At 38.1% G+C, this 72,089-nt stretch overlaps 3 protein-coding genes across 4 annotated transcripts in view; 2 read left to right on the top strand and 1 right to left on the bottom strand.

Annotated features, from left to right (window-relative positions):
- Positions 1–14,980, top strand: part of mars1 (methionyl-tRNA synthetase 1) — a 44,023-nt gene extending 29,043 nt beyond the window's left edge. The window contains exons 17-22 of one of the 2 annotated variants that reach the window (XM_056460671.1): positions 1,443–1,547; positions 3,566–3,761; positions 5,997–6,068; positions 9,806–9,832; positions 12,189–12,314; positions 14,600–14,980. In XM_056460671.1, coding sequence (XP_056316646.1) covers positions 1,443–1,547; positions 3,566–3,761; positions 5,997–6,068; positions 9,806–9,832; positions 12,189–12,314; positions 14,600–14,749 — 676 coding nt within the window. In that variant the 3' untranslated portion in view covers positions 14,750–14,980. The remainder of the gene's footprint in view (positions 1–1,442; positions 1,548–3,565; positions 3,762–5,996; positions 6,069–9,805; positions 9,833–12,188; positions 12,315–14,599) is intronic. The other variant, XM_056460672.1, reaches the window with a different exon arrangement.
- A 2,607-nt stretch (positions 14,981–17,587) lies between these two features.
- On the bottom strand, positions 17,588–20,854 carry ddit3 (DNA-damage-inducible transcript 3). The gene is made up of 4 exons (XM_056460676.1): positions 20,712–20,854; positions 19,281–19,347; positions 18,707–18,910; positions 17,588–18,630 (listed from the first exon to the last, which is right to left on the bottom strand). The coding sequence occupies exons 3-4, from the start codon at positions 18,845–18,847 to the stop codon at positions 18,043–18,045; spliced, it is 729 nt and encodes a 242-aa protein (XP_056316651.1). The 5' UTR covers positions 18,848–18,910; positions 19,281–19,347; positions 20,712–20,854; the 3' UTR covers positions 17,588–18,042.
- A 5,165-nt stretch (positions 20,855–26,019) lies between these two features.
- On the top strand, positions 26,020–64,286 carry mbd6 (methyl-CpG binding domain protein 6). Its single transcript, XM_056460670.1, has 14 exons — positions 26,020–26,436; positions 28,571–28,749; positions 30,717–30,856; positions 36,312–36,414; positions 36,974–37,142; positions 40,699–42,444; positions 44,638–45,428; positions 49,852–50,005; positions 58,248–58,375; positions 60,533–60,721; positions 60,911–61,324; positions 63,095–63,144; positions 63,236–63,302; positions 63,396–64,286. The coding sequence occupies exons 3-14, from the start codon at positions 30,741–30,743 to the stop codon at positions 63,453–63,455; spliced, it is 3,987 nt and encodes a 1,328-aa protein (XP_056316645.1). The 5' UTR covers positions 26,020–26,436; positions 28,571–28,749; positions 30,717–30,740; the 3' UTR covers positions 63,456–64,286.
- The last annotated feature ends 7,803 nt before the right edge of the window (positions 64,287–72,089 follow it).

The following is a 72,089-nucleotide window of genomic DNA, read 5'->3' as shown; positions in this document are numbered from 1 at the left end:
ACATGAAACTATGTTGAAAAGTGTTCTTGTTTTGATGCATTAATGTATGCGAATAAGAAATAACTACATTGGATTTCTTTTCAACTGGGCCATTAAAAAAGCTTTATTGTTTATCCCTGTATAAGTCTAAAATTTAATTCATAATGTTCTTAAAAGGGTGTTTAAAGTCTTAAATTTGACTTGAAGAAACCTGCAAAAGCCCTGTAACTCTTTCTCCCAGAGCTTTCTTCATATTTGTCTTCAGTTCTGATTAAACCTGTGAAAGATAACCCAGTTGGGTATCTTCATGTTAAAACCACATCAAATAACATTGCAAAAACACACAAAAAAAGCTGATCGATATGATGACAATGAGCTTTATGCACAGCGACTGTTTTTCAGCCACAATTAATCTTCTGGTGCAAGATTTATGAGACTGTTTTCATAATGTTCCTTTAACAGCATCAGTAATGTAACTTAATATAAATATAGTGCTTTAAATCCACTTAAGCATTCTTTAAGTTGTTCAACCCCCAATATAACATGTATAAATACATGCAAAAACATCTAAATGCCGTCTAAATTTTCCTCTAAAATGAGTATTTTATCAGGCTCTTGTGTGTATGTTCAGTAATATCACTTTTATGGCAAATAATAAGTCCTTTTCCTGGTTTTTAAAGTGAAATATCTCAACATAAACAAAAGAGGCTGAGATAAATGTTTGTTTTCGAGGGAAATTTCAGATGGCATTTAGAGGTTTTTGCATCTGAACTCTTCATACATATATATATATATATATATACACACATGGTTTCCGCTACATTCATTCTTCCATGGTGGGGCGCCACATCAAAATTCATCCCACCACAGCTACATTACAGCTTTTCATTCAATACATTCAGTCGTTTATTTTAATAGCGGGTTATAATCACACCAAAACATGTTAAAAGGTAAGTGAATTATAACAGCGCAAACTTTTCTGTAACTGTAGTAGTGCTGTGCGTTATTTGTTTAACTCTTTAAGGTGACGGTTGCGTGATGCGTGAGGCCAGCAAACATGGCGTAGCTTTCAGTTATGATGAACACAGTTTCCATAATTATACTTTATTTATAGAGAAAGGTCTGTGGGTCTATTGTGGGTCTATATATAACTTTAATGAATTAAACCGAGCACATTTTATTGTACAAATAACCTTTATTAGACTGATGAATGATTTCCAGCCTGTAATAATATTCCAGTATTTTTTCCTCAGCTCTGTGATATTTCAGCATTGTTTATTGGTCTGTAGATGTTAGATTTGTGTAAATGTTGGTTTAAAATCTCGTGATCAACATCTGAAGTTGTAATGGATTAATAAGTGAATCCCGGCAGCCTCAATTGTGTGACGACTGTATGATGAAGTGTTTATGTGATATGATGGTGGTGGTTAACCGTGTGTGTGTGTGTGTGTGTGTGTGTTTAGGATTCGAGACGCGCTGAAGTGCATCCTCAACATGTCTCGTCACGGTAATCAGTACATCCAGCTGAACGAGCCCTGGAAGAAGATTAAAGGAGGAGACGAGGACCGGTGAATACACACACATGCACATAAAACACAGACATGCATAAAGGCACCAAGATGCACACACATGCAGTAACGGATACATGCACAAAACACACACACACACACACACATAAATGCACAGACAAGCACACACACACATGCCGATCAGCCAGATTAGATTTTTACTTGCCCTGCCAAAATAAGTGAACAGCCATTTCTTAGCCACCTACTTTTAAATAATGTGTTAAAAGACAAACATAACTGTATACGAACACGTTTTATTCAGCATAACTTTAAATACAACTGAGAATTAAAAAAATATTAGCCCCCCTGTTTATTTTTTCCCTAATTTCTGTTTAATGGAGAGAACACATTTCAACACATTTATAAACATAATAATAATAATAATATATTTAATTTATAACGCGCTTTTCTAAAACCCAAAGCGCTTGCAAAAAAGTAAAAACAACAAAGCACAGTAAACAATAAAAAAATACAATAGAAAACACAGTCAGAATAAAAGAATAAAAATATCATTAATAATCATTTATTATTCATTATTATTATTCATATCATTTCTAGAACTGCTCGATCTTGCAGATTCGCACTCTACAACATCAGAAAGGTCCGACCCTTCCTATCTGAACATACAGCTCAACTCATTGTTCAAGCTCTTGTTCTCTCCAAACTGGACTATTGCAACTCTCTGCTAGCCGGGCTTCCAGCTAACTCTATCAAACCTCTTCAGCTGCTTCAGAACGCAGCAGCACGAGTGGTCTTTGATGAACCCAAAAGAGCATGTCACTCCGCTACTCACCCGTTTGCACTGGCTTCCAGTTGCTGCCCGCATCAAATTCAAAGCTCTGATGTTTGCTTACAAAGTGACCTCTAGCTTGGCTCCTTCATATCTGCTCTCACTTCTGCAGATATATGTGCCCTCCAGAAACTTGCGTTCTGTGAATGAACGTCGCCTCGTTGTTCCATCCCTAAGAGGGAAGAAATCACTTTCCCGAACTCTCACATTCAATCTGCCCAGTTGGTGGAATGAACTCCCTAACTACATCAGAACAGCAGAGTCACTTGCTGTCTTCAAGAAACGACTAAAAACTCAACTGTTTAGTCTCCACTTTCCTTCCTAATCTGTAACTGCCTCTCTGGCTATACCACTCGCTGTACTCTCTAATTACTAATGCTTTGCTTCTTAGACTTTACACACCTGAAACTTGCCTATAGCACTTGTTCACTGCTGCTCTTATAGATGTGTAAATTGCTTCCTTGTCCTCATTTGTAAGTCGCTTTGGATAAAAGCGTCTGCTAAATGACTAAATGTAAATTAAAAACAGTCCTAAAAAGATGAGTTTTAAGTAGCTTTTTAAAAGCGTCCAATGAACCGGCATTCCTAATGTCAGTGGGAGGAGCATGCCACAGTTTGGGGGCACGGACAGAGAACGCCCTACCTCCCATGGTGCTGAGTTTGCAGCGAGGCTGAAACAGCGTAGGACATGCAAAGATACTAAAGATCCTAAATCTGCGCATGCCATGAACATTTTGTAGTAAAAACGGGTCGCACGGCTACAATTTTATGCGATGCCGGTTTGTGTACCCTGATGGACATCTCTAGGCTATGTTTACAAGTCTAAAATGCATGGCACTGTTCATATTTCTGCCATCTGATATCCGGTGTGCGACCTCCTTTAAGCAGTTGACAAACAGCTGGAGCTAAATTAAACTTTAGTGACAAGGCAGCACTGACCCGATCGAGCAGTCCTCATTGTTAAGCCCTGACAAATGCACACTCACATGTACAAACACCATCAAAACGCGCACAAACACACACTAAAACCTTGCTTAGTTTTTTTTCTCTGCTGTTAAAATGCTCATTTTGACTCGTAGTTTTTCAACAGGAGGGTTAATGCTGTGAGAATGAGCACTTAAACTAACACACATCCACAGACACACACATAGATGCTCAGACACACACATGCACTAACACACACACAGAAAACATCATATATATTGTGCTCTATAATGTGTGTGTTCAGGTGTCGTGCGGGGACTGTGACAGGTGTGTCAGTGAATGTGGCGTGTCTGCTGGCTGCTGTGCTGGAGCCCTTCATGCCCACAGTGAGTCTCAACATCCGCTCTCAGCTCCAGGCTCCAGAGTCCAGCAGCAGAGCCATGCTGAGCGGCCCCGGGGCCTTCATCTGCACGCTGCCCGCTGGACACTGCATCGGCACGGTACAGCAAACACACACACACACACACCTCAGATACGCCTAACCCTTGTGTGCTGTTAGGTTGTTGTCATCCACTCTGAGCTGATTTTGAGTCTTAATTCGGCCACAGCTTTCTCTCCGTTTCAGTAAATGTGGGGAGTTTTGCTGATAAATCTTATTGTAACTCTAATTTTGGGAAAATGCTTTGGAATTTGACTCCCCTTTGGTTAGGTTGGCGGCTGTTTTTGCCCCATTGACTTCAGTTATAACAATGTTTTTTGATTGCAATGCCATGACTTATTATTATTATTATTATTATTATTATTATTATTATTATTGTTATTATTATTATTATGTATTCTTTATTGTTGGTGGTTTTCCCTGGTGAGAAGAGGGACAACTAGAGGTGTGACCCTACACTGGTCTCACCGTTTGGTTCGGTTACGATTATCATGCCCTTGATTCGGTTCAGTTTAATATCTCTGTCCTAGCCGTCACACACTCTACCTGCTCTTTTTCTCTCTCTCTCTCTCTCTCACACACACACACACACACACACAACGCTCCTCAGAAGAACTAGGGAGAGCGACGCGAGTCTCCTGTCTCCTAGCCGTCACACACTCGACCTGCTCTTTTTCTCACGCACGCACGCACGCACACACACACACACAAACATCACGCTCCTCCTCAGAACTAGGGAGATCGACACGAGTCTCCTGTCTCCTAGCTTACGATGGCCATAGCAACGACAAGCGGCAGTGGAACGCGAGCTCACAAAAGCCTTTAACGTTAAATCCGTAAACAAAGCGGCACGCGTCGCGTTTTCAGCGTAGCTTACATACGATAAGAGAATATAAAGAGTAACCGCATGTACTGTACCAGGTTAACAAGTAACAAAACACAATAAATACATAATTTGCAAGCTAGAGTAAACGAGGCAACAATTTTAATCGCACTTACTTACACTAGTGAATAATCCTCAACCACTGACTCTTCACAGTTTCATCTTTGGGTAGAGACTGTCAATATTATCCATCTGAGCACAGCGTGACTTCATTCGACCGGCGGCGTCTGTGTGTGTGTGTGTCTAGTGTTTTTTCTGTGTTAGTGGGCGGGGCCGCAGGTTTCAAATCTCCCTGGTTTGCGCGCGTAACTACTGGCGAGGCTTGTGTTTCGTAGCCGCGTCATCGCGAAACACCTAATGACTCGTTATCAAGACGACTCGTTTGAAGCACTATGAGTCGACTCTTTTATAGATGAATCAATAGTTTTAAACACTGTACACTTACAGATTTAAGCCTCGATATTTCACTTCACTTAGAGCTGTGTTAGACACTACATGGGAGGGCGTTTTCAAAAACCCATAATATGGGCTCTTTAAAACGTGTAAACATAGTTTTTCACAGGGTAGGTCATTTATATAGAGACACCTTAATAAAATGGGAATGGTTGGTGATATTAACGTCCTGTTTTCGACACATTAGTATATATGAGGGGGGATTGTAAATAACTCATGAAAGAATAAAGTTTCGTTTAAAACCAAGCTCATCTTTGTTTTTCTTGTGAAATTCCCAATAAGGTTATTAAGGTGTATTCATATAAATGGCCCACCCTTTACTATTTGTAATACAATTTTGTCCTTTAAAGCAAACAGTCAGATAAATGAACTGTGCCTTTCAAAACTCAAGTACATGCACAGAACAACATGAGCATTTATAGCAAATAAACAAAAAATATAAATATCCCGCTCGCTTTCTGAGCCTTGTCTAGCGAGTTATTTCTTACACCGCTATGATTGGTCAAGCAGTCAACAGAAAGGGCTGCGATTGGCTCTAACGTTCTGGTGCTGTTCACCAATGAATGACGCTGATAAACGGCAGCGGTGATCACAGCTGATCCACGATAGACGTGGAGGAGAAAACGGCGTATATGTGTATATATATATATATATATATATATATATATATATATATATATATATATATATATATCTATATATATATATATATATATATATATATATATATATATATATATATAAATGACGCATTAATTAAATGACGCACCATCATCATAACAAAGACAGAAATAAAGCTGTTATTAGAAATGAGTTAGTAAACGATTATGTTTAAGAATCTCTCAGCACTTGGGGAATATTTAAAGATGATTGATTTCACAGCAGGGTGAATGATTTACACAGTGTTCAGTCAGTGCTGTGATTACTTTAATTCTGTAATTATGTTTTCCTCTCCTAAAGGTCAGTCCCCTGTTCCAAAAGCTGGAGAACGAGCAGATCGAGGCTCTGAGGAAGAGATTCGGAGGACTGCAGGTTTGTAAAGACATGCATTATTAATCAGCGCCTTGTGCACAAGATAAAAATCAGATTTATTTTAGGACAGAACTCTTTATGGAAGCGACACAATCCTGAAAACTCATCAAAAAGTCAGTATAATGAGCCACAATAGGGTATATGTGGAAGTATGCGGAAGGACTTTTAATTTGCCAGTAACCTGGGTTAAGCGCTTCCAGTGAACTGTATGCCATTACAAAATCGGCACATTTAAGGTCAGTTTTCCTTATAAATCAGCGATCTCCACAGGCTGAGTGATATCTGATATAAAGTGGGTCTCAGATTATACAAGAAGCACTGCATTAAATTACATTTCCCCCCGCCATGTGTTTATAATACGAGCATTTATTTTACCCCAGTATATTCAATGGAGCTTCTGCGCTAGCCTGCCGATTCTGACTGGCGCGTGCGAGTAAACGGCTTTTCATCTCGTTTTACGCTTGAGCAACTAAATGTATGCTAAAGTTTATTAAACTGATTGTATTTTAGTTACATTACAACATCCATGCTGTAAAAGGAATCGTATAAAATGGAAAAAAGTCACATTAACCTTTTACTGGAAGTTTAGCAGCATGGGAACAACACTAGCTCCGCATATACCCTATTATATTTAAAACGCTGAGAAAAATGGGGAGTGGGGGCAGAATGATGTGAATTAATTATTCATTTTTAAATAATCGCTATATAAATAAGTACAAATTAATAGATATCCAATGTTTAAAATGTCTTAAATATTATGTTTATGTGTGTGTATGTATATAGACACATAAAAGAATTGCGTGTGTGTGTGTCTGTGTGTACACATAAACACACAGAAAAGAAAACTATCAAAAACTGAGATGAATGCATCATCTGGAAACTGAATAAATAATCTTTCCATTTATGTTTGTTAGGATGGACAATATTCGGCTGAAAAACAACTGTTTGCAAATCTGTAATATTAGAGTTAACAAAGTCTAAATATTGAGATAATCACTTATTAAGTTCTCCAAATTACGTTATAGTTATGCATATTACAAATCAATACTGAAGGTTTGATATTTACAGTAGAAAATGTACTAAATATCTTCATTTATCTGCTTTACTTCATATTCTAATGATGTTTGGCTTAAAAGAAAAATCAATCATTTGCATTAAATGTATTGTAAAGGTCACATCTAAAATGATATCACAGTATAATATTATCTCAAAGACAAATATATGTAATATAAACTGTATTTACTGTAATTTATAAGGTATGTGTTTGAGTAAAATCTTAATACTTGTAGGGTTTGATAATATTTCTTTCAAATCTCCAGTTAAAACATTAACTGCAAAATAATGACAATTTATTAAAACCCCTGATGTTTCCAGTTGTGATTTTGATAATCAGGGTTATTCCTAATTAAATATTGATTTCTGACTAAAAATGATTAAAAACATGTCTGAAAAACTTGCATTTTCCCCCCAAAATAAATTTACTATTTAACATTAGCAAGAAATTTCATCAAATTGATACAAAAAAAAATTAGTTTTACTCAAACACACAATTCTAACACACAAATGTAGATCTATTACATGTAAAGATTAATATATAACTCAATGCTCAGTATAAATGAGCTCACAGATCTGTCTTTTACAGTACTAGTTCCTCCAGGACGCTCTACAGTGATATATCTGTGCAGATACATTAGATTAGTCAGTACCAAAGACCAAACTGATCAACTAAACTAAGACAAACACTGAAGATCACAGAACAAACATTACTACACACCAAAATCATAAATAATCTTTTATTAAACAAAACAATCGAGAGAAACCTAAAAAAGAGGAGATTGAGCTGAAATGATGCGCTTTACAGCTGTTTCTGCAATAACTCTTTGAGTTTAAATGTATTTTCTTTCTGTTGTTGAAGATGTTCAGTGTGTAAACTCTTCTGTTAATGGTTAGAATAATTTAATAAAACATTTAAATGCACCGTAAATCATCTATATTCACTGAGAAATGGATAAAACTATTGATATTCAACAGGGGTGTGCTCATTTCTGCTGATCATAGTGTTTAGAACACATATATTCAGCTGTAAATTGGCGTCTCTAGAGTTGTGTGTGTGTGCGCGTGTGTGTGCGCGTGTGTGTGCGCGTGTGCGTGTGCGTGTGTGTGCGTGTGCGTGTGCGTGTGCGTGTGCGTGTGCGTGTGCGTGTGTGTGTGTGTGTGTGTGTGTGTGTGTGTGCAGCTGGGTTTCTCCACACACAACTGCTGTAAATAAGCGTCTAATCACTCCTCTAATGCTCTGGGATCAGTTTTAATAGTTGTTTCTTCATGCTTGATTCTCCTGCTTTACTTTGAGTTGAATCATTTGAGATGATCTATATCAGAGATGTGTGTGTGTTATCAGCCTGGAACTGTTGTGTGTGTGTGTGTGTGTGTATGTGTGTGTGTGTGTGTGTGTGTGATGATTCTTTTATTTTAAATGTTTGTGCGCGAGACAAAAAGTTAAAAAAAAGTTGCGAACGTGTCTGTAAGATTGAGTGTGTGTTAGAAAGAAAGAGTGTGTGTCTGTGAGAGAGGGTGTGTGAGATTATGTCTGAATAGGTGAGCATGTGTTTTTAAGAGAGAGAGAGAGTGTGAGTGAGGGTGTGTGTGAGCGTGTTTGTAAATGTGAATGTCTGAGCGTGTGTGTGTGTTTTGAGAGTGTCTGAGAGAATGAGTGTGTGTGTGTGTGTGTGTGTGTGCGTGTGTGTGTGTGTGTGAGGGTGTTTGTAAATGTGAGTGTCTGAGCGTGTGTGTGTGTGTTTTGAGAGTGTCTGAGAGAATGAGTGTGTGTATGAGTGAGAAAATGTATGTGAGAGGAGGTGTGTGTGTGTGTATGTGACAGTGTTTGTAAAGGTGAGTGGATGAGCGTGTGTGTGTGTGTGAGAAAGAAAGTGGTTTGAGAGTGTGTATGAGTGATTTTGAGGCAGTGTGTGTGTGAATGAGTGCATGTATGAGAATGTGTGAGTATTTGTGTTAGAGAGTGTGTATGAGTTCGTTTGTGTGTTGGAAAAGAAAGAGTGTGTGTCTGTGAGAGAGCGTGTGAGATTGTGTCTGAGTGGGTGTGTGTGTGTGTGTGCGTGTGTGTGTGTGTATGTGATAGTGTTTTGTAAATGTGAGTGGCTGACCGTGTGTGAAAGTGTTTGAGAGTGTGTGTGTGAGTCATTTTGAGGCTGTGTGTGTGTGACTGTGTGAGAAAGTATATGTCAGAGAGTGTGTATGAGTACGTTTTGTGTGTGTGTCAGAGAAAGTGTAATTGTTTGTGTGTCAGAAAGAGAGCGCATGCGTGTAAGACAGTGTTTTTGTGTGTCAGTGTGTATGAGTGCGTTTGTGTGTGAGAAATGGTGTTTATTTGTGTGGAGAGTGTGTGTGTGTGTGTGTTTGAGTAAGTGTGTGAGTGAATGAGCATGTGAGAGAGAAAATATGTGTGTGTCACAGAGTGTGTGTGAGTGCAATTGTGTGGCAGAGAAAGTGTGAGTGTGTGTGTCAGTAAGAGACCGTACATGTGCGAGTGTGTTTTGGTGTGTCACAGAGTGTGTATGAGTGCGTTTGTGAGAGTGTTTGTGTCAGAGAAAATGTGTGTGAGTTAGTGTTTGCTTGTGTGTGCATGCGTGTGCGTGTGCGTGTGCGTGTGTGTGTGTGTGTGTGTGTGTGTGGTGGTGATGATGTTTTTTCTTTCTCTCTGACTTGTCGCTCTTTCTCAGCCAGAAGAGGAGAGCGCAGAACTGAAGGTAGACGTGTGTGTGTGTGTGTGTGTGTGTGTGTGTACGCACTATAGCGGACTGTGAAATGGATTCAGTGATGATGTCTATATTGAAAGAGCAGCAGCTCTGGATCAAAGCGTCTGCTGTCAGTCTTTCACACACTCAGAATAGTGTGTGTGTGTGTGTGTGTGTGCGTGCTGTCGGGCGCACACAGCAGAAAACACACATCTTAAAGACAACAAGCTCATTTCACATTCCCTTTCATCTGGATTTAACAGCCCTGATTTCACACTCCATTCACTCATACTGTGTGCACTGCTGATTTCATGTGTGTGTGTGTGTGTGTGTGTGTTATCTTAACAACTACATTACTAATCTCCTTTTTGTGTGTTTTTATTAATAATGAAATCATTGTATTATTAATTTTATTAATGTGAATATAAAAGAGGAGCATGACTGAAATATTTGCTGAATAGATTGTTCATTTCATTCAAATAAAAGCAGCATGTTTGGTGTTTCCTGCTGATTAATTATTCCATTATATCATATAGAATTATTAAGCTGTCTGTTTTCAAAAGAATGCATGAGGAGGAGTTTCTGGCTTTATTTTATTTCTTAAATGCACATAATAAACTATCAGATCAGCTGTTTTAAACACACAGATGAGTATATTCTGTTTCTAGACTGTGAGAGTTCCATTTCAATATGACATTATTCGTGTTTATTCATGCTAAATATAAAAAGCAGATCATTAATAATTAATAAATAATAATTATTATTAAAATTAATAATTATTAAATTAAGCCTGTCTTTTGTGTCAGTAAGCCAACATAAAATCGTGCTACACTCTAAGTTTGGTAATTAATCAATTTATATCGTGAAGTTATTAATTAAACGATCTGTTTTCAGAGATGTGTGTGTGTTTTTGTGGTCTCATTTGCATTTACCCCTCAAAATATCTAGATTTTTCCGGTTCTAGACTCCCAAGTTCATTCATTCATTCATTTTCCTTCGGCTTTGTCTCTTATTTATCAGTGGTCGCCACAGCGGAATGAACCGCCAACTATTCCAGCATATGTTTTACACAGCGGATGCCCTTCCAGCTGCAACCCAGTACTGGGAAACACCCATACACAGTCATTCTCACACACATTACGGTCATTTTAGTTCATCAGTTCCCCTATAGCGCATGTGTTTGGACTGTGGGGGAAACTGGGGCACCCAGAGGAAACCCACACCAACACGGAGAGAACATGCAAACTCCACACAGAAACACCAACTGACCCAGTCGGGACTCGAACCAGCGACCTTCTTTCTGTGAAGCGTCAGTGCTAACCACTGAGCCAGCAAGTTCAACTTATTCTATATTTTATATTTTTATTCTCGATGAATTTTTCATTGCTGCATAAAAAAGACAAATGCATGAAAAGATTAATTATTCATTTGTTAAACACGCTTTCTGTTTCGGAATAAAATGTTAAATATAAAAATAAAAATGTGCATTTATTTATATTTTATTGATGATTATTTTGAATGAGATATTTTAATACAGAGTTAGCCATTATTTGATCTGTTTTCTAATGAATGCATGCTTTTTGGTAGATAAATAATTGCAAAAGAAAGCAGAAATGTATTTTTTTTGTCCTTTATTATTTTTTTATACTAAAACTGCACACATGTGCTATCAGATCTGCTGTTTTAAACACTGAAGTGTGCAGATTTCTGTTTCTAGACTGAGAGTTCCCTTTAATTATTACATTCGTCAATTCTTTTATCCAAAATACCAAATGCATCCATCAGTAATTATTATTAAATAGTCAAGTCTGATTTCTGTGTCGGTATAATAAAAACCTGCTACTCTCTAATTTGACTAAGCTATCGCTGTTCAAACATGCATCGTAATAAACTATCTAACTTAATCTAACTAATAAATATGGCATTTTATTCATGCATATAAATGATTGATCTGTTTTCTAATGAATGCATGTTTTTGTAGATTATTTTATTCGCCTTATTTCTTATCTGAAATATTGATATTTGGATTTTTCTGTTCCTAGACTGCCAGTTTAATTATTGAACTTGTCATTTTTATTTAAAAAACATGCATCAATCAATGCATATTAAGTTGTCCAACACACTTTCTCTATTTTGTGTTGTTCAAACAAATTCATTAATAAATGATTCAATTGTCAAGCACACGTGTGGGATATTGTGTTCATAATTGAACATTTGGATCCATCACGTTTTATTAATATGAAAGAATTATTGTAGCTGTTTTGAAATAAATGCATGTATTATTTTGGCATTATTTGCATTGGTTTTTTTTTTACTTGCACACAATATATCAATTGAAGACCTGAGAGATGTATTTTTCTGTTCCTAGACTCCGAGTAACAGCAGCGTTACAGTCGAGAGCAAACCCAACGCTGGAGCTGCACAACACACACCTGCCAGTGGAAATGCAGATCCAGAGAGAGCCAAACAACTCACAGCTTTAGTGGCAGAACAAGTATGAACACACACACACACACACACACACACAAGTCAAATTAATAAGTAAAAAGATGAAAACAATGCATTAATATTTACATTTCAACCTAATACATCACAAGTATCTGCATACGGTGCTTCTGGGATTAGCAGCTGCGTTTATAGTGTTTCTGATGTACTAGATGTGTATTATAGTTTTACTGATGTGTTGTGGTATTTTTATTAAACGTTACACTTATTATTTTAAGTTCTAAAATTTGTATTGAAGATCTTTAATTTCCATCTTTTGACCCATAAACACATCGGGTTTAACTTGAATGACTTGAATGTAGACTGTAAACCTATAATAAATATTGGGATTTTCCTTTTTTAGCAATTAGCAAGATTAAAAAAAGGAACACACACCAACATGAGGCATATTTTAATCTAATCGAAAACATTTGTCATTAAAGTTTAATAAATGTAGAGTTACAACGGAAATGATAATAAACAAATAATGTCTGGAAATAGCTCGTTTTTTTGCTCATATTTTATTTTATTTTCCTGCCGCATGCAAATACTTCTATTGTTTTTTTATATGATATCAATTAACAAGATAAAAAAGTCAAAGTAAATGCAACAAACATCCACCAACATAAGGAATATTTTCCTGTATTAAACATCAACGATAAATGTTTTCACAAAATTAAAGTATAGCTTATGTTGGTGGGTGTTTATTGTGTTTACATTTCCTTTTTTGATCTTGCTAACTGATTAAAACATCAATATTTGTATTTGCGTATTGCAGGAAAATATTGAATTCCATTTTTAAATAAAATGAGAGCAAAAAACTTGATATTTCTGGACATTCTTTTATTATAAGTAGTATAATCATCATTGTTTTCATTGTAACTACTGTCATTTACCATCAACTGCAAATATTTTGACAAAATTAAAGTATAGCTTATATTGCTGGGTGTTTATTGCATTTACATTTACTTTTTTATCTTGCTAATTGATAAAATAATATCAATATTAGCATTCACATACGTCAGGATAAAATATTTCACTTAATTTGGAAGTAAAATGAGTGAGAAAAAAAAGTGATATTTCTGGACTTTCATTTAATTTATTATTCGTATCATCATTTCCATTGCAACTCTACTGTTATTGAATGATATCAGCGATAAATGCTTCCACAAATGTAGAGTTGCAATGAAAATGATGATACGAATAATAAACTGAAAGTCCAGAAATATCACTTTTATTACTCCTATTTCTTAAAAACTGAGTGAAATATTTTATCCCGCCGTTTGCAAATACAAATATTGATCATATTATTTATTTTGATCAATTAGCAAGATAAAAAAGTAAATGTAAATGCAATAAACACCCAGCAACATAAGCTATACTTTAATTTTGTTGATGTTAAATAACAGTTACAATAAAAATGATGATGTTCCCACTCCTACGAATACTAATAATAAATAAAATAAAGAATGTCCAGAAATATCAAGTTTTTTGCTCTCATGTCAATTAAAAATTGAATTTAATATTTTCCTGCAATACGCAAATACAAATATTGGGGTTTTAATCCGTTAGCAAGATAAAAGGAAGAGTAAACGCAATAAACACCCACCAACATAAGCTTTACTTTAATTTTGTCAAACATTTATCGTATATTTTAAATAACAGTAGAGTTAAAATGATGATGATGATGATGATAACAATAATAAATAAAATCCAGAAATATCACTTTTTTTCACTCGTTTTATTAAAATAATTAAGTTAAATAATTTTTCCCGCCGTATGCGAATACAGATATTGATTTTATTATTATTTTTTTATCATTTAGCAATTAGATAAAGTAAAAGTAAATCCAATAAACCCCTACCAATATAAGGTATACTTTAATCTAATAGCAACATTTATCACTGATGTTTAACAAAGGGAGTTACAATAAAAATGATGATGGCAACAGTGATAATGATAATAAATAAAAACAATAATGTCCAGAAATATATATATATATATAGATAGATTTTTCCACCGTTGTTAGCGAACGCTTATATTTAGTTGTTATTTTATTTTATTATTGTTTTCATTTTTTTCCACCGTACGCGAATGCTAATATCTGATTAAATGTTTAGCGGTTTTGTGGTTATTAATCAAAGCTGAAAAATCTATATTTTTTATTTTTTACTCATTTCTTCGCCATTTAGACGTTAATAATAATATTTGGTTATATTTTTTTCCCGTAGTACGCGAATGCAAATATTTGGTTAAGTGTTTAGCGGTTATTAATCAGTGTGTTTTGTGTTTCAGGGTGAAAAAGTTCGAGCTCTGAAAGCACAAAAAGCTGAAAAATCTGCTATCGGAGTAGAAGTGGCCAAATTATTAGATCTGAAAACCCAACTTTGTCTTGCGGAGGGCAAGACCCCGGAGCCGCCCGCGCAGAAAACCAAGAAGAAATGAGGTGAACGTGAGGATGGAAATAAATCTTTGGAAATATTTTCTGGGAAAAATGCACTATTTATCCACTCCTATAAATATTAAACCAATGCAACCAGTCCTTTTTAAATCAGCCGTTTTTAGCCAGCAATCAAATCAATGTTTACCCAGTTTCATATTTCTGCTTTGTTACTCTGACACAAATTAATTTTACTCAATAAACACAGAGACAAGAAATAAACGTCACCAACACTCCTTTTGGTTCTTTTTTTTTTTTGGAAAAATTTTTAATAACAAAATGTGTATTAAGTAAGGCTAGATAAAAATGTTCTGCTACGCTAGTACATAATTCAGCATGCAATATCAATGAGTTTACAAGTGTTGATGATTCTGATTTCATATGCATGTGATACACGTATAGAAAAATAGGCATGGAGGCAGAGAGTATGATATAAACCGCTAGTTCTAAAAAAAGTGTCAAGAGGAATAAGTGAGAGCAGAATCGCCGTCGTCTCACACACACTCGCACGCACACACACACACACACACACACGCAGTTAGAGGCCTCGGGTTGATGGTGAGCTGCAGAGAGAAACGCGTGGCTCACACAATCATACGCAGTAACAGTCCTGAGCTATTATTAATCTATTACACTCGTCTGAAGCCCTTTCGTCATCACGAACACCTACAATCATCATTACAGATACAATCAGCCTTCTACAAGCCTTTTATTGCAGCTCTGCCGTTTCGACACATTCCCTTTACAATCAGCTTTCAATTACACAGAAAGCTGATTAACCTTTGGGTCCATTTAATAAAAGTCGGTGCTTAAAACGGAAAAACTAATGCGCAAACCGGTCAGAACACCCTGAATTCAACTTAGAAAATGAATATTTCTAGTTGCATGATGATTTTATTTTTGCATTGGGAGTCGCTATCTATAGTAGTTATAATAATATTACTATAATGCAGATCCTCCGTCTTTAATTCGTAACATTTCTGTAATTTGACAATATAGTTACTATAATGCAGATCTCCGTCTTTAATTCATAAAATTTCTGTAATTTGACGCTATAGCTACTATAATGCAGATCCTCCGTCTTTAATTCATAAAATTTCTGTAATTTGACGCTATAGCTACTATAATGCAGATCTCCGTCTTTAATTCGTAACATTTCTGTAATTTGACGCTATAGCTACTATAATGCAGATCCTCCGTCTTTAATTCGTAACATTTCTGTAATTTGACGCTATAGTTACTATAATGCAGATCCTCCGTCTTTAATTCGTAACATTTCTGTAATTTGACAATATAGTTACTATAATGCAGATCTCCGTCTTTAATTCATAAAATTTCTGTAATTTGACGCTATAGCTACTATAATGCAGATCCTCCGTCTTTAATTCGTAACATTTCTGTAATTTGACGCTATAGTTACTATAATGCAGATCCTCCGTCTTTAATTCGTAACATTTCTGTAATTTGACAATATAGTTACTATAATGCAGATCTCCGTCTTTAATTCGTAGCATTTCTGTAATTTGACACTATAGTTACTATAATGCAGATCTCCGTCTTTAATTCGTAGCATTTCTGTAATTTGACACTATAGTTACTATAATGCAGATCTCCGTCTTTAATTCGTAACATTTCTGTAATTTGACGCTATAGTTACTATAATGCAGATCTCCGTCTTTAATTCGTAACATTTTTGTAATTCGATACTAAATATTGAATCTCTGCTGGTTTAAATATTGAAATCGATACATAAAATTGTGTCCAAACAAATTTTTATAAAGTTACGCTTTATTGACTTTATGCTACTTTTTTTATTGCGTTTGATGTTTATATTGCAGTTCAATCGTTAAATTGTTACGTGTTTATAGTTTGGTACTAAATGTATAATCTTTTTTTTTCATAACCTCGTTTTGGTGAATCAACAGTCATTTCTCCTTTTGAACTAGCTGAGAAAATTTTTAAACCCTATGTAATATTAGGCTTCGATTTATAATGACCATATTACTATTTATGAGTAATTTATATTTTTTTCCTATTAAAGACAATTTTATTTGTCTAATTTATACTGTTTGGTAATAAATGTCGATTTTGAAGCGTTTAATTTATCATCATTTGTAAGCTGTTTCGGATAAAGCGTCCACTAAATTTATAAATGTAAACATGTTTTAAAGAAAAACAATTAACAGTCTTTTAACGTACTAAAAACAAAGAAGAAAATATTTGTAATATTACGCTTAGTTTAATCGCTGTAATGCAACTTATTCGATAACGTTTTTGAATTGGAATATAATTCGCTAAATAGAAACATTTAAGCGGCAGTATTTTGCATCTAACTTACGCCGATTTAAACGTTCAAATATTTATATTACGTTAATTTAAATTAGACGATTGTGAATTTTTTCATTTCGCAGTGTCTGATTTTATGTCGCTTTAATTCTTTATTTAATATGCTTTTGTAACATTTAAACAGTATCTGATTTCAACTATTTATTTATTTTATTTAAACAAGTTATTTTTAATTAAATGTTTTTTTAAATCCTTTGTATTCTGTTACAAATCAAGTTTGCGTTTTATTTGCGTTTGAAGTTTATTGCATTTTGCCATTTTAACATTTGAAAAGTGGTGTTGGTTAAGCTACACCGATTTTTATTTTATTTAGATTTTATTTATTTTTTGTAAATGTAGTTATTTTGTATTTAGAATTCAATGTTTAAAATTAAGTTTGCATTTTTTTGCCTTTGTTTTTATTGCCGTTTAAATCAGTTTTTGCATTGCCATATTGATTTAGAAAAATTAAAGTTATTAGTTAAAAATAAAATAATTTCTTTTTAATTTAAATCTTTTTGAAATCATTTAAATTCCATCTTAAAAATCAAGTTTGTATTTTATTTGCCATTTGATGTTGCAGCCATCATTAGTTATTTGGAATTTCATTATAACATTTAAACAGCAGTATTAGTTTTGAGCTACACTAATTTCAGCATAAACTAAATCAATTATTATTATTATTATTATTATTATTATTATTTTCAATATTTAATTCAGGTGGTCATGCGTGGTGGGCTGAGTTTTGACCGGCCTGCGCTTTCCGTTGAGCTCCACATTCTTTCTTTTCTACGGCTTAATCTGACTTTCTCTTTCTCTCGGTGGGAGACATTCACTAAACCTCCCTTTCTCCCCCCCTCAATCCCACGTGTCTTTTATCTCCCTCTAAATGTGCATTTCACGCTCTCCACAAGAAGAATTTCCTCCGATTGTTGGCGTCCCCTTCTTCTCTACTTGTCCTCCTGTTGCTCCTTCACCTGCGGGTGTTGACCAGTCTTTCGATGAGCGCCCGCCGCGTCCTCTGCACCTCCTCACCCAGTCGCTCGATCTCGGCTTTCAGCCGCTCGTTTTGATCCGTCAGCTCCTGCACTTTCCTTTCATTCTCCTGTTCGCGCTCTCTGCGGCTCTTTTTCCCAGGGGACGCAGAGCAAAGTGCGCCGCCGCGTTTTCTTTTGCGTGAGGAGGAGACGGGTGGAGACGCCGGTGGGGAGCAGTTTAGAGAAGGCGAACGGGACGCTGAGGAACAGGATGATGTGTCGGGAACCGTCGGGAGCTCCTCCTCTTCGCTGGCGGCTGGAGATGGAGGTGCATGCAGGTGATACCCAGCGCCTCCGTTTACCATGGTGTCACCAACACCACCTTCGCTGAGGAGTTCGAAAAACTCCGGCGGGAGGAGATCTCCGGATGAGGTGTTCTCCGCGGTTCGTTCTTCTTGCCTTGGCGGCGATTGGTGAACGGGCGGATCTTCGGTGACCCGTTGCACCCCATCGCCCCATACCTGCCCTTCAGTCAACCAGGTGAGCGAACAGCTCTCCAAAACATCCAAAAACTCGGGCTCCTTCTGCATGACAAGAGAAATTGTTAGTAAACGTAAGGGGAAGTTGTACGTATTTTGAACGATTCCAGACGCTACTGACCTCTGAAGAAGGCGGGGCTCTTGTAAGTTTGGCCCCGCCCGTGTCGGAGCCCAGTATATCCTGTAGGTCCTCATACCACGCCTCCAACTCTGCACCACACAGCGGCCCCACGCCAGGGGGGTACAGCCACTCCGCAGTCATCGCACCAATCAGTCGCTATCCACAGACACAATACGACACGCTCCCACTCCTAGCACACCAGACCTGACCGGCGACACCACAAATCAATCAACTGTCCTGAAGAAGCGGCAAGAAAAAACCTCCGATGCGTCTTGAGCGCAGCGCAGCGTAGAGCTGAGAGAGGTTTGGGGAGTACGCGCTTTATCTGGGTGACCCGTTATTACTATACGCGACATTAAGATTGACTGCTCGGCCACTGTGTGAAATAAGGACACACAGTGGCCGAACGGTGTCACTGCACAACAAACAAACAAACAAAGCAAGCCCTGGAGCTTCACAAGCATGCATGAACACCGGGAGTCTTGTGTGCATCTAATATTATTAATCATGATTAGTGTTGCTTATTAAACTCATTTCACATAACTGTGTTTAAATGAATAAATAAAGTGCTCACCTTATAAAGTGTCTCTTGTCAATCAAGTTTGAATGTGAGTTGTTGGCGATATTTTGTCCCAATAACTCTAGAAAAATAAACAAAACATGGAACAGCTCAAGCCACAGTTCACGGTTACCAAAGAGTATTTAATAAAAGAATATGAATCATAAATGCATGTTGAGGTCATCTGTGAGACAAACAAGAAAGCCAGCAAAAAGAACAATGAAGTGATGTAAAGCATAGAGAAGTCTCCTAAAGGAACCCGAATGTGTACTTAGCAATGCTTAAATGATCATAATAATAATAATAACGCATAGCAGTTATGGATTCCTTAATGTGGAAAGTGAAATTAGGTCATTGTATTTTTTTATGTAAACAAAGGCGCATTGTGTGCTCGAGGGCGCCCTCTGCGCGTGCACACACACACACACACACACACACACACACACACACACACACACACACACACGCACACCGTCCGTCAAAACAAGTCGGATCAGCCTCACTCTCAGCCGGGTATATGCACAAGATCAGCTGGAAGAACAGCACACACACACACACACACACTGCACGGCTAACAGGAGACTTCAGAAGTGTGTGAGACAATGAAAACGGACTCAACACACACACGCGCGGCACTCCTCTGTTGTTTTTATTTACGGACATCATCATAAACTAATCATTATGATTTAATATGTATTAAAATATGATAAACATGAAATGTTTTAGTTGTCTTCTGATTTAAGGTTACTAAATAAATGAATGAATTACTTTAAAAAACGACAGGAGGATCGACACATTCCGGTGTGATGGAGTTCCCGTGTCAGTTTGGGGGCTGAAATGAGTGTTGTTGTTAATTGTGCGCATCTGGAGCGGGGTTTACGAAACTGACAGCGAGCCAATGACGTCATGGAATCAAAGTACAGGACTGAGGAAACAAAGGGCGAACACTTCGACGCGAACCCGCACTTTAAACGCGCTTCAGCGGTGTATAAACGCGACGGGTTCTGCGTCGCGAACACATCCCTGTGATTCCGCGAGCCGTGAAAAGTTGATGTCGCGCAGTTTCCGCTGTCAGGAGTGCTGGAGGCGACCAACAGAACTAATAACAATAATATTAGTTCATATTAAAGCGTTCGCGGAAAAAAGTTGTGCGTGTCCGTCAGAAACAGCGAGACTGTATAGAAATGACAGCTGTCATAGCGCAGTTATGAAGAATGAGTTACTGATGGAGTGGGTGTTTATCAGAGAATGTTAAAAACTAATAATGAAATAAAATAAAACATGTCCAGTGAAACTCGAGATGAGCAACTGTAGTCCAAAAACAGCTCGGGAGAGTCGCCAAAACATGCGCGCTCCCGTTTTCCAGAGGAGGAAAGAGAAACAGAAAACAGCAAGAAAAGTCCAGAAGATCACAAGAAAGAGCAGAGATGAACAGAAGACACTCACCCTTTTCTTTTTATTGTTTCTTTTCCTCGGCTGTTTCTGATTCAGCGTCTGTGTGTGTTTTTGTAGAGATGGCTGATCGCTCATGTTAACCATTGTTCAGCTGAAGTCACCGAGTGTGGATTTCGGAAACTCCCGGGGACATTTATAGAGAGACTCCAACCGAACTCCGGGGGAAGGATCTTGAGGCGCAACCTAACGCGTATCACAAGAAACTGACAGGAGATGGTCGGCCGCCTGGGCCAATGAGGCGAGGCGGTGGACATTCTTCTGCTTAGAGACATCCAATGAGCGTCAGCGCTGAGCGCGGGGGGCGGGACTCTGCGACTCTGCTGGTTGTCTCGCTCTGCGCGGGTTTGGTTGAGCCGCAGATGTGATGCAGTCATAAGACGGCCAGGACGAATTTGGGGCGTAAGGGAGTCACATGAAAGGAATGATGCAATCGTTGGCAACCGGTTTCTAGTCGGAGATAAGACTAGCAGAGCCCGAGCATGTTTTATTAAACAACCTTTCGTTAAAGAGAAAAAAAAGAAAACTGACGAGCCGCCTTATAAGGATGTAGGAAAATCTGTCCATTTTTGCTGGCGTTCGCATATGCGCCTGTAGAAATAGGCGACGGTAATATCCCTGTGATACTGAACGCATTTGTTCGCACTTTTTTCATCTTTAATAATTCCTCTCTGGTGACCTGAGGCGATTCTTTCATGTTTCCTATAGAATCAGGATCTTCCATAGGAGTTTGAGGATCCTCCACACCCCACCCGAGCCACGCGGAAGAGCCCGAGCTCAACACACACACACACACACACAGTCTATAAAAAACAAAACGATATGACCGCCGTTATGGTTCAACACACCCGTTTAGTGTCATTAAACGAGCCCATAAAGTGACGTTGAGATGGTAAAGGTCAGAGTCGGGTTTAGAGATTAGTCTCCAGCAGATTAAGTTTAATCTGTGTTCGGGTGTTTTCCCCAACATGGACCCTATAGCCTAGCTAGGGCACTCGAAGAGTTGATATTTCAGTATATCATAACTATTTTAATACGTAATTGGAGTATACTGGTCTTCAAAATATAAACTATATTTGTAAAAATAAGAATATGAATATATTTGGTCTTCAAAATCTTAACATGAACAAGTTTTCAATGAGTCAAACATGGAGTAATTTACAAATTGTTAATTTGATATGATTTTTAACACCTAGTTATGATTGTTTTGGTGTATATACACATGAGATATATCAGAAGACAAAAGCATCAGTCAGATTTCCCTCTGTGTGGACATTTAGAAAGGAGTGACTACATATTCATTAAGTTACCTCAGTTTAATATCTTAAAATATTTGATGACATGAAACATGAGCTGACCTCAAACTTGTTTTCAGCACCAGTATAAACATAACCTAGTTAAGACTGGACTGGTGGCATTGTGAATAACTACCCTGTTCAGCTTCCAAGGTTATTTAAAACTTCTCAGATTTCACCCTTCATCTGGCTCTCGTGTGGTATTACCCACATTAAAAAACAAATACTAGTCATTGATAGTGCTTTCAAACCATACCATAGTCAAGTGTGTTATGCTGTATATGCAGTATGTACGGCATGCTGTTCAGCTGTAATACACACTGTAGTATACTTTATTTTTTATTAGAGTAAACTGGTGTACTGTAGTGTAATATAGTTTGGGTCATTTGTTTACATTACTATAGTTGCAGTTACACCATCAACAACAGCATAACTTAAAAACACTCAATTATATACTCAAATATGGTATTTCTTGTGGGTATAATCCTAATAAAAACATTTAAAATTAGTTGGTGACCATTTGGCATGATCAACCTGATGCAGGATATTCAACAAAAGCTGCTCAGTGTCCACCCTCCACTCATCATCCATCTCAAATGAGGTGGTGGTGGTGTTTAACTAACAGGTATCCCAGATTTAATAGCTTTGGATGATGTTTGATGCGGAGTGAGTGACCTGTAACTCTCGGCCAACTGATGTCACCGGGGGCTCATCTCGTTAGTATTCTGAAACTCTTCCAAACGCAAGAGTTAAGTAGTTAAACTTGCATGGTGCAAAGCGTGCAATGTATTGCCTAGCAACAGCGCAAGTGGGATGCGCGTCAGGTTAGCGAATAGAAAGCTCAAATACTGTTTCCAGGAGCAGGGCAGCGCTCGCGTGGAGACGCACTAACACGTCACGATCGGCTGGCTGTTGCTGTGTATCTCCCCACTGCCTAATGGTTATCACCTCCGAGCGTCTAATTCTATTGGCAGGTTACGCTTTTATTCCCACAACTTGTGTTTACTCAACACCCCTTTGAAGTTGTAACTCTCAATTGTTTTCCCAACTTTACGCGCTGTAGGAGGCTGATGTGATTTATATCTCAAACTCGCACTGAAATGTTCATGTTGTGCCAGCGAATCACATTTCTGCTCAGGAGAATCGACTTTACTATATGTGCATACCTGCAACCATCAGCTCGCAATGTGATTTCGCCTTTCCTCCGCGCTAAACGGGTTTCATCTGTGATTTCCCTCAGTAATTATAAAGTACTTACGGCGGAACCATTTTTTGTTTTCCCAGCTAACTGACACAATAAGGCCAATAAAGACGCGCGCGTGTGTGTGTGTGTGTGCGTGCGTGCGTGTGTGTGTGTGTGTGTGTGTGTGGAGTCGTTTTACGAACAGAAACATCTTTCTCTCAGGATATTCTCGCCTCACTTCAGTGAAGTATTTCACATTTCCAGATGAAGTTCACGGACATCTAAAGTTACCTCAGCGCTCGGATTTAATTTATATGACATTTTCTGTAGTTTGAGGCTGGTCATGAATTTAAAAGAGGTTTGGGCTCCTTTTGTTTTATTGTTTGCATTGAAAAAGATCAAATAAAACACGAGGAGTGGCTGATATTTAATATCAAACTTTGTGTGTGTGTGTGTGTGTGTGTGTTTGCGATCTGTGTTTTATAATGTGCAAAACTTCCGGTTCATTAGTCGCTTAAAGAAAAGGGAAACGATATAACTGGGCTACAAATGTGTTTGTGATTATAATAATCCATAAATAATAGAGATAGAATATCAGATTGCAATGTCAGACTGCATATCGGACTGCTCTGCTATTGAAAAATAACTTAAAGATAGTATAATAAAATATAATATATCATTATTTTCATGTTGAACATTTTCATTGGCATTATAAATAAATGTACATTCATATTGCCAAAGCAATGCGGTGTTCCTGCACAGCCAAGTAGAGTAAAACAACAAAGAAAAACAAGACAGTAATTGACAATAATATCATGTCCACCATATTTTACAAGAATGATCAAATTTAAATGACATTAAAAAAAATCATGTGTGGAGACTTACAAGTCAGATTATTATATAAAAGGCAAAGTTTTAAAGCGTGCACAGTTCAGAAGAATCCCACCACACATGATCCATCCACCCGTGCGGGTATGGCAAGCCGTTTTAACATCTAATCTAAAACCCGTACTAGTATCTATTTTCATGTTATTAGTACTTATTTTTTAGATACTAGTATATTTTCCATTAAATACTAATACTTATTCATTAGATACTAGTGCTTTTAAAAATATACTAGTGCTTACTCATTAGACACTGGTTATTTTTGTTAAATACAAATACCCATTCAATAGATACTACTTATTAAATAGATACTAGTACTCAGGGGCGTAGCAGACATTTTAAAAGTGGGGGGACGGCTGTATAAGATCATATGTTCATATAATTATTAATCACCCGTATCTAAATGGTCTGTCTCTAAAAGTGAGGGGGACGTATCCCCCCGTCCCCCCAGGTTGCTACGCCCCTGCTAGTACTTATTCATTAGACACTAGTACTTATTAAATAGATACTAGTTCTTATTTATTAGATACTAGTACTTATTAAATAGATACTAGTTCTTATTTATTAGATACTAGTACTTATTAAATAGATACTAGTTCTTATTTATTAGATACTAGTACTTATTAAATAGATACTAGTTCTTATTTATTAGATACTAGTACTTATTAAATAGATACTAGTTCTTATTCATTAGATACTAGTACTTATTAAATAGATAGTAGTTCTTATTTATTAAATAATAGTACTAATTTCAATAGACTATTGTTTCAAGTAACAGATTAAATTTGTTTCCATTGATCTCTATGGGATCTGTCATTGAGATATCAAGTATTCAGTTTTGACTAGTTTGTATTCCAGCTGGGACTAGTACTTATTAATTAGACACTAGTTTCTAATTAATAGATACTAGTACTTATGTATTAGATACTAGTTCTTATTCATTAGATACTAGAATATATACTACAACTTATTTGAAAGATATTAGTACATATATAGTACTTGTTTGAAATGTTACTAGTAAAAATCTTTATTTTACTAGTTGAATGTTTAATTAAACTCTACTTTTCCATTTGGACTAGTCATAACAGAAGACGAGTAAAAAAAGCAGAACTGACTAGTAAATAAGAATTGTTACTTGTAATAATTATAAAAGATACTAATGAAAAACTACTAGTATTTATTTAATAGTTTCTAGAATTAATTGGTACCAGTATCTATTTAATAAGTACTAATATCGAATGAATAAGTAGTACCTAATAAGTAAGTACTAGTATCTAATCCTTAAGTACTAGTATCTATTAATTAGGAACTAGAATCTAATGAATAAGTACTAGAACCTAATGATTAACCACTCGTACATAAATTATGTGCTAGTGCCAGCTGGAATACTTACTAGTCAAAACTGAACAGTTATTATCTTAATGACAGATCCCATAGAAATCAAGTAAAATGTTAAATTTGTTAGAAACAACAGGTTCTATAGTCACTATTAAAATAAGTACCATGTAATAAATATAAAACTAGTATCTATTTAATAAGAATTAGCATCTAATGAATAAGTACTAGTATCTAATACAAATAACCAGTGTCTAATGAGTAAACACTAGTATATTTTTAAAAGCACTAGTATCTAAAGAATAAGCACTGGTAATTAAAGGAAAATATCCTAGTATCTAAAAAATAAGTACTAGTAGTAACATGAATATAGATACTTTATTTTTTATTAAAGCATATAACTGACAAAGCATACAGGATTATATGATAACATATATAACAGTCATACAAAACTAGTACGGGTTATAGATTACATGTTAGTCGGCTTGCCATAGTCCGGGGTGTTTTTCTGTTTTTGTCTGGCTCTCGCGCGCCTCCTAGTGCACGTGGAGCTGTACGGAATTCCCAACCCCGACAGCAGCTACTGCGCATGCGCGTACGAAAACTCCATGATTTTTTTTGGCACGGGATACCAGGGAAAAATAGGAACTTGGAAACGAAGATAAACTAAAAGCACCAACGCAAAGCCGCCATCAAGCCCTCGCTCGCCTGTGCACGCAGGAAAGACGCTTAGGAAGCTGCTGAACCTTTGAATGAAGCGATCTCTGGCTCTGCGGCCGAGCAGGATTCACGCGAAACTGGACGACAATGCACGGGGCGCAATAAAACCGAGCGTTATTGCTCTTTGTTTTTAAGCAGGACGGCTCGGATGGTGCTCGGGGATGAGGACGCGGGGAAGTGGCTGAAAATCTCTCGGCGGTAATAACATCTCCAGCGACGGCGACATCTGCGAGTCGAGCCCGTCGAGACGCTTGTTCTGGGTTGTGCAGCGACGAAGAAGCAGGAAACTTCGTAAACAGAGGTGCGTAGCGTAGCCTGTGAGCTAAACGAAGCTAACAGCGCGTCTACGCCGAACGCGACGCGACAAACCCCAACGCTTCGCATAGTGTAGTACAATCGAGCGTTCATGAATATGATGTCTAAAAGCGGGCTAGCTAGCAGTTTGTTTAATCATCCAGACGCAACGTTACACTCTTTAGAAGTAGCAGAGCGATGTTTAAGCGTATGTATTCTCAATTCCTTGTCGTATTTCAGTCCTACCTGTCTGGAAACTTGCAGAAGTTTTATTCGTTGCGGTTTGTTTACTCTTTTAGCCGAGCGTTAGCCGCATCACTCCAACCGCCGTAACGGCAGAATAAAAACCGTTAAAATATGTGATGCTTTCACTCTCCATAAGTTACATTTGAAATTTTGAGTTGGCGCGTTTAATATCAGTTTCAACCGTCACTTTCACTGTACTGTCAGCCATATGTCAAAGCGAGATTTGCAATCGTGGTTTGTACCCTAGCTACTAGCACTAGGACTATACACTAGAGTGCTTTTTCACTACTGTTTACATTGTGCACAATGTGTGACCAAAATTAGGTTGGATAATAGCACTATTTAAAATTAAAGATATGAAATATGATTAATGTTATTGGTGTACTTGATGGTCCAGTTATCCATGAATTTGTGAAGTCCATCTTCCCTTAAATGACAACTAAAACACAGTTCAACACATAAATTGACAGACAGTGGAGTGTCTGGAATTAAATAGTAATTTGGGGACAATTATTGACTTAAAATGGAGTTTAAAAACTAAATGTGCAGGAGTGTCAATGAAAGCATCTAATAGTACCATGGTATTCACAAACACTATGCTTTTTCTTGCTACTGTTTATTTTGTACACAATGTGGGACTAAAAGTAGATTGGATAATAGTACTATTTAAAAATTAAAGATATGGTAATGTTATTGGTGTACTTGATGATTTAATTTTGTGAATCCTGTCTTCACCTAAATGTATTTATGACAAATGACTGAAAGGAAAACAACTAAAGGCATAATGTTCAAGCCATAATATGGCTGACCGTGGTGTGTGTGGAATTATATAGTAATTTAGGGACAATTATTGACTTAAAATTGAATTTAGAAGCTAACTGTGCAGAAGTGTCAATGAAAGCATTTATAGCATCTAATGGTACCATGGTATTCACAAACCGTATGCTTTTATCCACGACCATTTATTTTGTGCACAACGTGTGACCTAAAGTAGGTTGTATAATAGTACTATTTAAAATGAAACGTACAATACTGTTATTGGTGTACTTTATAGTCCAATTATTCAGGATTTTGTGAATCATGTCGCCACTTGAATGTATTGATGACAACTGACAAAACCCCCCAAAAACAACTAAAACACAAAGTTCAATAAATAAGTTGACAGACAGTGGAGTTTGAGGAATTATGTAGTAATTTGGGCACAATTACCGACTTAATATTGAATTTAGTATTTAGTATCTAGTACCATAGTATTCACAAACAGTATGCTTGGTATTCTTTTTCTACTACTGTTTATTTTGTACACAATCTGTGACCAAAAGGATAATAGGTTGGATAATAGTACTATTTAAAATTAACCGTGATGCTGTTATTGGTGTACTTCATGGTCCAATTATCAATGATTTAGTGAATCCCATCTTCGCTTAAATGTATTTATGACAAATGACAGAAAGTAAAACTGCTACACATAAAATTCAATCCATAAATTAACAGACAGTGCGGTGGGTGGAGTTATGTAGTAATTTGGGGACAATTATTGACTTAAAATTGAATGTAGAAGCCGTGTGAATAAAAGCACGACAGCTCTGATGATTTTATTTTACTGAATCAATATTTTTCTTGTTGCTTGTTTTGTACAAATCCTTAAAGAAAATGAATGCTATAAATCAAACCACAGCTTAATCCTGCATCACTGTTTTTCCAGACAGAGTATTTCAGACAACTAAATGCATGGCATTATGGATGACGTTCATTTAAATACATTTAATATCAGAATATTTTTAATATGACTGTTGTTTATAATAGTTATATCTAAGATACATAAAAATGTTTATTCTAGCATTATCAGCGTCAGATTAAATGTTTCTGTTTTGTATTTATATGTATGTTTTCAGATTTTCCACTTTTGGATTTGCGCCACAGCATTACAGTCCATTGGAGAGGACCAGAGAGGATTGTGTGTGGAGACAGATTTGTGGTTCTCTCGTGTTGTCCTTCATTTATGCTGCCTAAATGTCCTTCAAAGGGTGCATTTCACGAACGGTGCTGACCAAGGCTGTATAAAAATGAAAAGGTATGTGTCAACAGAAGTTTCTTAACTTCTAGATATCATAAACACTATTTATTCACCTTATTTTGCAATGCAGAAGTAAGCTTTTTCAGTGATACATTTGATTTTGGGTAAATGTAAAACTAATTGGTCCATACCTGTCAACATTGGGATGTGAAAATAAGGGATATCAGAATCAAGCATTCAACTGCACCATAGTAGTATAAATTCAGTGGTCCCCAACCTTTTTATCACAGTGGACCAGGCAACGCTTGACAATTTTGGAGGGGAGGGTGGGTTTTGGTTCTGTGATAGATTGATAGGTGACAATCAACCATTTTCTCAGTGGATGACAAGCTGATAAAACATTGTTGTAACTCTGATACAAGTTTTATTTATGAAGAAAATTAAAAAGTAATGCACTGCACCGCATGTTCCATACAAAAAATGACCCTGATCGGTCTGTTCTTGTAAAGTGATTCACAGTGCGCTCGCAACAATCTGAAGATGTTTTCAACTGCGGAGCCTGGAAGACACGAGCGCATTAAGCTGCGCAACTCTATTGGAAATAATGAACTTGCATGTGAAAAAGACGGGATATGTGAAAAGCCGTCGTCATTTGCGATCTCCGTCAGTTGATCTTTTTCTCACACACACATGCTGGATTCACCTGAATAATTGTCAAATGGGTTGCGGGTTTATTCCTTGGCAGTTCACGGGTTCTTCACTGGGCCTTTTCCCCTTCGCAAAGAAACATTCCAGAGACGCCCGTTTCTTACTCATTTTGCTAGCTTGTGGGTTCAATGTCGGCACTCAAGTTAAAAGATTTTTCAAAATTAAAGATCGTTTAGACTAATAGATAATAAATAAATTGGAAATAATTGATGATTTCTTGTGAGACCTGGTACCAATTGATCCATGGACTGGTACCGGTCTGTGGCCCGGATATTGGGAACCACTAGTGTAAATCATTATTCATGTTCATTTCTGTTATATTTTGTATTTTTGATGGTTGATACATCTAGTACTCTAGTAATAATTGTCTGTTTTTATTTTGAACAAAAATAAATTGTAATTAAACTTAACTCTAGTTTTAGTGTCTATACTTAAGGGCAACTTTACCATTTTCAGAGCATAAACTGAACTCAAAACAGTTCCAGATTGTAGTTTTAGTGAAATGACAGCTGTAGTGCGAACATATTTGAATGTACAGTTGAAGTCAGAATTATTAGCCCTTAAATTTTAATTTGTTATTACTTTTCCCCAATTTCTGTTTAGCAGAGAGTATTTTCTCAACACATTTCTACTCATAATAGTTTTAATAACTCATCTCTAATAACTGATTTCTTTTATCTTTGCTATAATGACAGTAAATAATATTAGACTAGATCAGTGTTTCCCAACCCTGTTCCTGGAGGCACACCAACAGTACATATTTTGGATGTCTCCCTTTTCTGACCCATTAACTTTAGGTGTTGGAGTCTCTTGTGATATGATAAGAGGATTCAGGTGTGTTTGATTAGGGAGAGGTTGAAAATGTGGACTGTTGGTGCGCCTTCAGGAACAGGGTTGGGAAACACTGGACTAGATATTCTTCAAGATGCTAGTATTCAGCTTAAAGTGACATTTAAAGGCTTAACTAGATTAATTAGGGTAAAGTTAGTGTAAATAGGCAAGTCACTGTATAACAGTGGTTTGTTCTGTAGACAATACAAAACTAATATTGCTTAAAGGGGCTAATAATATTGACCTTAAAATGGATTTAAAACAAATAAAAACTGCTTTTATTCTAGCTGAAATAAAACAAATAAGACTTTCTCCAGAAGAAAAAATATTATAGGAAATACTGTGGAAAATTCCTGAATCTGTTCAACATCATTTGGGAAATATTCGAAAAAGAAATAATATTTCACATGAGGGTGAATAATTTTGCCCTCAACTGTAGATCTGAAGGGAAATCTGTATTTATATCTGGTATGTGTTATTTTTAGGAGCTGGATGTGTGTGATCAGAAAATGACGGGGGGCAGTGAGAGTGTAGCAGGAGAAAAAGATGGAGGAACGACGCTCATCGCTCAGGTCCCGGTCGGCTGGCGGAGGAAGGTGGAGGATGGAGCTGTGTCTTACATCAGGTTCGACTGTGCTTTGTTTACTCTCACGTGTTTGAAATCTGAGCGCCGTTGCTGCTAAATAAAGGTACAACAGGAACATTTTTCACTCAAGTTGCCTGGCAGCGATGATCATGCACAGATGTGTGTGACTTCACCCGAGCAAACGCTCCTCACACACATGCGAGCGTGTTTAGCTTTCACACTTGGGCTTCTGGTGTTGGGCAGATGCTAGGTCTGTCACCAGATTTATTTTTTGTTGTGTGATATATTGCACCAAAACCTTTTGTGATGATTTTTTTGGGTTATTTTAAAACCATTTTATGTTATAATGTGAGTTCTTTCTTTCAAAGAACACAAAATATTTTGGCATTGGAATTAATTTGAGTTTCATTGATTGTTTTGTTGTGATTTTTTTCTTTCTGTTGTGATTGGTTTGTTTATGTCTTAATCTTTCATTCATTCATTTTTAATTGGCTTCGTCTTAGTCTTGGAACCGCCAACTATTCCAGCATATGTTTTACGCAGCGGATACCCTTCCAGCCACAACCCAGTACTGGGAAACACTCATACAATCTCATATTTGCACACACACACACACGCATAAACACTATTGCCGATTTAGAATATTTAATTCCCCTATAGTGCATGTGTTTGGACTGTGGGGGAAACCGGAGCACCCGGAGGAAACCCACGCCAACACGGGGAGAACATGCAAACTCCACACAGAAACGCCAACTGACCCAGCCGGTACTCAAACCAGCGACCTTCTTGCTGTACGGCGATCATGCTACCGACTGTGCCATCGTGACGCCCGTAATTCAGAACAAACCAACCTAACGTAAAAATGTGTCGATACTTTTCCTCTTAGTTATCATTTGGATAAAAATTATTGCAGACTGTGTACCAAGCGGTAACCTCCCACTCTCCCTTGTGAAACTCCTACTGAAACTGCAGTTCATCGACTGGCCACTGGGGGCTGGCTCCAAAACAGAGCAAATTTCTATTGACCTCAATGTTGAAATGGCCAACTTTACAGCAAAAAAAAAAAAGTGTTTACAGCCTGATGCAAAAAATATTTTGATGTATATCGCTTAAATCACCCTTCATGACAACTGTGAGAGGGCTGACTTTTTAAAATAATTAATACATTTCATATATATTAGATATTATTATATATCATATATATTGACCTCAAGTCTGCCACATCGCCCTGCAAAACTTGACATGTATAACTTATTTTTGCTTTTGTTTTATGTGGCTTTACACAGTCAAAAGCCTTACAATTATCAGATAATATGGCATGCTTTGCACTAGGGTTGTGCCGATAGGCGATAGTATCGTGTATCGACGATAGGCAAAGATATCACAGAGAGCTGAGACCTATGACGATTTTAAAGATGATATTTTGCTAGTTTCGCATTATTGTAGACCTATTACATGTTTTAATTACGTTATTGAACAGTATTATTATGTTTAATCATCGTCATTAATAATAAATGAACTACAAATAATTTGACAGCCTCAGATGTTTGTCTTATTTGTGTTTAATTGGAAAGAATGATAAACACAGACATGCTCATTTTCCAAAAAATAGCCTATTTTATTTATTTTAAAATATGTTAGGCCTATATTTATTTATATAAGCTATTAAAATTAATGTTATTAATTTATTTAAACAAGCCTATATTAAATTAATTTACATCCTGCATTTTACCATTCGTTTTGGCTTTAATGAATTATTGAACAGATTATTAATAACTTCTCAAAGAACACTTTAGTTAGCGCAGTGAAAAGTTTTGTATGTAGGCCTACAGACAATTATTTAATATTAGAGCCATGACTGCGGCGTGTCGGCAATAGCCTGTGTCTAAAATGAATCTATTTCTCTTATCAGAAAACAATAAACACATAGCAAATGCAAATATGACACTGTTGATGACTAGTTTTGTGTCAGACCTGAAGCCGCTCCACAATCAACAATCAAACACCTTCACCGCATGGAAAGAGTCATGCACGTGCAGCGAGTCCTCCGTCCACTCCTCGTCTTAAAGGCCTTAATGCATCCTAGATTATTCTGTGCGTAGAAAAATATCATTTCATTTGCTTTCATCCATTTAAATTATATCCATTTTGCAGCAGTCTTGCGGATAACCACATGGCCCCAAGTTGTCACCACATTCTGTCTAATGGCGCACTGTTGCATTGAGTCTTGTTTGAAATATTTTGGGTCTCAGCGGCTATTCAGCTGTAAGAGCGCCGTGATTTGCATTGGTTTCCAAGATAAAACGTAATGCAAATGAAGTAGATTATTAAATAAGTACAAAAATCAACCAAAAGGTTATTAAATAGGTTTAGAAATGGTTAAATAAATGAGCAAATAAGTAAAGATAACACTGCTGCGCCCCATACAATAGTATCATGTATCTGCGATCTCACAGGAGGACAATATGGTGATCTGAAAATTTCATATATCGCCCAACACTACTCTGCACTAGGCCTGTCACCATATCTTTTTTTGTTGTACGATATATCACACCAAAATATATTGCGATTGAATGATCTTATTGTCATTTTAAGACCATTGTATGCCACTCATTATATAATGCTAGAATGACATTATAATATCATCACAATGCCAGTTCACTCTTCCAAAGAACAGATCATATTTTATTCTTAAGCATATTTCATTTAATTATAGTCATTTTATTAATTTAATAATTAGGCATTAAACTCAGAATGTGAAAACGCATATCCTAAATAAATAATAATTGTTAACAAAAGAGTAACAGAGGCTGTGATATCTGCTGCTAGGGCCCCGTTTCAGAAAGGAGGTTAAGTGAAATATCAGAGTATGTTAAGCCTGAAATGAGAGAGTTTTCCGTTTCAAAATGGCAGTTTTGTCAAACGGCAGAAAACAGGGTAAGTAAGCCTGTTTCTGAAAGAGAGGTAATTTTAGCTCAGAATCAGTTACTGTGGTGACTTACTCTGTGAACCTAACCTGGTCAAGAGCAGGTTTTATCCTCTTGGAGTTTCTGTTGGTCTCCTTCCCTCTTTTAAAGACAAGGCGGTATTTCTCGTCTTAGGTTCTCACCGACCTATTTGGAAATGTGCATAAAAAGAGCGGTTGATTGGAAACGCAAAGATGCACATAATTTTTGAAAATAGGCATAAAAAAACACATGAGCATAACTGAGGAGGATAAACTTTTTATTCGATAAGAATAGAATGCGTATGAACATTCATTGTGTGTCAGCATTGTCCTCTGAGGTGAAAGTCATTTAATAAATAAAGAAAAGATTCACACAGCTTCCTCTACCACAGTAAATTCTGTTTTTACTGTTGATATTTGGCACCAGTTAATCAGGATGTGACTATTTTGTTCTCTTTGACTTGTTGGATGGAAACGCTGCTTTATTCCCCCATCTGTTATGCCATATTCCAGTTTTGCACATGAATTTAATTCACATTTTTGGATGGAAATATAGCTATTGCATACATTTCAGTCACACAAAGAACAAAGTCACGCACGAGAATGGCTTGTGCTTTTTTAATGAATAATTAGCTTAAATTCACTGACCTTCGACAGGGACATGTGCTGTAACTACATTAATGGGATTATCACTCGTTCTAATAAGTATTGTTTAGTTCTGCTTACATTCTAAATGTCATATCAGCCTCTACCACTTGATCAATAATAAAGGCAGATACTAAAGTGCACTCTTTAATCTATTACTAGCTCAACTTTAGAAATGTCATCTTAAACTGATCAACGTGTGTAAAAGTGGGAACCTTAAATTCAACATTTCCACTGAACACTGAGTTAAGGTTATCTGCATTCAGATTTGTTGTAGAAACCATGCAGTAGCCTATTTAATGTCATTTAATGCAATTACATCTGAAATAACTTCAATATTACAGTCAATTCCACACTTTTTCAAGTGAAAAGTTTATAAACATCACGCATTACATTACTTATTTTATTATAGTTAAATATTTAAATACTTTAACTGTAAACTTGCGCATTACCTTGAGCCGCTGTTTCCCCCACGCTAACTGTCTCTGTTTCACTGATGCAGTGGTGTTGCTTTTTTAAATATACGTTCATATTTGTTATAACATTGCATGAGCATATCAAGTTCAGCTGGAGAAAGAAATGCTGATCTCTTTTTTTCAGATATTGCCATAGTCGCTCGTAATATCTGCGCTCCATTGATAATGCCTTTACATAGTCGCGGTGTGTGCGCTTAACTCGCGTTGGTTCAAAGAACAACTCAAAGTTGATTGACCTACCTTAGATCAGCTATTCTGAAACCGAAAACCGAGTTTTCTCGGTAATGCTGAGTTCAGACTGCAGGATTTTCAAAGTAGTCGTGTCACGGATGTTTTCACACTGCATGACTATCTGGGCTAGCGGTCCGCCGTGCTGTGTTTAGACTGCAAGATAGATCGGCGACAGGAGAGTTCACACTGCATGACTTTAAAATAGGAAGAATCGCCGACAACTTCGTCCAAACTACATCTCACAACCAAACACACGAGATGTGACATGGAAACAACACGAGGTCACGTAGTATATATTTTATCATCAACTACATAATGAGAAAGAATCCTTTAATGGGGTAGAAAATGTACTTATTTTGCTCACCTGGGTTTAAAGGGAATTATCAATTTCTCCTCAACTTTTTTTCTTCTTGGACACGGTTGTGGTATTGCTCAGATGACGTGTCAAACAGACACAGTGCTCCTGCCTAATTTACATAAGTTTTTCCTCCATTTCTTGGGTCCAAATAAACTGAAAAGGAGCGCTTTTAACTCCTCCCCCAACCTCCCGCTGGCCTACCGGTACCCACGCTAGTGGATGCTGCTCTCTCATTGGCTGTAGATGATTGCTGATGTTATTTTCAAGCAGAACTCATTCACACGGCATGATTCGAGTCGCCGACAGCTCCAGATATTTAGCATGCCAAATATCTCACGATATTCTCTCAGATCGCGTCTTTGATAGTTCACACTGTGTGATTGTTATTCGAGCAACGATTTGCCTGTGATTTCAGGCATTTGTCTGCGATTTCTCAAAACCTGTTCGCGAGTCAAAATCAGGGCTAAAATCATTCAGTCTGAACTCTGCATAAGTCAACTCAGAGTTTAAGTTTAAACTCAGAGTTGGTTGAATTTCCTTACTGAAACAGGCCCCAGATCTATTTTCAGCTGCCAGACACCCACATGAAAATATACTTTAGTAATTTATAGTAAATACTACTGTGTTTTTTTACTCATACTGACACTGACACCTCCAATAGAGATGGAGATGTTGCACAATCAGCTAAAGTGTTGCTAGAATTGTTTTTTAAATAGTCGCTATGTTAATTATTGTGACTGATCTACCCTGCGCCTAATTGTGCTCTCAAAACAATCAAGTAATCACAACCATATCTGGTATTAATAAGTGTTATACATGTTTCTTTTTCTTCCTCAGCCCGAGTGGTACAGTCCTTCAATCGGTGGATGAGGTGAGGCTGTATCTGCGCACGGATGGCACATGTAAGTGTGGTCTCGAGTGCCCGCTTGTCCCAAATAAGGTAAGATAAACTATCAAATGTTGTTATTATTTTGCACATTTTATTTTGCCATTATCATCCAATAGTAAAGAGATGAATCACTGAAAAAGACTTGCATGCAATAACTACTGTTGTTATTGGTATTAGTTAATGTTATTTAATGTATTTACTACTATGAACAACTACTACTATTACGCTATTTATCAATTTTTATTCATGTTAAATAATGCTAGTTAAGTCACTGTGCATTAACTCTATATTTGCATTGTAATAATGCATTAGTAAATGCTGAACCATGATTATTAAATGCTTTACTAGATTATTCATACTTAGTTAATGTTAGTAAATGCATTAACGTTAACTAATGAACCATTATTCTAAAGATTTACCTTTTTATTACACTGCAAATCTGATTACATTGCAACTGCAAGGGTAATTTCAGTAGGTTATATGCATATAGCACATTGTTTACTGTGTACTGTGATAAAACAATCCATTTTACAGAAGTAAAAGGTAGCGTGTATAAAAAAAACTGAAATATAAAGTAAATGTTGCTAATAGTCTCTTTAAATCAACGCAGGTCTTTAATTTTGACCCAGCTGCAATGGTCCAAGCTCCTGGTCATCAGTCGGGTAAAGTGGAGGAAGACATGACCAAACTCTGCAACCATCGCAGGAAAGTAGACGCTATGACAGCATTGTGTCAAAGCATGCATCCCTCACATCTCGCACCACTGGCTCAAGCCACAGGTATTGCATCTTTACATGTCTTTACATACCATATATTTGATGTAATGTTTATTTATATTTAGATGTTCATTATGTATATGATACAAATCCTGAGTATAAATTTAAATATCTATGTAACAAAATTGTTTTGTTTATATTTATGTGTGTATATCACGTGTGTGTGTGTGTGTGTGTGTATATATATATATATATATATATATATATATGTGTGTACATAATACACAGACTTTTGTGATATATTGTGAAGTATATTGTGAAAACAAGCATTTCTTATAGTGTAAATGTTCTTTATAGACCATTTCGAGGGATGTAAACAATAACAAAGGTCCTAACATTTTTCCTGTTATACATTTTTAATTTCCATAGCTTCCGAGATTTCAAAAAGCTTGACATATTGATAAATAATGTTATGATAGGTGTTTTAACATACATTTCTGATTGGATCGATTGCCTTTTTTACAGTTATGAAATCGTTTGACAATAAACAGGAACTGTTCAATGTGCATCCCCACATTGAAATGGTCTCTAGGCACTGTATTTTGAGCATTTGTCAGTAATGCTAATGATGCAAAGGGCAACTTTTTAAACAATGCTGGGCAATTTTGTAAAGCACTGTTGTTAGGTTGCATTTTCATTAAGAATGGGCAACAATACTGTATCTGTATCCCATTGCCTTAATTAGATAATTTCCCAAAATTTCCCAGAAGCATTGCTTAAAAAGTTGCCCTATGTATCAAAATCCCCTCCAACAGGTTGTTTTCAATCATGTGGTTCTGGATTGAAATTCAGATGGAGGGCAGGAAGTAAAGAAACTGAATGGGAGACATAGAGGAAAGTTTGTATTTTTGTGATTTATACCGTATTTCGAAGGAGATGTAAATAGAAAACAAGCACATATGTTGGGCATGATCCTTGTATCATGAAGAGGGCCAAGTTTTATACTAAACTAAAATATATTTGCCTGTCATTGAGGCAGTAGATAATGTGTAAGCTATTACCTTACATAAAAATACTAAAGTAAATACTATTGACCATCTTCAATGCTGAAGTGCGCTCGTTTTTGCGATTGTTTTTGAACTTCCGATTCAGCCGCCTATGGGAGAAATGACTAGGAATAATAAACGACACAAAACGGTCAAACTACTTGCTCTACACGCAAGTGTTTTCATGACTATACAGACAACGTAGAATAATATAATACGTAAACATCAGTTTGCAACACCGAGCTGTTTTTAACGTCTAAAAATGAATGGAAGTGAATGAGACTGGAAGTCTCGAGCCAAAAAGATTCCAGTGGCTGCGCCCACTCATACGTGAAGAATAAGGTGAATAGTGTTTGAAAGCGTACTATAGACAATTACTTGAATTAAACTCTCATAGTAATTATATTGTTGCTGTGGTACAACGCAACTGTAGCTTCAGTTTTCTTCACTTTAGTTATACACCATCACAATGCACCATTGTTTACGCTAACGTTATAAATAAAATAAATACATTTATTATAGTTTATCACATTACTATACTACAGTTTTCTGTAACCTTCATTACAGAAAAGCTGTACACGTTATACACTTTACAATGTAGTTCAAAAGCATGTTTATTATACATTACTATAACGTTAGCTTTTTCTCCCCATGTCAGATCTTCCAGACATCTCAAAATAGCAGATGAAAGCATACGCATAGTCGCATAGTCCACACTGTTATTTATTTATTTCTGTTAGGGGGAATGAATTTAATGAACTTATCATAAACAAACATTCACTGTTGCTGCGCTTCTCGATGTTCACGTTACAGTTGTTTATTCCACCAAAATGCCAGTAAAGAGTTGTGCCGCCTTCCGTTTTTCAGCAGCTTCTTGAACTTTCTCCCCTTTATGAGCAAAAACTTTTGGAAGTATATAAAAGCTGTTCGGCATTTCTTATTTTGGCCAATTTAAACATTTATAAACGACACAAAACAGAAATGTTTTGATGTTCTGATAACAATTCCTATGTAGAAGAATTACTTCCTGCCCTCCATCTGAATGTTGTGCGTCATCAAGGCCGTCATTTGAAAACAACCTATTAGATCAAATTTTACTTGTCATATACAGAGTCATACACAGTATGATATGCAGTTAAATACACAACCGTAACAATTGTAAAAAAAATAATAACAATAAGAATCAAAATTTTGGAGAAATATAAATGCAATAGAAAATCAAAGCAAATATAAAATATTTTAAGACTTTCGATATAGAGTATGAGGCTGTAGAAAAAAATTACAAAGTATAAGAACATAAAAGAGCTATCTGTACAAACGGAAACATCAAGTGTTTCTAACAAAGTGCATGGTGCATAAGAGAGGAATAAGAGAGGAAGAATTGTGTCCTATAGGTGAGTGGTTCTCAACCATGTTTCTGGAGGACCACCAGCACTGCATAATGGCTGTTTCTCAATATGCATTCTTCAGCCCTCTTGCGCCCTTGTGTCCTCATGTAACGTAATCATCAACCGCCAAAGTTTCAAAACTCAAGACCGCAAGAACGGAGGATGTGTGAAAGAACCCAGATGTGTTCTTGATATCGGAGATGCATTGATGCAGACTTGAGCACAAAACTCACTGAAGAACTCCCAGAAGTCATTGTGGCTGAATAAAGCAGGTGGGACGTGCAGCATTTTTATTATTAAAATTCCGAGGTATAAGTATCTCAGGAATTTTCCTCAATGAGATGGTAAGAGTAAACATTTAAATGAAAATCGCAATAGATGCATAAACATATTAAGGGAGTTTATTTGCTGAGATCCATAATAAAATCTGTTTTATTTGTATTGAGCAAAGTCTATTTTTCAATTCATCTTTATTTCTCTTGTGCTTTAACAATGTAGATTGTGTCAAAGCAGCTACAAAGGGAAGATTATTAAACTGAAACAGTCAGTCTAGTTTTCAGAGTTGAAGTTCAGTTTAGCTCAGTGTAATTTAGTTTTTACAGCTGAAAGTCCAAACACTGAAGAGAAAATCCATCGATGCGCAGCTCCACAAGTCCTGAACCATGCAAGCCAGTGGCGACAGTGGAGGAACAAACTTCACCAATTGACCAAAGTGAAGGAAAAAAACCTTGAAAAAAAGTCTATTAGTAAGGCTTTTGTGCATGCTGTATATATTAACAAGGATAAAAATCATAAATCGTTGTATGAATGCTGTAATGTTTAAAGATCATGTGACCATCGGAAAGAACACATCATTTAATTTCTCACAGGACGTGTTCTCTGTTCTCGTGGTCTCCCGAGTTCGTTCTTCCAAGGTAACCTGGCAAGAAAAGACTCCATGAAAATGCTAATTCGTTCTCTGCATTGGAATTGAGAAACGGCCATTGTCTCCTCAAGCAAACACACCTGATTCAGATCATCGGCTTATTAGCAGAGACTGCAAGATCTGAAAAGGGTGTGACAAAGGAGACATGCAAAATGAGTAGTGCTGGTGGTCCCCCAGGAATGCGCTTGAGAACCACCGCTATAGGTAGTTTGTCAGTCATCAGCATACATTGAGTTATGTTGTGTGCTTGTGTGTTTAAGGAGGTGTTGTATGCTCAGTGGACGGCAGAGAGTCGAGAGGATCAATGCTAACACATGGAGACGGAGCCCACTGCACTTACCCTCAGCCCAGACACAGCCAGCCCAAACCCAACATGGGCTTTCCTCTGTCCTCCTCTCGCTCTGTTCTGCAGAACGGCTCTGTTAATCTCTCACAGATTTCACGACCTTCAGATCAGGGTTCACCTCTGAAGAAACCCCAGACGCCTATTTACGCAAAACAGCAGTGGAGCCCTCATCCGCCGCCCTTTCAAAACACCCCCCAAAGAACAGCACACAACCCAACATCTCCTAACAATGTAAAACCAATGCAAGCGCATCCTCCAGACTCCGTAAACTCGTTTTCATTTTCATCATCTCTTAGCAATCGAACTATTCCACCAATGTCCCAGGGGGCGAGTGTTAAGTCTCCGTCTCCTCTTTCGCCGTCTCGCACACGGGACTCGTTCTCACCACACCAGCGTTCTCGACACTCCTCCACGTCTTCACTATCCGATCATCAAATCTTCATCCAGGGAGCCAAACCTCTGCATCCCACAATGCCTTGCTCTTCTCCCAAGCTTCCCAATGCACCCTTGAGTCCGTGTAGTCGTCTGGAGGGCATTCTGCAGCACTACAAAGATTGCAGTACGTCCTCTAGCATTAGCACCAGTGCTAACCAAAGCAACCACCAGGCGTCATCGGTGGTTCTTCCCAATGCAAGTGATAAAAGGAACGGAGCGATGCTCGGACAGATCCTCAATCAAAAGCAAAAGAGCCACGTCAATAACTCTTTCCCTGCTAGCAGCCTTTTATCGGCGGCTGCTAAAGCACAGCTGGCCAATCAGAAAACAGAAGGGCTGTCCGCACTCCCGCTTGCAGGCCTTGACAAGGAACAGCAGTCAAAGGTATTGAGTAGCACTTTAAACAGTAGCGTCCACAACACTTCCTCCAGACCGCAGGCTCTGACCGCCCTCTTGCTTCCGCACTCCCCTGCTTCCCCCTCCGAGAAAAACCTGCGGCGCAAACGGCAGAGGCGGTCGCCTACCGTTTTGAGCATGCTGAAAGACACGCAGTTGGGTCGGACAGTTTTAGATCTTTCCTCACCACCTCAGCTCATCCCTCCATGCTCTTCTCCTCCCGCACACAACAGCTCCGACAACATCCGGCTGCCTGTCAATCCTCCGAATTGCAGATTGCAGGATTCGGAGGACTGCAAGAAGCCGGGGATTGCTAATTTGCTTTCCTCCACATCTCCATCCCAACCCCTCTCCGCCCTGCTTCACCTTCTTAGCATGCAAAACGCAAATCAGCAGTGCATTGGTGCCAAGCCAGGTAACATGCACGCAAATACATCACCCAGACCCATCACTCCACTGCCGCCCCAAGGTGACGGGCAGTCTGTGTTACGCATACACAACCCAATCCCACACTCCCAAAGCACAACCCCTACTCTAGACTCCCAGCAGCCGGTATCCCAAGCGTTTCCGATAATGGGTGACGGGACAACAGCAAACCTCAAAACCACCTCCAGCAACACCATCCTGAACCTGAGCCAGCCCCACGTGGGCACCACTACGCCAGACCTCAGCGGTTCAATTATATCCATGATCAACCAGATGTCCTCAAACTCCTGCTTGCCCACATTTGCGGAGAAAGTTTGTGGGTCCAAAACAACCGAGGCTTATCCTGAGCTCAGTACCTATCAGATTAACCAGTCAAACCACAGTCCTGATGTGGAAGATAAAGGTAAGACTGTTTATCCTGTGTTTATTTGGGTATAATCATATCTGGGGATGAATTCACATATCTTAACTGAAACTTTTTAAGTTTGCATTTCATGAAATATTTTAGAGTAGTTTAGTTTGTCTGATTCTGTCATGGCTTTTATTGAAGACTTGATCAACTCTGACCATAATCACAATCAAATTTTGGTAGCAAAGTTCCTGTGAACATTTCTAATATTAATAGCTAAAACATGTAGATGGTGTTATGTTGTAATGCTCAAACATAATCTAAACCATCGTATCTTTGGGGATTTAGTGTAATGGGTTATCCTGACGTTATTAATGATTTACAGGGATTTTTTTATTTAATTAAAATGTACTTGCTGTTTACTCACTCTCAAGTGGTTCATCGTAACCCGATGAAGACCTTGTAGATCAAAACGTTGCAGTGCTTCCCACACTAACTTTGCGTTCACACCAAAGGCAGTGAGAGTGTCGAATGTCGCTCTGACCACCCTGTTGACAACGCTGTTTGCCTTCAGCTTCGGCGGCGAGAGCATCGAAATTCGCTACATTCATCTTGCATTTAAAGGGGCCGTTGCAGCATATCATATCAGGTCCATTCCCGCATCAAACATGCTTTCTAGTGTGGAAATGTTGTGCACTTTTAATCAAATTAATTTAACTATGGAAGATCAAGTTGCATGTGGTGTGGCTTTGCTCCACTTAATTATCCAATGTGTCCATATGTCTGAAATATCCTGAAGCAGCAATACTGTATTTTGTATTGTCGCACGACATTCCTGCTTTTTTTTTAAAAGAAAGACATTAATGCACATCAGTAACTCGCTATTGACTTTTTTTAATGTATATTCCTGTAAGAAAACATTGCAAATAATTGGAAATCCGGCAACCACAATAATCAAACCCTTGGGAACAACTGTGGTCGGAACCAACTGTGGTCGGAACCAAACTCATCTCAAGCGGTGGACTTCTACATTCTGATTGCTTGCCGTCGAACCACGTCATAGCTCATTACCATAAAGCTGACTTGATTTCAACTCAACGCCCACACTGGCGAAGACGCACCGTGTTGCTCTTTGCCGCTTATAGGTGCCAGCTCCCATTGAAAATGAATGACTTCCGGCTACTTTGACGCTCTCCGCTTTCGGTGTGAACATACTTTACTTGGGCAGGCCTCTCAGGTAAATTAACACCCGCCAAATTATATTTAGTGACACATTTTTTTTGTTACTATTATTAACGTCCTTTTACACTTTTTTTTTTTTTTTTGTATCCGCCTAATATAACCAAACATCCGTGATCGATTAAGTAGTGGAAAATAATCTCTTGTTTACCTGTTTTGTTCTGAGAGCGAGACCTGTCAGCACTCCCACAGATACACTCAGAGCTTTGCAGACCCACAGAGGCGCGCCTTTTTGGGACTTAAAAAGTTCGTCCTGTCCAAGTTAAATCTCCTAAAATGTCCAGGATTCAACTTTTGCTTTCGCTTTCTAAAGCTTGTATGCGCTTTGCGTTACTCCTTGTCTAAAATGTCTTTGGCATTCAAGTTTGCTTTGAACTTGTAAGAGAGAGAGAGAAGCAGATTTGACCTTCGGTGTGTGCACATGACTCTTGAATAGCATAAAGAGAAATAGTAATTTCACTCATTAAAAAAAAAATGTGTAAAACAGTGTCATAATAAAAAAAAATAATGATTAAAAATGAAATTACACAAATTAAATTAACACAATTATGTTTTGTTTGTCGCATTTAATTAACTATTAATGTGATGCGGGTAAATGGTGAATTTTAATCTGGCTACCACCGCAAGTATATTTCAAACCTGTGGGAAGCACTGCGTTGTCCAATTAAATTGTCTTTTGAGAGCTGAAGTGGCAGCGTGCTGATTCTTTCTACTTCTACTGTGTTGTTTTTGACTTGATCGAGCACCTGCCTTTAAGATTTTCTTAGATATGCGCACACTGATGTGTTTATTTCTATGAACTGTCACTTAAGGCAAGGCACATTTATTTAGATTATAAAATCAAAACAACAAAAAATAATGATGATTAAAAACAGGTTTTAAAGGGATGTAATAGAGTAGAAAGACAATAATAATGAGACTCTAACACTTAACAGGAATATCTTGTGTATTCTGCAGTACAGCGTTTGGTATTTGATGGCTTATTTACACTTTGTTTGTTTTCTGCAGGTCCTGTAGAGACGATAGACTCAGACACACGATTGCTGGCTGGCTGTGAGCCCGACCACGGCCTCTCGTTATCCACTGCCCCAACTTCTGACCTTACCAACCCTGGCACAGACCCTGCAGTCTCCCTCCCGCTCGCCGAGGCTTTTCCCTTCATGACCCAAGAACAGCTCCTCCAGCTCCTGTCCTCCAATGCTGGCCTGCCTTCCCTTCTGCCGCCCTTCCTAGGTTCCCTACCTCTCGGCCTCTGGACGGGCAGTCAACCCTCGACGCCGGGCAGCACCCAATCCCAGCATCCACCCATAGGGAGTCAGGGATCTCCTCTTAACCTTCTCAACCAAGCCGAGCTCCCTCTTAATGTCCTGAGCCTGTTAAATCCCGCAGGATCGGCTGCAGCGCTGCCCCCGGTGGCAGGGGTGGAAACTGGAGAAAAGCCCCCAGGGCTTCAAGCTCTCCTAATGGCTTCTTTGCTACTTGGACAGAATCCTGCAGCCATGTTACCGTTACCGGCACTCAATCTGGAGCTTCCTACGCCACCGCAGCAGGTTTTTACAGACGGGGTGTCTCTGGAAAAGCCCCCTGCTCTGCTGGACTCTGTGCTGATGGGGCCAGGGCTTCTGGAGGCTCTTCAGACTCTTGCGCCGGGTGCAGACGGCCAGTCGCTGCTGCTTTCTGCCCCTCTTGCTGCTCCTCCACCCGCATTCCTGTCCCTCAATCCCGCTCTGCTGGCCGCAGCTCTCGCCCAGACCGAACCCCTACCCAACCACACGCCATCCCCCCCTCCACATTCTCAGGTATATGCACTTCCGAACACTAAATGCATGCTCCCGCTGTGTGTGCTCATAGTCTGCATGCTGTGATGAGGTTTCCCAACTGGAAATAGCCTTAAACCCTTGTGTGCTGTTGGGTCGGTTTCATCCACTCTGGCGAGATTTTGAGTCTTAATTTGGCCACAACTTTCTCTCTGTTTCAGAAAATGTGATGGTTTTTGGTAACAAATCTTATTTGGACACACATTTTGTGAAAATGCTTAGAAATTAAAAAATAAAATTCAATAATACGCTCTGGGCAAATGTATTACCTGTTTGTTATGTTGGTGCTGTTTTTGCCCCATTGACTTTCATTATAATCCTATTTTTTGATTGCAAATCCATGACAGCATATAATCATGCATTCTGGATTGTTGCTGGTTTTCCTTTTGGGAGGAGGAATAATGTTTAATTTCTACTGTTGATCATCAGTTACAGTGCAGGAAAAGCTTAGTTTCTGCCTTCAAGTCAGGGCTCAACAATAAGGACTGCCTGATGGCCGTGAGAGATGCTTGAGACAGTAGACACTGGCCCGATCAGGGCCTGCGACTATTTGTCAATTGTGTGCAAATTCAGTCTTATGGCCTGTTTCGACTGACTGGTATCGTACGGGTCACCTTTATAAGCCTTGCGTTTCCACTGCCTAAATGGTACCAAGGGTACCCTTTTGGTGGGCATGGTGTATGATAGAAAGTTTCAGTCGACGTCATTCTCGCTCGAGGAAATCTTCCTTAAAGTAAAGCTGTACGGTTCGTTCACATATCATATGTGAAGCACTTCTCACACAACAGATGCTTCATACACATAAACACCTGTGTCTAAATGTTCATTACTAACCTTTCTATGAACATGAGTTGATTATAACTGCAGATCAGTGACAGTGGGAAATAGCCTACTGTAATGTCTGCAGTTATATAAAATAAATAACTCCAACATATGAACCCATACAGACCCTTACAGTCTCTGATATGTTACCAGTTACAGGAAAACTAGACACAGCATACATTTAGTCCTTATTGGGGTTCAAAAACAACACAAAATATAGCCCACAGACAGAGCAAACCTCTCATCTGTGTCTGTAATCTTCAACAGCACATGTAGCCTCTGTTAGAGAGTAAATGTGTCATTCCCGATTTCATAATAGTCCAAAAGGTGATGATGATAGTTAAACATGGCAGTGGTGAAATCATCATTTGCTCCTTTGTTTTTTCCGGCATCACTCCCGCATTTGTTTGTTTCTGACAGGATCGGATGTCAGAAGCACTTCAGTAATCACACGCACATTATGAATATGAGCTCAAGAAGTTTGTTAATTCAAATATAGACGCACACATGAGTGATCGCGAGCTCTCAGGAGAAAGGGAAACCGCTTACACTCTTAGATGGCATCGTAAAAGATTTAGTTCTTCTTGGCTTTCTGGCTATTCATCAAGACAACGACAAGGCTTGTTTGAGCTCGGGTCAACCATGGCTTGTTATTATATGTAATTATTATTGTGGTGTAGTGTCTTGGCTGTGTAGTTAAAAATGGCGGTTCCTTTGTTTTCATTCTCCTGCTTGTTTTATGCACAAGTGATGTTTCTCTGTGAACCAATAGTGTTCAGCTGTGCGTCTAGCCCCGCCTTTTTGTACCCTTTTGCCAGGCTAGGTAGCCTTTTCAAAGGGTACCCAAAACGTGGTGGAGTATGATTCGCTTTTAGGTACCTTTTGACAGTGGGAACGGTCATAAAAGCGTACTGATACAATACCACTCAGTGGCAACGGGCCATTAGAATCGAGGATGTGCTTTTAAGCCTTTGAATGCTACCTTTTCTATGATGTCGTAAACCATATTGCTTTTCGGTTCCTCTCATCTGATTGGATGTTTTGAGCACATAATTTTTTTTCCAATAACCTGGTAACAGTCAGTACAGTGAAGAGACGACAACATGGTGGATGGTGGCAACATCAAATTATGAAGCTGAACGAAACGTCAAACGTCTTTTAGAAAAGACATTTCCATGGGTACAACATGACGCAGTTGGCAAGTCTTGAACATTTTGTTCAATAATTTAGAACTGCAATAAAATACCTGCACGTCCCCTACACTGCTCTTTTTGGTTGCATAACACTGTGTTTTGCTCATTATGCATTTATTAACATATTTTTTTTAAATATTTACATTCACAGAGTTATTTTTGGCACCTTATTTAAAATATGTGGCTAAGAAATGGCTATTAACTTTTTTTTTGGTAGGGCAAGTAAAAAAACCACTGGCCCGAACAGACCAGAAGAAAAAATCCTTACATTGAACCATGTATATGCAGTATAGTGTGTGTGTGTGTGTGTGTGTGTGTGTGTGTGTGTGTGTGTGTGTGTGTGTGTGTGTGTGTGTGTGTGTGTGTGTGTGTGTGAGAGAGAGCTAGGCGCTCAGCTCTCAGAACACCTTAAGTGTTTTTCTGCACTCACACTATAATCTGTTGTTTTACACCACTGAACTCCATATAAAAGCCAGAAACTCTTTGGCACAGGCCGATCTAAAGGGTTGATTAACAGTAAAAATTACACATTTTACCTCTTCTCATCAGGGAAAACCAGCAACAATCATAAATACATGGTTATATGGTGTCATGGCTTTGCAATCAAAAAATGTGATTATAATGGAAGTCAATAGGGTAAAAACAGCACCAACATAATCAAAGGGGAGTCAATCTGAATAACACACAAGGGTTAAACCCTAGAGGTTGGTGGTGGAATTTTAATACAAAGGTTTATTACATAAAAACAGTCTAAAGTTATTCATCTTTTTTAATGTGGCATTATTTTTATGACAATTATCGAGTTCCTAACAAGAGCAGTGTCAAAATAATAAAAAATAAAAATAGATTGATATGTTCAAAGTGCTTCGCTGTTCTCTCTTGAATTAATATTGTGCTTAGTTCTTAACAGCAGATGGCGCTCTATGCTAGTTTAAAAAAACAGTGTAGATCGCTATCTGCTGATTAAAAAAAACTAGCAAGAGCTCTATCTGCTAATAAAACTAGCCTAGAGCGCCATCTGCTGTTAGAAACTAGCCTAGAGCACCGTCTGCTATTAATAGATAACCTAGCGTGCCATCTGCTGTTAAAAACCTAGTGGCGTTTGCTGTTAAAAGCTAGCCTAGAGCGCTGTCTGCTAATAATAGATAACCTAGAGCGCCGTCTGCTGTTTAAAACTTAGTGCTGTTTGCGGTTAAAAGCTAGCCTAGAGCGCTGTCTGCTATTAAAAACTAGTCTATAGCACCATCTGCTGATAAAAAGTAGCCTAGAGCGCCATCTGCTGTTTAAAACTAGCCTAGAAGCCATCTGCTGTTAAAAACTAGCCTAGAGCACCATCCATCTGCTGTTAAAAACCTAGTGCCGTTTGCTGTTAAAAGCTAGTCTAGAGCACCGTCTGCTGTTAATAGATAACCTAGAGTGCCGTCTGATGTTTATAACCTAGTGCTGTTTGCTGTTAAAAACTAGCCTAGACCGCCATCTGCTGTTAAAAACTAGCCTAGAGCGCCATCTGCTTTTAAAAACCTTGTGCCGTTTGCTGTTAAAAGCTAGTCTAGAGCACCGTCTGCTGTTAATAGATAACCTAGAGCGCCATCCGCTGGTAAACACTAGCCTAGAGCGCCATCTACTTTTATAAACTAGCCTAGACCGCCATCTGCTGTTAAAAACTAGCCTAGAGCGCCATCTGCTTTTAAAAACCTTGTGCTGTTTGCTGTTAAAAGCTAGTCTAGAGCACCGTCTGCTGTTAATAGATAACCTAGAGCGCCATCCGCTGGTAAACACTAGCCTAGAGCGCCATCTACTATTATAAACTAGCCTAGACCGCCATCTGCTGTTAAAAACTAGCCTAGAGCGCCATCTGCTGTTAAAAACTAGCCTAGAGCGCCATCCGCTGGTACATACTAGCCTAGAGCGCCATCTACTGTTATAAACTAGCCTAGAGCGCCATCTGCTGTTAAAAACTAGCCTAGAGCGCCATCTGCTGTTAAAAACTAGCCTAGAGAACCATCCGCTGGTACATACTAGCCTAGAGCGCCATCTACTGTTAGAAACTAGCCTAGAGCGCCATCTGCAGTTAAACACTAGCCTAGAGCGCCATCTGGTGTTATAAACTAGCCTAGAGCACCGTCAACTGTTTAAAAACTAGCCTAGAGCGCCATCTGCTGTTAAACACTAGCCTAGAGCGCCATCTGCTGTTAAACACTAGCCTAGAGCGCCATCTACTATTAAACACTAGCCTAGAGCGCCATCTACTGTTATACACTAGCCTAGAGCACCATCTGCTGTTAAACACTAGCCTAGAGCGCCATCAGCTAAATGAGGCATGGTAGCTTTGTGTGTAATGTTATGTTTGTTCAGTAATGTATAATGTGTGTGTGTGTGTGTGGTATTAGGGGACTCTGTCCAGCCCTGCTCTAGTTTCTACCTCGGTGTCCTGCGGCCCTCTGGTGTCTGCGGGGCCAGAAGTGTGTGACCCGCTGGCGGAGCAGGACAAGAACAGCCAGACGCATCACTTCCTGTCGCCGTTGCTCGCCCCGGGGGTTCTGGGTAAGAGCATTCATCTTTAAATCGGACTTATTATATGCTTCCTTTAACAAGATTTGAAATAATACTCTGCTGTCTCTAGTGTGTGTAGTGAAGTTTGAGCACACAGATAATGTTTTCTCTCTCTGGAACTGACCCTTTTAGGCTTTGATACTAATTGTGGAGTTTTGGTGACTGTCGCTTTAAATTCAAATGAGATTGTGCTCTTTTCAGAAGAGGGCGGAGCTACAAATGCCTATTGGTAGTTTTCAGGTGTCATCACGCCATAAGGGAACGCCCCACTGATGGGCAAAACTTTACCATCTCCCACTATCTGCCCAGTCATGGGCTGAGTAATTTCTCTTTTATTAAGTCTAAAAGCTGGATAATTATGTAATTTAGTCAATAAGAGATAACGGAGAAAGAAAGAACAACCAGAAAGGTTAGATATATGTTATAGGTGGGCATAGATTAATTTTTTTAATCTAGATTAAAATGGCTCATTTGAATTCTGCCGAAGGCATTCAGAATATGTGTGCTACCCAAATAAAAAGTCTTTGAGAACGGGTTTCTCAAGCCAGGTAGCGCATTAGACTAGAGGCTCATCTCCTGTTTCCAAAATGCATCACATACTGCTGGAGAAACTGTTCTACTCTGATCATTGGTGATGAAAATAAATGATGTTCAATAAGATGTGCTTGTGTTTACTAACTGTTTATTCAGTTAAACATGAATGCTGAACTGTAGGCCTACATAAGCTCCAAACAAGCGATTATTGATGACCTTAATCTGACTAAAGTCATAACTGAACTAAACAGAAATGGAGTTAAGACATGTGGAGTATGCAGATATTAGTGGCATTATTGAAGTAAACACTGCAATCAAACTATTACCGTCATGTAGGACTTTTAGCCATATTTTCCGACAAGATCCACACACGCAGCACACTACACACACACACACCACACACACACATCGCGAAATGCAGTAGTTTTTTTCTCTCCATTTGGCGTGCGTTATTAAATTCCATAACAGTTTGTCATGGGGGCATGAATGAAATGTTCATGAGTTAAAGTGAAACTGCTGAACTGCAGTTAAAGTCAGGCATCCTGCTGATTTGATTCAGAAGGGCACCTTTTTGTCAGACAGCTCACCGGTCAGGTATACATCCGCGCTAAAATATCAAAATATCAAGGTGAAAGTCATCATAGCTTGCGTAGAACAGACCCAGCTCCCAACCCAACTTTGAGAATAGATTAACGGCGATATTTTTTTTAATTGCGCAATAAGAGTCTCTGCGTTAACGCCGATAACGGCCCACCGCTAATATATATACATATACAGTGCGTTCTGGTATTTGTTTTAACTGATCCTGCCTTAACCTTCACGTAGTGAAAACCTGCATGTGTGAGAGAGAGAGAATATGAACGAGTCCAAGTGAAAAGCAGCAAGCAAAGCTACTGTGAGAATTGTGTGCACACGCATACACATAAAGGTAGTTACTTTCAACCAATCAGCTTTCTTATGTTTTCAATCACTCTCATTGGTAGGTGATTATAGTTTCATGCACAGTGATATATATATATATATATACAGTTAAAGTCAGAATTATTAGCTCCCCTTTGATTTATTTATTTTTCTTAAATATTTCCCAAATGATGTTTAACAGAGCAAGGAAATGTTCACAGTATGTCTGATAATATTTTTTCTTCTGGAGAAAGTCTTATTTGTTTTATTTAGGCTAGAATAAAAGCAGTTTTTAATTGTTTTAAACCCATTTTAAGGTCAAAATTAATTTTCATTTTTTTTTTCAATAGTCTACAGAACAAACCATCATTATACAGTAACTTGCCTAATTACCCTAACCTGCCTAGTTCACTTAATTAACCTAGTTAAGCCTTTAAATGTCACTTTAAGCTGTATAGAAGTGTCTTGAAGAATATCTAGTCTAATATTATTTACTGTCATCATGACAAAGAGAAAATAAATCAGTTATTAGAGATGAGTTATTAAAACTATTATGATTAGAGATGTGTTGAAGAAATCTTCTCTCTATTAAAGAAAAATTGGGGGAAAAATAAACAGGGGGTCTAATAATTTAGGAGGGCTAATAATTCTGACTTTAACTATTTATTTATTTATATATATATATATATATATATATATATATATATATATATATATATATATATACACACACACACACACACAAAATGATTATTATTATTAGGCTTCCTTCCCAAATGCTGCTTAACAGATTCAGGAATTTTTCACAGTATTTCCTATAATATTTTTTCTTCTGGAGAAAGTCTCACTTGTTTTATTTTGGCTAGGATAAAAGCAGTTCTTAATTTAAACCCATTTTAAGGTCAATATTATAAGCCCCCTTAAGCAATATTTGTTTTAGATTGTCTCCAGAACAAACCACTGATATATTATGACTTGCCTAATAACCCTAACTTTATCCTAATTAACCTAGTTAAGCCTTTAAATCTCACTTTAAGCTGAATACTATTACGTTTAGAAATGAGTTGGAAAATAAACATCAAAAATAATCAGCATAAGTCACTGAAACCCAGATAAATTGACTGTGTGCTAAAATGACATGTGAGTTGATACGATGCAAAAAAAAAAAAGCAAGCTTGCTGGTTTCCTCCTAGTTGATTCTCTGCTGTTCCTCCATGTCCACAGCGCTGAGATTCACCACAGTAGTGCAGTTTTTCCCTCAGTGAGAGTTTATTGTCTGCACTTGAACTCTGTGGTCCTGCCTGCTGTCATTACAGTAGGGTTGAACCAACGGTCTGCTCTGGGCGATGTTGAACCCGCGCTGACATCTCCGCCGACTCAGCAGACTCATTCACACTGACTGACGGAGTCCAGGAGGGTTTTTTCTGAAATAAAGTCTCATCTGTGACATGGTCTGAGTGTGAAACTGCTGATGCAGAGCGCTTTACCGTGTCTGTGGCCCGCGTGTGGATGTGCAGATGCCAACAGAGCATTCACATTGCATTATATTTATATTTCAGATACATTTATTCAGGATGTCTGCGGTGTCTTAAATTTCATTCATTCATTCATTTTCTTTTCGGCTTAGTTCCTTTATTATTCAGGGCTCACCACCGCGGAATGAACCACTAACTTATCCAGCATATGTTTTACACAGCGGAACACCCATACACTCTCATTGACTCTCATACACTACAGGCAATTTTAGCTTACCCAATTCCCCTATAGCGCATGTGTTTGGACTGTTGAAAAAACCGGAGCACCCAGAGGAAACCCATGCCAACACAGGGAGAACATGCAAACTCCACACAGAAATGCCAACTGACCCAGCGGGGACTTGAACCTTTTTGCTATGAGGTGTCAGTGCTACTCACTGTACCACCGTGTCACCCTTCAACATAACTTTTTTTGTGCTCCGGTTTTCCCCACAGTGCAAACACATGCACTATAGGGGAACTGATGGACTCAATTGGCCGTAGTGTATGAGTGTGTGTGTGTCAATAAGTGTGTATGGGTGTTTACCAGTACTGGGTTGCAGCTAGAAGGGCATCCGTTATGTAAAACATATGCTGGATAAGTTGGTGGTTCATTCCACTCTGGTGACCCCTGATGAATAAGGGACTAAGTTGAAGGAAAATGAATGATTAAATGAAGTTATGTTAAAAAATAGTGTATAAATGAGTGTAAGAATATCCCAGTATTGTAATTACTTCTCTAAAATATGTTCTTTTTTAAAATATCTGGGTAAAAAAACTATATTTATACCATTAAACAGAATATATTTTATGTTATGAGCAGTAAACATGTCAGGCTAAATAACTCATAGATATCATTGCCTCCTGCTGTCTTCATTAGTTTCAAAAACACTGATTTCTGTACAACTCCAAAAGGCATCTATGGAGATCTTTCTTTTCTGTGGATATAAATAAGCCACTGCACTGCTCAGCTCTATAGTTGGATACTATTATACCTTACATATTAGGAGTGTCAAAATTAAATGATTCTTTAATGCACCGCAATGCAGACTAGGACAGTTCGGTATTGGTTATTATATACCGGTTATATACAGTGCTCAGCATATATGAGTACACCCCATTTTGAAAATTGTGAATATGTCATCTATTTTGGTGCATTTAAACAAAACAGATTTATTAAACAGATATATTTATTAAAATATCATTTTAGTCATCAAACATCTTAAGAAATGGAAAGATAATACAAATAAATTCAAGCAAAATGTAGAAAGACAATACAAACAACAAAATTTCAACCTTTTTTATTTATTTGTTTCTCTTTATTTTTGCTCTTTTTCTTTCTTTTATATTTTCCCAAACATATAAATTTGAGCTACTAATCTTTGCACTGTTATTGTAAGTTATTTTGTTAGATGAGCTCCAGATTTGGCTTCAGTACTGACTAATCTAATGAATATGCACAAATATAATATTGTAAGACAACGTATAGAAAATATGAATTTCAATGAGAGATTTGTGAGGGGTGTACTTATATATGCATGTAGGCTCAGTAATTTTACTTTTATAGTGACAAATAAGTTATTTACATTGCCTTTAAAGTGAAATAAATGAACATAAACATAGGAGTCTGACAGAAATGGTCATTTTAGGAGAATACTTCAGATGGCTTTCAGGGTTTTGCATCCGAACTCTTCATATATATTATACACACTGATGTTATTGATCTCATGCGCTATATTGCATTAGTTTACCATGTCGAGGGAGGCGAGCATGAGTAATTAAAACACCTTAACTACTTAAAAACGCAGAAACTGCTCAACTCACTGCATGTGAGTTTGCTGGACAGTCTTTTCTGACACTGAAGAGACACCAGAAGCCCTTACTTCACTGCTGGAGGAAATGAAAGCTGTAAACTCCATTTCTCTCTTTCTCTCACTGACCTGGGGTCCGTTCTTCGTACCTCACTTAAATGATCTAAGATGATTTGGCAGATCCTGGATCTGTTAATCTTGATAACTGATCTCCGGCTAATTTGGTTCTTCAAAACACGATTGAGAATCGGATTAAAATGTCTGGATGGACTGATCTGAGATCGCTGCGTGTGTTGTGAAGGACAGATCTATCGATCCTCGAAATCATGATCAGCAATGCAACGATTGGCTGACGGCCCAGCAGCATAATGACATCATCTGATTAATATTCAATTATGCATGTGAGCAAAATTACATCATATTATCAGTTAATGGTTTATTAAATATGACACGCAATAACTATACACCTTGTTGTGGGCTGCAGGCTTGGCCCTTTCATGTGTCAAGAGTATTTAGCAATTTATTTAGTTTACAGTTAGAGCAGATTTTCTTTACTATAGTAGCCGTAGTAGTATTATTGTAGCCGGTTTCTAAATCGGTGTAAAGAATAACTGGATGTTTACAAATGCATTTTGATATTGGTAAAGGCGTCTGCAACTCTTGTGAAGCATCAAATCACCATCATATTAGCTGTCAAGACATGTTTATGACTGCATATGTATTATTGCTTTTAAAAAAGTCACATATTGTGCATGTCTATTACACACACATTGTATTAAAGCGATCTAAAAAGTTCATTTCAATAAATTTTCTCTTTGCACCACCAGGTGGCAGTCTTTGTACTTTCATTTCGGTGGTGCAGATTGCATAAGTTTTATTAAAGAGCCCATATTATAGATGAAATAGGGTCATATTTAGGTTGTAAGGGTCTCCAACAACAGTCTAATATGCATGCAAGGTCAAACAACACTTTGATGGTCTTATAATATGCATTTATTTTTACCTAGTTATCCCAGCGACTCCCATATGAATCGTTCAGCGATTCATTTGTACCCAAACTCGTCCTCAGCGCGAAGCTAATCTGCGCTGATTGGACCAATGACAGGCTGCTGCGATTGGTCGACGACACTGACAGGCTTCAGGGCGAGACAGAGTGAAATGCCCAGCAGATTATCAACAATATAAAAGTAGTCACAGTGTACACACGCTTCATAGTGGATTTTGGCTGCCAGTGGGTGAATGTAAATACAGACGATGGACTAGAAAATACTGACGACTAACTATTTTATCAAGCAAAAAGTCCAAGAACTGGCTAGGATATGTCCTAGCAGTCTACTTGCTCTTTTTACACACACGCACACACAGGGCCGGCGCGTCCAGAATAGAGACGGCGCGGCGGCGACACCTCCCTCCCCCTCCGCGTCCTCAGTTACATCCGCGATTTCAACCGCGACACCCCCCCCCCCCCCCCCGGTCCTCATTTTACAAACGGGTCCGTTTGATCACCCTTTGCCTAGAGCTTTACTCTATTCAGAGACACACACACACACACACACACACATCAACCTCCTAAGAGGAGACACTCACACAAACGACCGTCCTCAGAGGAGCCACACACACACACATTACACACACACACATAGCTGACTATCCATAAACAAAGCGGCACGCGTCGCGTTTTCAACGTAGCTTTACACGCGATATGAGAATATAAAGAGTTAACCTGATACAGCACACACGGTTACAAGTAACAAAACACAACTAAATGCATAATTTGCAAGCTAGAGTAAACGAGGCAACAATTTTAATCGCACGTACTTACACTGGTGAAATGGGGGAAGAAACTGATTCATGATCCACTGATCCTTGTTCTGACAGTCTTTACTGATCCTTCCTTTAACAAACTGATGAAGTCTTCTTTGTAAGCAGGTAGTTTCCAGAGGCTCTCGATCTGCTCAAGGCTAGGCTATATGCTAAGGTTTCATCTTTGGGTGAACTGACAATAATCTCCATCTGCACAGCGTGACTTCATTCTACCAGTGTCTGTGTGTGTCTCTGTGTGTGTGTGTGTGTGACTTTTTTCTGTTAGTGGGCGGGGCCGCAGGTTTCAAATCTCCCGGGCTTGCGCGTGCAACTACTTGTGTTTCGTAGCTGCGTCATCGCGAAACACCTAATAACTCGTTATCAAAACGACTCGTTTGAAGCACTATGAGTCGACTCTTTTATAGATGAATCAATAGTTTTAAACACTGTAAACTTACAGATTTAAGCCTTAGCTGGATATTTCACTTCACTTAGAGCTGTGTGACACACTACATGGAAGGGCATTTTCAAAAAGCCATAATATGGGCTCTTTAATATATATATATTAAACTTTATTTATATATATATATATATATATATATATATATATATATATATATATATATATATATATATATATATATATATATATATATATATAGTTAAAAATATTTACTATTTTTCTAAGTGTATATAACTACTACTGTAAGAAAATATCAGAATTCAGTACATAGGCTTACTTTCAGTATTATCTTTGCTTGAACTGACCTGATCTAATCCTGTTTATATGAAATGAGCCTGAGCAGGTTTGAGCTACCAGAACTGTTGCTATGACAACAACACAGATCAGTTTTGAGGAACGAAACGATCCCGCATCGTATCAAATCGTCAATAACCAAATCCAGCTAACTGAGTAATCCATGTACGAAGAACAGACCCCTGCTGTTGTGAGGTAACGATTCCTCTCCTCCGGCTGTTATAGCGATACTTCTGGATACAGACACAAGCGCGTGTCAGCAGAGCGAGTTTTCTCCACAGTGACTATCATGGATCAGCTGTGATCGCCGCTGCCGTTGATCAGTGTCACTCATCGGTGAACAGCGCAAGAGTGTTAGAGCCAATCACAGCCCTTTCTGTTGAGCGCTTGACCAATCATAGGGGTGTAAGAACTCGCTCAACAATGCTCAAAAAGCAAGCGGGATAATATTTACATTAATTTATTTGCTTTAATGCTCCTGTTGTTCTCTGCATGTACTTGAGTTTTCCATACATTCAAAAAGAGTTTCAGCATGTAAAGTTAAAGGCGCAGTTCATATATCTGACTGCTTGTAGGCTAGAAAAGGACAAAATTGTACTGCAAATAATATATACACATACATGTTTACATTTTTAATGCAAGAATTGTTGTGCTGTGAAGTAAAAATATTGAAATATGTATGGAAAGCATCATCAATGCATCGTGATGAACCGAGATATCGAATTGAACCAAATCGGCATGATAATTGTAACCGAACCGAGCAGTGAGACCAGTGTAAGCGCACACCTCTTGCATATATCTTGAAACGGTATAACAGATCAATTATGCTGTCTTAAAACCATGACTTTTCCAAACCAGTTTCGCCCCATGCCTACGCAGTATAATGGTGATTCTCATATTTTGTGTGTGTTCAGGTGACCTGGCAGCTCTGGGGAACATCAACAGTCTTCATGGTTTACTGGGAGCAGGACCTCTTCTTCTGCCGCAGGGCGTCCCGCTGACACCGAACCAGACCACTCTCAACCCGCTCACCTGCCTGCAGGTACAGCACACACCTGAGCGCTTCTGTACTGCTAGTTTACACACATCTAACAGCATCAGCATTTCAGCATCCTATTGAATGTCATGCCTTTCTGGATCAGGACATGATAGGAAACTATGTGGTCATTTCCAGGACACCTATCATACAATATCAGCTTTTGGAAACTGTTTGGACAGGTAGTAGTGAAGTCACATGCATTGCTCAGGTGTGAGTTTCTCACACTGTGTCAAGATCTTGATGGTTCTGTGAGTCTCATCTATCAAATCTGAGCTTTATTTAGTATTTTCTATTCGATTGGAGTCAGGTGATTGGTTGGGCCATTCTCCAGCTTGATTTTCTGTATCTGAAAGCATCTGAGAGTCTCCTCGGCTGTGTTTTGGATCATGGTCTTGCTGAAATGATTTCATCTTGGTCCTCCTGCTAATGTAGATGTTGGACTGAAGCAGCTGATATTCATTTACACTGAGGAAGAGCAGATGAGTGCTGAAGAACTACTGAGAGATTTCAGCTGCTGTCTGGGCTTTCACTGCACAAATACACCTTCCTTCATGTGTTCAACACTTTTGCCTGCGTCATTTCATTATATTACTCAGAATGTAATTTGTAAACTAATTAGATTTGTTTTCTTTGGTTGTTATCAACATCTGGGGAAAAATTCAAGTCAACAACACCTTTAGAAATAGGTTTTCTGAGAAAAATGGTGACGTGTTCAATACTCTCCCCCCGCTGTATGCATTGATTTTCCTCAAAGCTTCAAAGGAAACGCATCGGGCATCTGTGTTGGATTTATAAAGGTGTTGCATGTGTAATAGCCCGTTTCCACTGAGTGGTACGTTTCGGTATGCTTTTATGGCCATTTCCACTGTCATAGGTACGTAAAAGCGAACCGTACCACACCACCTTTTGGTTACCCTTTGCAAAGGGTACCTAGCATGAAAAATGCATACCAAAAGGCAGAGCTACCTGCGCAGCTAAATGCTATTGCTTTACAGAGACACGTCACTCGCAGAAGCAGGAGAATGAAAACATTTTTTAAAACACAGCCGAGACATTACACCGTAATTATATATACATATATTAACAAGCCATGTCGTCGTCTTGATGAACAGCCACAAAGCCAAGAAGAACAAAATCTGCCGTGTGCTGTTTTTGTGTTACGAGGTCGTCTAAAAGTGCGAGCGGTTTCACCTTCTCCAGAGAGCTTGCCGCGTGTCTTTAGTTGAAATAACGAACTTCTTGAACTGATAATAACGTGCACGTGATTATTAAAGCGCTTCTAACATCCGATCCTTTTAGAAAGGAGCAAATGATTCTTTCAGCAACCTAAAACATGAACAAACTGCCATGTGTAATTTTCATCACCTTTTGGACTGTTGTGAACTGGGAATGACAGATTTACTCTCTAACAGAGGCTAGATTAGATTAGATTAGATTCAATTTATTGTCATCACACATGTACAAGTACAAGGCAACGAAATGCAGGTAGAACCCAAATAAGCAATAAATGTCTGCTGTGTGTAGTTTATCTGTAATTGGTAACATATCAGAGACTGTAAAGGGTCTGCATGTGCTCATATATGTTCATTTATTTATTTTAAATAATTGCAGACGTTACAGTAGGCTAACGTTGATCATTGATCAGCAGTTATGATCAAATCATGTTCATAGAAAGGTTAGTAATGAACATTTACACACAAGTGTTTATGCGTATGAAGCATCTGTTGTGTGAGAAGTGCTTCTCATATGATATGTGAAGGACCCGTACAGCTTTACTTTGACATTTCCTCGAGTAAAAATTACGTCGACTGAAACTTTGTCGTACACCACGCCCACCAAAAGGGTACCCTTTTGGCAGTGGAAATGCAAGCCTGATAAAGGTGACCCATACCGTATTGTACCTCTCAGTGGAAACGGGCCATAAATTCCCCCAGACTTGGCTCCAAGTCAAGCATCTTCGGATGTGGAGCCCTGAACAAGGTTACAAAAAAAGGTTGTAAGATCCACCAGCCGAAATCATGCCATGTGCACCCAAAACGAACATCCACCAACACAGCGATGACATCACATTTGCCGCTCACGCTCAAGCAAACTAGCAGACACTTTGTGTGTAAACCAGCCTTCTTTATGAGTGTTTATTATGGTGTTTCTCCTCCTCAGCTGACCATGGCGCCGCCGCTCATGGGAGAAAAGCCTGTGGCGCTGCATGAAACTCCTCCGCCACAGGATGCTGCCGCTCCGCCGCAGATTTCCCATGAATCCCTGTCATCATCGCAGCAGAGAGAGGCGTCAGGGCTGTTCGACCCGTACGGATCCTTCATGGACACCATCTACACCTCCTTCCTGCAGGTGAGTGAGCTTCGACTAAAAAGTGAGACTATAAAAACTCAAACCCGCTGACCTTCCCGCACCTCCTCCAGCATGACAAGTGTTTAAAGGTACTTTAAAGGGCTTATCGTCTCTCTGTGATGGTACCACAAGGTGGCGCTCTCTCACCATGAATGAAATGTGCTATAGAAATAAACGTTGTTCTTGCAGGTGAGCGAACGCGGCTCCGACTCGAACCCGCTGACGTTCCCAGCACTCCTCCAGCAGGCAAGCGCTCCTCCATCTCTGAGCCCACGCCGCGCCTGCTCTGTCCACAACTCTGACTTGTCCCGCCTAGGCCCGGATGCGGCTCAGTCTCCAGCACGTGGGACGCCCAAACCCAGTGGAGACTCGCCGCCGCCGCCCTGCAGGCCAGCCGGAGCACACGCACTCACAGTAGAGGAGGCCAAAACACACACATCCAAACACTGTGTGTTCAGCAACGGCCTGCGCTCTGAAGGAGGAGGAGGAGGAGAAGAAGAGGAGGATGAGGATGAAGATGGAGGAGTGCAGGAGTATCTGAGTCCCACACAGAGGACGAGCAGAGACGAGGATGAAGATATCAGCCATGCGGAGCAGATGAGGGTCAGTTTGGGCTTCACACAAGCCTCCTTTAATCCATTAAATTAAATACTTGCCGTTTTATATATATATATATTTGTTTCAATTTAGAAGTTTATTTGCTCTTATTTAAAAATAAAACTATTCATAGATGTCTTGAGACAATATTTCCGTAAGTTTTTACTAGTTTTTTTGTGCTTTTCTCATTTTATTTTTGTTTTTAAAAATAAATTCTAGATTTAAAAATGTTTGATGATTTATTAACTTTGCTCTGACTATGTTTATATGGACATCAGTAATCAGACCTCCTAGTTTTTCACCATTTTGTTTGTGATTTTTCATGGTAAAAATGGCTGATTTTGTGGTGGTAATTCCATGAAATTTTTCTACGATATATATATATATATATATATATATATATATATATATATATATATATATATATATATATATATATATATATATATATATATCTGACAGAATGACAATGACACAAATCATTAAAATAAAGCTTCTTTATTTTGGTCTCTTGTCAAGACAAGGGGTTCGTTTTTCGTATGTTTATTTCTCAGACGGTTTGACACGATCCATGATGGTTTCGTTCTTCAAAACTCATCTGAGAGTTGTTGTTATAGCAAAAGGTCTGGTAGCTCAAACCTGCTCAGGAGCAGCAGCTTATTTCATATAAACAGGATTAGATCAGGTGTTTTCAAGCAAAGATAATACTGAAAGTATAAACCAAATGTTGATATTTTCTTACAGTTGTAATTATATACATTTGGAAAAATAGTTTAAATATATATATATGTGTGTGTGCGTGCGTGCGTGCGTGCGTATATATATATATATATATATATATATATATATATATATATATATATATATATATATATATATATATATATATATATAGTGCGTCGGTTAGTGCGTCGATACATGCACTCCGGTGCTCACGGCGACCCGAGTTCGATTCCCGCCTCGCGGTCCTATGCCAATCCTTCCCCTCTCTCTGCTCCCCAATAATCTCTACTGTCCTATACATTAAAGGTGAAAACCTTGAAAAAATAATTATTCAAAAAAAAAATAAATAAAACGTAGGCAATCTGCACTCTGAAATGAAAGTACAAAAGCTGCCCGTTTATTTATTAAAACAGCCAGTTATTCCTTACGGCGATTAAGAAACTTGACTATAATAAAGAAAATCGTCTTGTAATGTAAAATTAAATAAATTTGCTAAATACACCAAAGGTGCCATTTAAACTAAAACCACCACTGGGTTTGATACTGATTGGAACTTGAAGTGGCGATGAGGTCTTAAGATAAACTAAGAAGCAGATTGATCCGCTGACGCATCAGCTGACTGACCATATTTTTAAATGCTCCCTTGAAAGCTTGAAACGCTGTCAGTGATGTCATCAGCACACAAGCAGCCAATAGTGTTCAGCTGTTTCTGACGACTCCTCCCTCAACATTTCATTGGCTGTGGTTTGGTAGCTGGACTGAGCTATTGGGGATCTAGTTGTCATCAGATCTTGTAGTGTGTCACCCCCCTCTTGAGGATCATTTACGTTGTGTCACATAGTGTGAACACCACAGCGATTAAAAGACACAAGATCAAGTCATGTAGAGTGAACAGCACAGAGATCTGCCTATGTTTAACATCCTGTAGTGTGAACTAGGCTTTAATCGCATTAAAATCAGATTATTGGTGTCCCCATAAACATGTTCATTGTGTTTGATAATCTGCTGAATTATACACTCTTAATGTATGTGTGTGTGTGTGTGTTTGTAAAGGCTGAAGACGTGCACACAGGATCCAGAAGGGGGCGCAAGAGGAAACAGACGTGAGTTCTTCATCCTCTTCTTCTTTCACTGCAGAGTTTTTACTCTTCTTTCTTATCCCGTCTTCATCTTTCTCGTCCTCCTCATCCTCAGGCTTCAGATGGGTTCAGATCTGCCAGGCGGCATCGACAGCATCATTGAGGAGCCTTCAGCTGCTGCAGTGAGAAAACACACACATTTTACACACTTTCAGCTGTATACGTACAGGTGTGCGTGTACACGTGCATGTGTTGACCTGTGTGTGTGTGTGCAGATCTCGGTGTCCAGATCATCTCGCTCCAGCAGAGGAAAGAGACGCCGCGTCCTGCGCTGAACAACACCAGCACTACATCAGCCACTGTGAAGAGTCACGCCTGTGTGTGTGTGTGTGTGTCTGAATATTGCTCGCTCTCCCTGTCTGTCTGTCTCTCTCACTCTTGCTCAACTGCTGTTTGTCTCTCTCTTTCATTCATTCATTCATTTTCCTTCGGCTTAGTCCCTTTATTCATCAGGGGTTGCCACAGCGGAATGAACCACCAACTATTCCAGCATATTTTTTACACAGCGGATGCCCTTCCAGCTGCAACTTAGTACTGGGAAACACCCATACACACTCATTCACACACCCTGTGTTGGCGTGGGTTTCCTCCAGGTGCTCCGGTTTCCCCCACAGTCCAAACACATGCGCTATAGGGGAATTGATGAACTAAATTAGCCGTAGTGTAGGAGTGTGTGTGTGGAAATGAGTGTGTATGGGAGTTTCTCAGTACTGGGTTGCAGCTGGAAGGGCATCCGCTGCGTAAAACAAATGCTGGATAAGTTGGCGGTTCATTCCACTGTGGCGACCCCTGATGAATAAAGGGACTAAGCTGAAGGAAAATGATTGAATTATATTAATATAAATATATTAAGTATATTAAATTACCATAATATATTAATAACATATTAACAGATTCTTTTCTGAAGAATTATCAGAATTCTTTCATTTGTTTGTTTGTTTTTACGCTCCATTTTCAGCAAAAAACTTCGACTTTTTAATCGAGCATAAATTCATCTCATTTCTATGAGTATGAATTTTCCTGAAAATAAGATCTTAAATCATTTCACCTGTCAAAAATCTGCATCCTGATACTTAAAAAAAAAACATTTAAGTGAATTTATCCCCCAAAAAGGCATTAATATTGTGATTATTATTATTATTATTACTAATACTATTTTTATTTTTGCCATTCATTTTTTTCTTGATAGCAGATTTTTTTTGCTGCAAAACTCCAAAAACTACAAGGTTTTACGACTTAATATTTCCCCATATAGTTTTCCCTATATATATATATATATATATATATATATATATATATATATATATACACACACACACATTTTTTTATACTTTATTGATAGGAACGTTTTTTTAAATTTGCACAAATCAGAAAAACAAACAGTCGGAAAAAGCAAACTAATATATACAAACAAGCAAACATCCCCAACACTAATTTCTACGATGGCAATGAGAGCTTAATTTGCTGCAATTTAACACATGCAATTACAAAAACATCAGCAAATTAAGAAAAGATCTTCATCCGTTCGACAGCAGACATGCTGCAAATATTCACAACGTAAATGCATTAGAAAACGCCTGCATTTTCACACAAGGCGAACAATTTACGAAAACGGGTTATATTTTCACATAACAAACAAATTTACGAAAACGCGCTGCCTTTTCACACAAGGCGAACAAATTTATGAAAACGTGTTGCACTTTCACATAAAACAAATGACTAAAACGTGCTGCATTTTTTTCCCTACGCAATTTATGAAAACGTGTTGCGTTTTCTGACAACGCAAACAAATTTACGAAAACGTGCTGCAGTTTTTTCACAACAAAAACTATTTATGAAAACGTGTTGCACTTTCACATAACACAAACAAATTATGAAAACGTGCTGCATTTTTTTCACAACGCAATTTATGAAAACGTGTTACGTTTTCTGACAACGCAAGCAAATTTACGAAAACGTGCTGCATATTTTTCACAACGCAAACAATTTATGAAAACGTGTTGCGTTATCACATAACAAATTTACGAAAATGCGCTGCATTTTTTTCACAACAAAAACTATTTATGAAAACGTGTTGCGTTATCACATAACAAATTTACGAAAACGTGCTGCATTTTCTCACAACGCAAACAAATTTATGAAAACGTGTTGCACTTTCACATAACACAAACAAATTATGAAAACGTGCTGCATTTTTTTCACAACGCAATTTATGAAAATGTTGCGTTTTCTGACAACGCAAACAAATTTACGAAAACGTGCTGCATTTTTTTCACAACGCAAACAATTTATGAAAACGTGTTGCGTTATCACATAACAAATTTACGAAAATGCGCTGCATTTTCTCACAACGCAAACAAATTTCCAAAATTGTGCTGCATTTTTTTCACGACGCAATTTATGAAAACATGTTGCATTTTCACATAACACAAACAAATTATGAAAACGTGCTGCATTTTTTCACAACGCAATTTATGAAAACGTGTTGCGTTTACTGACAACGCAAACAAATTTCCAAAATTGTGCTGCATTTTTTTCACGACGCAAACAATTTATGAAAACATGTTGCATTTTCACATAACACAAACAAATTATGAAAACGTGCTGCATTTTTTCACAACGCAATTTATGAAAACGTGTTGCGTTGTCTGACAACGCAAACAAATTTACGAAAAATCGCTGCACAACGCAAACAATTTATGAAAACGTGTTGCGTTATCACATAACAAATTTACGAAAATGCGCTGCATTTTCTCACAACGCAAACAATTTATGAAAACGTGTTGCGTTATCACATAACAAATTTACGAAAATGCGCTGCATTTTCTCAACGCAAACAATTTATGAAAACGTGTTGCGTTTTCACATAACACAAAAACTAATTTACGAAAACACGCTGGATTTTCTCAACGCAAACAAATTTACGAAAACGCGCTGCATTTTTTCACAACGCAAACAATATATGAAAACGTGTTGCGTTATCACATAACAAATTTACGAAAATGCGCTGCATTTTCTCACAACGCAAACAAATTTCCAAAATTGTGCTGCATTTTTTTTCACGACGCAAACAATTTATGAAAACATGTTGCATTTTCACATAACACAAACAAATTATGAAAACGTGCTGCATTTTTTCACAACGCAATTTATGAAAACGTGTTGCGTTTTTTGACAACGCAAACAAATTTACAAAAAATCGCTGCACAATGCAAACAATTTATGAAAACGTGTTGCGTTATCACATAACAAATTTACGAAAATTTGCTGCATTTTCTCACAACGCAAACAATTTATGAAAACGTGTTGCGTTTTCACATAACACAAAAACAAATTTACGAAAACGCGCTGCATTTTCTCACAGCGCAAATAAATTTACGAAAACGTGCTGCATTTTTTCACAACGCAAACAATATATGAAAACGTGTTGCGTTATCACATAACAAATTTACGAAAATGCGCTGCATTTTCTCACAACGCAAATTTCCAAAATTGTGCTGCATTTTTTTCACGACGCAAACAATTTATGAAAACATGTTGCATTTTCACATAACACAAACAAATTATGAAAACGTGCTGCATTTTTTCACAACGCAATTTATGAAAACGTGTTGCGTTGTCTGACAACGCAAACAAATTTACGAAAAATCGCTGCACAACGCAAACAATTTATGAAAACGTGTTGCGTTATCACATAACAAATTTACGAAAATGCGCTGCATTTTTTTCACAACAAAAACTATTTATGAAAACGTGTTGCGTTATCACATAACAAATTTACGAAAATGCGCTGCATTTTCTCAACGCAAACAATTTATGAAAACGTGTTGCGTTATCACATAACAAATTTACGAAAATGCGCTGCATTTTCTCAACGCAAACAATTTATGAAAACGTGTTGCGTTTTCACATAACACAAAAACTAATTTACGAAAATGCGCTGCATTTTCTCACAGCGCAAACAAATTTACGAAAACGTGCTGCATTTTTTCACAACGCAATTTTTGAAAACGTGTTGTGTTTTCTCACACTTGCAAAAATAATGCATCACAGCGGAAATGTTTCAAGGTGACCCAAAAACTTGACGGACACCGCTTGATTCAATGCTCTTTGCTATTGCTCAGTGTAGTTGAAGGTGATCTGTGAATATTACGTTTTTCGTTTATTTAAACGTCTTTAGTATATTATTAGCCTAAATAACGTTAACCTAAATAGCCGAGTCCATCACGGTTTAGGGTCCCTTTAAAACATTTGTTGTGTTCCAAACTATTTGAAAGTGGTGTGAAAATGCAGCGCGGTTCATTAATTTGTTTGCGATGTGTGAAAATGCAGCGTGTTTTCTAACGTTTATGTCAAACAGATGAAGATCTTTCCTTAATTTGCTGCTGTAATTACATTTGTTTTCTTAAATTGCAGCATGTTAAGCTCTATCGGCCGCTGTAAAGTTCCCTCTTGTGGCTTTAAATGAAGCGACACACAGTTAACAGTCTGCAAACATCAGTCCTCAAGCGTCACAGTAAGTGTATGTATAGGGGGCACAACACTAATATAGTAATGACTAATAAACTCTCCATATATATTGTTTTGCTTTCCCTCTATCCTTCAGTCCAAACACCCTTCACTAACAGATTGAGAGTCAGTTTCACTCATAACTCTGTGTCGTCTGTGTTTTTTCTCTGTGTGCGTGTGTGTGTGTGTGAGAGAGAGAAGCAGGTATGTGTGTATTGTGTATTTGTAGGTCTGTAGGCTTTAGTCGTGGATCAGGACTGTGTTTCCCAGAGTTCATCAACACAGGCACAAGAATATTACTGAATATTTAAAATAATGATTTAATAATGAGGCTGATTATGCAATTTTACTATTGAATTCCTGTAAATATGTACAGTTTTAGTATTTTATTTTGTACACCTTTTTTAGGAAAACAAAAAAATGATCAATTTGTAAAATATTTCTCCTGCAGAGGAAAAACAGACCAACTTTCCTTTCTCATATTCATGTTTGATTTGTAAAGAAAATACTTTGAGATTGTGAACAAGTAGCATTTGCTTTTTTATTGGGAGTTGATTTTTTTTTTTATTTAACAAATTAAAATGTTTTAAATGATGAGAGGAGGTCTACTGCTTGGTTTTATTTTTATTTGTAAGAGAAGTTTACTTGTCTTTAAGGTGATTAATTAGCACCTTAATTTAAGGCGTTAACTGTCCAATTGCTTGTTAATGCAAATTTCTAATCAGCCAATCACATGGCAGCAGCTCAACACGTTTAGGCATGTAGACATGATCAAGACGATCTGCTGCAGGTCAAAGCGAGCATCAGAATGGGGAAGAAAGGGGATTTAAGTGACTCTGAACGTGGCATGGCTGTTGGTGCCAGACGGGCTGCTCTGAGTATTTCAGAAACTGCTGATCTACTGGGATTTTCATGCACAACCATCTCTAGGGTTTACAGAGAATGGTCTGAAAAAGGAGATATCCAGTGAGCGGCAGTTCTGTGGGCGCAAATGCCTTGATGATGTCAGAGGAGAATGGCCAGACTGGTTCCAGCTGATAGAAAGGCAACAGTAACTCAAATAAGCACTCGTTACAACCGAGGTCTGCAGAAGAGCATCTCTGAACACACAACACGTCCAACCTTGAGGCGGATGGGCTACAGCAGCAGAAGACCACACCGGTGCCGCTCCTGTCAGCTAAGAACAGGAAACTGAGGCTACAATTCACACAGGCTCACCAAAACTGGACAATAGAAGATTGGAGAAACGTTGCCTGGTCTGATGAGTCTCCATTTCTGCTGCCACATTCGGATGCTCGGCTCAGAATTTGGCCTCAACAACATGAAAGCATGGATCCATCCTGCCTTGTATCAGCGGTTCAGGCTGGTGGTGGTGGTGTAATGGTGTGGGGGAGATTTTCTTGGCACACTTTGGGTCCATTAGTACCAATTGAGCATCGTGTCAACACCACAGCCTACCTGAGTATTGTTGCTGACCATGTCCATCCCTTTATGACCACAGTGTCTCCATCTTCTGATGGCTACTTCCAGCAGGATAACACACCATGTCATAAAGCGTGAATCATCTCAGACTGGTTTCTTGAACATGACAATGAGTTCACTGTACTCAAATGGCCTCCACAGTCACCAGAGCTCAATCCAATAGAGCACCTTTGGGATGTGGTGGAACGGGAGATTGACATCATGGATGTGCAGCTGACAAATCTGCAGCAACTGTGTGATGCTATCATGTCAATATGGTGAAAAATCTCTGAGGAATATTTCCAGTAGCTTGTTGAATCTCAGACATGAAGGATTAAAGCAGTTCTGAAGGCAAAAGGGTACTAGTGAGGTGTACCTAATAAAGTCTAGAGCCGTGTTATAGAGAATATATTTATGCTATGCTTTTAACTAGTCAGTTTAAGCATGTAATCGTTCAGTGCACTGCTCTAAATGAGGGAATGAAACGTAATAATAAAAAATAATAATACTTTACCAACAAAATAAGCTTTAAAAAAAAAGTTTTTAGGAAAATTTGGACATTTTAGAGCAAGATTATAAAAAAAACTTACATTTAAAATTAATGTAAACACCCTCATATATATATATATATATATATATATATATATATATATATATATATATATATATATATATGTGTGTGTGTGTGTGTGTTAATTTGCACAAACAAAACTCAATGTTATTGTGAATGGAAGAGTACTATTGCACAAAAGATTATGCACATTACTGAGATTTGTCATTTTCAGGAATCACGCTTTTGTTTTGTTTTTGAGTATTGCAAAATATCTATTAGTGCTTCTGTATCTGTAACTGAATGAACAAATGTGTCTTATATACAGCGTTTAAGCACATTTTTACTAAAGCTCCAAGAGTCTGCATGAAACATTAGGTCATGAGAGTTTACTTGTAGTGTCTATGTATGTGGTAAATAAAAGCAATGCACGCTCACATTTATTACAGCCAGTGGTGTAATGTAACATTACAAATACTGTAATCAGAAAGACTGTAAACCTGAGACTGTTTAGATGCGTCACTGATGACCGAAATGACGTCGTACCCCAACATTGTGGGGACGTTGACATTTTGTTTGGAAATGAAAATCTGGTTGACATCAGAATCCAACATCAGGGCAACGACAATGTCCAACGTCCAACCTAAAATCAACCAAATATCAACGTTGTGTGGATGTTACCACTATGACGTCTATCAGACGTTGGATTTTGGTTGCCATACCTGATGAATTAATGTCAGTATTTGACATCAATATGACGTTGGTTTAAGATGCTGATGTTGGATTTTGGTCAGTTTCCAATGCAACCTAAAATCAACGTCATTTGACGTCATTATTGGACATCAAAATAATATGCTTAGATGCTGGCTAGACATTGAATTTTGGCAACCTGACATCACAACCTAAATCTAACCTAATATTAACGTCTTATGATGTTGTGTGCCTGCTGGGCAATAACTAGATGCACTACAGAATATTACGTTTACACACATCTACTAATTACATGTAAATGCATCAGCTTTTCACAGCGTAATACTCACAGCTCTTGAGTACTTTTAAAAGGTCTACTTTTTACGCCTACTTTGAGTAATATTTACAACAGATACTTTTACTCTTCTCGCACTACATTTTTGGGCAAGTAATGCTACTCTTTTTGGTACTCTTTCCACACTAGATTACAGCATATGATAAAACACAATTTACTTTAAATGTAGTAAAATGTATTTAGATTACACTGCACTAATCATCTGAGAGCAATGACAGACAGCTAACCTATATTCACGTATACGGGTATTTGTTAAACACATTTCCATAACTTCAAAACTTTTACAGGCGTGGAAAATGCTGTCAATATTCCCTGACTTTTCCAGGTTTCTCCTGACCGTACAAACTCTGTATATATCTGACACGTTTGAGCTTGAATTCATTCATTTTCCTTCAGCTTAGTCCCTTTATTCATCAGGGGTCACCACAACGGAATGAACCGCCAACTATTCCAGCATGTTTTTTGCAGTGGATGCCCTTCAAGCTGCAACTGGAAAACACCCATACGCACACACACTACGGCCAGTTCAATTCCCCTATAACGCATGTGTTTGGACTGTGGGGGAAACCGGAGCACCTGGAACCATTGACCTTCTTGCGGTGAGGCTACAGTGCTGACCATTGAGCCACCATGCCACACTTGAGCTTCAATAGTGATAAAATTGCTGACGATTAAAACAAAATCTCTAAATCTCACCATTCGCATACTATCTGTCCTAAATAGCATTTAAAAGTAGAATTAGTATGTCCCAAACCATAGTATGTTGAAGAGTACGCCAAAGGTTCCCGTATGGTTTACTTTTTCCGATAAAAACTCGAAGTGTAGAAGCGTCCATACTCTAACCGCTGATATTGCCCACAATACATTGCGCGTAGGAATGTATAACTACAAATGCGGGTGAAAAGTGTAAACAAACTACAAACATGATGGACGCGCGAGACCAACCGTCAACTAGAGAGGCTTCGGTAAAGATGTTTGTATGACTGTTAATTAATATATCGCCCACTGGAACATGTTTTAATCGCGGTTTCTGTGTTAGATTTCATCTGCACTTATCTCACTATACTTAACATATAAAGACGTGTTTGGACATTAACGTCTGAACGCAGAATTATCCAAACACCTGAGGAGAGTTCTCTGCATGAAGGACTCGTGAATGGGAGATAAACCTGCTGCTGCTAAGGTAGGAAATTAAATATGAAAGAAATGTGGATGATTGACAGGGCTCGTAACTAAGCAACACAACGATCTGTTAACGAAGTAGTAGTGTGTCCCAAAAGCTTGCATACTCTTCTGTTACACACTCAAAAGTGTGTACTTTTCCTTCACAAAAAACACATACTA

Source organism: Danio aesculapii, chromosome 6, assembly GCF_903798145.1.
Source record: "Danio aesculapii chromosome 6, fDanAes4.1, whole genome shotgun sequence".
NCBI classification, from domain to species: domain Eukaryota; kingdom Metazoa; phylum Chordata; class Actinopteri; order Cypriniformes; family Danionidae; genus Danio; species Danio aesculapii.
The sequence above is the reverse complement of the archived record's forward strand: the minus strand, read 5'-3'. Positions and strand labels throughout refer to the sequence as shown.

Excerpts from the sequence above, each read along its gene's own strand:
- mbd6 (XM_056460670.1), top strand. The coding sequence starts at position 30,741 with ATGACGGGGGGCAGTGAGAGTGTAGCAGGAGAAAAAGATGGAGGAACG. Across the intron at positions 30,857-36,311 it reads GGAGCTGTGTCTTACATCAG|CCCGAGTGGTACAGTCCTTC; the intron begins GTTCGACTGTGC and ends TTTCTTCCTCAG. Across the intron at positions 45,429-49,851 it reads CCCCCCCTCCACATTCTCAG|GGGACTCTGTCCAGCCCTGC; the intron begins GTATATGCACTT and ends GTGTGGTATTAG.
- ddit3 (XM_056460676.1), bottom strand. The coding sequence starts at position 18,847 with ATGACTGCGGAGTGGCTGTACCCCCCTGGCGTGGGGCCGCTGTGTGGT. Across the intron at positions 18,631-18,706 it reads GAGCCCCGCCTTCTTCAGAG|AAGGAGCCCGAGTTTTTGGA; the intron begins GTCAGTAGCGTC and ends CTTGTCATGCAG.